The sequence below is a fragment of the Hordeum vulgare genome, chromosome 6H (genome assembly GCF_904849725.1).
Source record: "Hordeum vulgare subsp. vulgare chromosome 6H, MorexV3_pseudomolecules_assembly, whole genome shotgun sequence".
NCBI lineage: Eukaryota > Viridiplantae > Streptophyta > Magnoliopsida > Poales > Poaceae > Hordeum > Hordeum vulgare.
Window position 1 is genome coordinate 25,118,812 of NC_058523.1, and position 60,948 is coordinate 25,179,759.

A 60,948-nucleotide genomic window follows, 5' to 3' on the forward strand; every position below is an offset into this window, starting at 1 on the left:
AAAATCTACCACCTATCAAAGAGATCCACGGTCTCGATAACCCAATACAGGTAGTAGAAGTAAATTCTCTACGTAGGTTTGATGAGAGTGATATTCCTTTTGATAAACCTGCTAGCTTATGCCTGGATGAATTTGATAACTTCGTTGCCAAACAACAAAGTTTCAATGATTATGTTAGCAGACAATTGGAACAAAATGCTCGTATGCTTAGTCATTTAAGTGCTTGTGTGGACAGAAATGTCAATGATCTTAAGCTCCTGAGTAAACATGCCTCTATGGTTACTACTCAAGTAGAACAAGTATTTAAAGCTCAGAATGACTTGCTCAATGAGTTGAATGACAATTCCGTTAGAGTCGTTACTAGAGGCGGTAGAATGACCCAGGAACCTTTGTATCCTGAGGGTCATCCGAAGAGAATTGAACAAGATTCTCAAGGAGTTAGCACTGATGCACCTAGTCATCCTAGAAAGAAGAAGAAAGATGATAGGAACTTGCACGCTAGCAACCCTGTTGCTGCTACACCTGAGAGTCCAAACGATGTCTTCGTCTCTGATGCTGAAACACAATCTGGTGATGAACATGATCCTAATGATAATATCAATAGTGATGTTCATGAATATGCTCAACCTAGCAATGAAAAGGATGTGGAGATTGAACCTGTTGATCTTGATAACCCACAGCCTAAGACTAAGAGATACGATAAGAATGACTTCGCTGCTAGGAAGCATGGTAAAGAAAGGGAACCGTGGGTTCAGAAACCTATGCCCTTTCCTCCCAGACCATCAAAGAAAAAGGATGATCAGGATTTTGAGCGCTTCGTTGAAATGATCACACATGTCTTTCTGCAGACACGTTTGACGGATATGCTCAAGATGTCTCCGTATGCTAAGTACATGAAAGATATTGTGACTAATAAGAGGAGGATACCTGAGGTTGAGATTTCCACCATGCTCTCTAATTATACCTTCAAGGGTGGAACTCCTAAGAGAACTAGGTGATCTCGGTGTGCCCACTATACCTTGCTCCATTAAAGCAACTACGTTAGAGCTGCGTTATGCAATCTTGGAGCCGGTGTTAGTGTTATGCCTCTCTCTCTTTATCGTAGACTTGAACTGGATAAGTTGACACCCAGTAAAATCTCTCTGCAAATGGCCGACAAATCAACTGCTTTCCCTATCGGCATTTGCGAGGATGTGCCTGTTGTGGTTGCTAACACCACTATCTTAACAGACTTTGTTATCTTGGATATTCCTGAGGACGATGCCATGGCGGTCATCATAGGAAGACCCTTTTTAAACACTACTGGGGCTGTTATAGATTGCACCAAAGGCAATGTCACTTTCCATGTCAAGGGTAATGATCATACGGTGCACTTTCCGAAGAAACAATATCGAGTACATTGCATCAATGCTATCGAAAAAACTTCATCGATTCTTATTGGGAGCTTTGAATGCCCTATTCCTCGTGTCAAGATGAAGTATTATTTGCTTGTTGGGGAGATACATATCCCCATTGAGGTGACCTAGTGACTATTCGAAAATTCTCCATTCTCTTTTGCGATTCAAAAAGGTTTGTCAAAGAGGCTTGATCAACCTCACTGACGGATTTCTTTCGATGACCATGAGATGGATGAATCGAGGAGTCACAAACCTCTGTTCCAAGCTTTCACCTTCGATTGCTTAGAAGAAAAATGATAGGTTTAGTTTAGTTTTCCCTGTTTTCTGTTTTAGCGTCCGGTAGAAAAGTACCCCGAAAATAAAAGTTCTCCGAACATCCTGAAAATCAAGTATGATTTTTTCTGGAATTTTTGAAAAATTCTGAGACAAAGAGTCTGTCTGGGGGCCACACCAGTGGGCCACAAGCCCTAGGGGCGCGGGCACCCCCCTTGGCCGCGCCACCCAGGCTTGTGGGCCCACAGGCACCCCCTCCACTCATTCTTGCTCTCATCCGCTTCTCCTACCTCCAGAAAAAATCGTTTCGCAGCTCAAACCCATGTTCTTGCTCCTCTTGCTGGGATTTTTGATCTCTTTTCTCAAAGCACCATTCTCCGAACTATTTTGGGGAAATTAACGGGTGATAAAAGTTTCAACATGGGAGCTATAATAGCAAGGAGGCTGAATAAGAATGCTAATGAAGGGGATTTCTTTGGTGGGATCTATGCTACTCGCATAGCAAATTTTCTTGGAGTACGATCCGCGAAGGAGATCCCCTGCTCCATACAGCTTTCCTTGACCACGTCGCTTTGACACGCTACCAGTTCCTTGAGAGGGATGATGAATCCCTCCTATACCGATTGATATTTAACCGGCAGTGTGTTTTCCATATTACCCTTCCTGCTCCTGCCTTCTTTGACTTTCAGGTAAAACAGAGATATTACATAACCATAGGAGAGGCAGTGGAGTATGAGAGGGAGGCAAAGGCTGCTCATCTCCGTGAGGCAGCTATTCAGGCAGTGGCTGCAGCGCTCCCGTATAACCCCGATTATGATTTTGGGTTTCGCCAGGACCATCCTTGGGAGTAGACCAACTTAGGCCAAAAGCCTAAGCTTGGGGGAGTACGTGTTCTCACCGACTTTACATTCTTGCTTATGCTTTCACCTTGTTAGCCGGTGTTCACACTTTGCCACTTATCATCCATGCTAGTTTATTTTCTTTTTTGTGTGTCTGTCTAGTTTGAGAAAAACCAAAAATATTTTCTTTTTCTTCTTTTGCTTGTTGGGAGCTTTCCCGTGTAGATAGTTTTCTTTTTTCTTTGGGTCAAGGTAGAAGATATTGGTTACAATGTTTAGTGGATCTTGCATGCATACCTGTTTAGCTTTCAAAGAGCCATATTACTTTGTCTTCTCCTTTGTGTTTGCCTGCAGATTCCAGCTTTAGTCCAATGCACGAGCACGCTTATTATTGTTCACATCGTTCGGTCGTGCAAGTGAAAGGCAATAATGACGATATATGATGAAGTGACTGAGCCTGGAAAAGCTGGTATGAACTCGATCTATTTTGTTTTTGTAAATATGACTAGCTCATCATGCCTGATTCAGCTTTGTTGTGAGAGAAACATGTTTGCAATGACAACTTAGAGATCATAGTTGCTTATGCCATGCTTACTTAGCTAGGAGTTTATAATGGTTTGTCTTGGATGCCCACATGAATTTTGAGATGACTATGATGTAGTATGATAGGATGGTATCCTCCTTTGAATGTTTCAAGTGGCTTGACTTGGCGCATGTTCATGCATGTAGTTGAAACAAAATCAACATAGCCTCTATGCTATTCATGTTCATGGTGATTTATGTCCTACTCATGCTTGCACTCAATGTTAGTTAATCTCAATGCATTTTGATGACTGTTGTCGCTCTCTAGTTGGTCGCCTCCCAGTCTTTTGCTAGCCTTCAGTTGTACTAAGCGGGAATACTACTTGTGCATCCCCTTCCATAAATCCAAAGTTGTGCCATATGAGTCCACCATACCTACCTATATGTGTTATCTACCTGTCGTTCCAAGTAAATTTGCATGTGCCACTCTCTAAACCTTCAAGAAATAATCTGTTTTGCATGCCCGAACCGCTCATGTGGCGACAGGGGGCTATTGGTATCTTTCATGCTAGGCGTGTTATCCTCGATATGTGTTTATTCACTATCATTCACGAGAAAGGGGCCGGTAATTGGAATTCCCAGTTCCATGCTCAAATCGAAAAGATAATTGCAAACAAAACTCCCCCAAGATTGATGTTGGTATGGACGGTACCCGAGGATTCGGCTAGCCGTGGAGTGTGATTGATTGGTGGTGAGGGAGTCAAAACTTTACTTTTCTGTTTGGGAACCGCCTATAACATGTGTAGCGTGGAAGATATTGAGAACTCTTGGTCATTGCGTTGACAATGAAAGCATGCCACCCAAAATTATTATCTCTGTTTTCAAAGCTTGAGCTCTGGCACCTATGCAAATCAATGCTTCCCTCTGCGAAGGGCCTGTCTATTTATTTTCCTGTTGAGTCATCCTCCTCTTACAAAAGAACCAATTAGAGAGCACCTCTGTCATTTTTATGCTTTGCTTTTAACTGGGGTGAGTGTGACTATGACTGGATCTTCTTTGCCTTGAATTACAATGTTTATCCAGCCCTTGGTCTTTTAAGGTGCTCTGCATTTATGTTTTGCGGTCTCAGAAAGAGCTAGCGGGATACCATCTATTCGTACTACTTCATGTTGTTTTGATTGAAGTGTTGACGTTCGAGACTTATTATTATTTGCTTGCTAGTTGATTATGCCATTGATATGAGTTTACCGTGAGACCTAGAATCCTAGATGTCATTTGCTTATGTCGTTTGCTTGTGATCTTGCTGAAATTCTGGTTTGAGTTAGACATAGTTGCAACCACAAGATCAAACAGAGTTCGTCAAAGTTTTTCTTTTGTCTCTCTCAGTTTGTCAACTGAGTTTCTTGAGGACAAGCAAGGCTTTAAGCTTGGGGGAGTTGATACGTCTCCGTCGTATCTACTTTTCCGAACACTTTTGCCCTTGTTTTGGACTCTAACTTGCATGATTTGAATGGAACTAACCCGGACTAACGCTGTTTTCAGCAGAATTGCCATGGTGTTGTTTTTGTGCAGAAATAAAAGTTCTCGGAATGTCCTGAAAATTTACGAAGATTTTTCCTGGACTAAAAGAAAAATACATGCGCAAAGATCCACCGGAGGAGGTGGACCAGTGGGCCACTGATACGTCTCAAACGTATCTATAATTTTTGATGGTTTCACACTGTTATCTTGTCTTCTTTGGTTGTTTTATGTACCTTTTATATCTTTTCTGGGACTAACTTATTAATTCAGTGCCAAGTGTCAGTTCCTGTTTTTTCCGTGTTTTTGACTCTTTCCAGATCTGATTTTGGAATGGAGTCCAAACGGAAGAAAAACCCCGAAATGATATTTTCCCGAACGGAAGAAGAACAGGGGCTTTTGGGCCAAGCCAGGTGGGCTCCAGGGAGCCCACAAGCCCCCAGTCCGCCACCAGGGGAGGCGGCGGTGGGCAAGCTTGTGGCCTCCCTGGCCGCCCCTGACCTAGGCCTTTGTCCTATAAATTCCCAAATATTCCGCAAAAAATCAGGGGAGCCTCGAAAATACTTTTCCGCCGCCGCAAGCTTCCGTTTCCGCGAGATCTCATCTGGAGATCCTTCCCGGCGCCCTGCCGGAGGGGACTTTGGAGTTGGAGGGCCTCTTCATGATCATCATCGCCCCTCCAATGACTCGTGAGTAGTTCACTTCAGACCTACGGGTCCGTAGTTAGTAGCTAGATGGCTTCTTCTCTCTCTTGGATTTTCAATACAAAATTCTCCATGATCTTCATGGAGATCTATACGATGTAATCTTCTTTGGCGGTGTGTTTGTCGAGATCCGATGAATTGTGGATTTGTGATCGGATTATCTATGATATATATTTGAGTCTTTCCTGATTTGTTATATGTATGATTTGATATCCTTGTAAGTCTCTCCGAGTCTTGGGTTTTGTTTGGCCAACTAGATCTATGATTCTTGCAATGGGAGAAGTGCTTGGTTTTGGGTTCTACCATGTGGTGACCTTTCCCAGTGACAGTAGGGGCAGCAAGGCACACATCAAGTAGTTGCCATCAAGGGTAAAAAGATGGGGTTTTTTATCATTGGTTTGAGATTATCCCTCTACATCATGTCATCTTGCTTAAGGCGTTACTCTGTTCTTATGGACTTAATACACTAGATGCATGCTGGATAGCGGTCGACGTGTGGAGTAATATTAGTAGATGCAGAAAGTATCGGTCTACTTGTTTCGGACGTGATGTCTATAGAAATAATCATTGCATAGATATCATCACGACTTTGCGCGGTTCTATCAATTGCTCGACAGTAATTTTTTCACCCACCGTCTACTTGCTTTCATGAGAGAAGCCACTAGTAAACACTACGGCCCCCGGGTCTATTCACATCCATCGTTTACACCTCCGCTTTTACTTTGCTTTGTTACTTTGTTGCTTTCATTTCTCACTTGGAAAACAATCTATAAGGGATTGAGAACCCCTTCATAGCGTTGGGTGCAAGCTTTTGTGTTTGTGCAGGATCTTGAGATACTCTTCCACCGGATCGATACCTTGGTTCTCAAACTGAGGGAAATACTTATCGCCGTTGTGCTACATCACCCTTCTGCTTCGAGGGAACACCAACGCAAGGCTCCAAGGCCACGGGGGAAATCCTTTGCATACTTGCCTAGGAAGTCCCTTAAGGCATAGCCGTAGCTGAAGGATTCCTCGTGCCGTCGACACAACTATTTCCTGGCGCCGTTGCAAGGGATACACAACGAACATCAGAAGTATTTCTGGCGCCGTTGCCGGGGAGGAGAAATCAAGATCTATCCTAGTAGGTCTCACAAACTCTTCTCTTGCATTTACTTTTGTTGCCAGTTGCCTCTCGGTTTCCTCTCACCCACTTCACATTTTCCGTTTTCATTCGCCTTTCGCCTTTGCCGTTTTCTTTTGCCTTTGCCGGTTTTCTTGCTTGCTTGTGTGCCATGTGCCTTCAAGATGCTTGCATCTTCGCTTGCTGAAAATCTATTGATATGGATCCTCATCCACTAGCTAGTCTGTTTAAGAGACCCACTCGTGTGGAACAAATTGCTAGTGAGTTGAGGGCAATTGACTATTTCTTTGGAGTTTTGTGTAAGATGCGTGAATCTGAAAATTGTGAGGAAGAAATTCATGAAGTGATTCACGAGGACTCCTTGGATGAAAAGCACGATTGCAATGATTTCACTATAAATCCTATTAGTGACAATCATGCTAAAAATATGCAAAACCCTAAGCTTGGGGATGCTAGTTTTGCTATGACCACTACTTATTGCAATAATCATGATTGGGGTGATGATCTTTCTTATGATCTTGAAAATTTGTTCAAACCTCATGATGAATATGGTATTTGCAACAATACTGAAAGTGGGATTGGAGAAGTCATGACTTTATTTGATGATAATCCCACTATTTTTGAAGAGCGTCGACTTTGCATGCATGTGGATCATGAAAAGAATATCCTATGGGATAGCTATATTGTTGAATTTGAATATGATCCCATATGTAATTGCTATGAGAGAGGAAAATATGTTGGTAGAAACTTTCATGTTACTAAATCACCTCTCGTGATGTTGAGATTGCTCTTGTCTCTTTCTTTTTCCTTGCATATGGCAGCTATTGGTTTTCTTGACAATTTGATTTCCTATAAAATGCATATGCATAGGAAGTATGTTAGACTTAGATGTGATTTTCACATGCTTTAGGATGCTCTCGTTGTGCTTCAATTCTTGTCTTTTGTGAGAGCATCATCGAATGCCTAGCTAAGGGCGTTAAACAAAAGCGCTTGTTTGGAGGCAACCCAACGAATCTATTGTTTTTCTTTCTGTTTTGTGTTTTTCACACTTTCATAATTCTGTTATGATTGTGTTTTTTGTGTTTATTTTTGCGTTTGTGCCAAGCAAAACCGTTATGATTAGTCTTGGGGATGATCGTTTGGTCATGCTGGAAAAGACAGAAACTTTTTGCTCACGAAAAGAATTTTAACATTTTTTCTGTAATAGCTTTTGAGTTATTATTTTTTCTGCTGATTGCTACGCAAATTCTTCAGACTGTCGTAATTTTTCAGAATTTTTGAAGTACCAGAGGTATACGAAACATACAGATTGCTACAGACTGGTCTGCTGTTAACAGATTCTGTTTTAGTTGTGTTGGTTGCTTATTTTGATGAAACTATGGATAGTATCGGGGGGGTATTAGCCATGGAAGATTGAAAGTACAGTACCCCAACATCAGCACAAGTAAAATTTAAGTTTTCTACAGTACCTAAGGAAGTGGTGGTTTGCTTTCTTGTACTAATGTTATCACGAGTTTGTGTTCAAGTTTCGTGTTGTGAAATTTTCAAGTTTTGGGTGAAGTTCTTATGGACAAAGAGATAAAAGAGTGGCAAGAGCTCAAGCTTGGGGATGCCCAAGGCACCCCAAGAGATTCAAGGATGTCGTAAAAACCTAAGCTTGGGGGTGCCCTGGGAAGGCATCCCCTCTCTCGTCTTCAATCCATCGGTAACGTTACTTGGGGCTATATTTTTATTCACCACATGTTATGTATTTTTGCTTGGAGCGTCTTGTATCGTAGGAGTCTTTTATTTTTGTTGTGTCACAATCATCCTTGCTGCACACCTAGAGAGAGAGACATGCACACACCGTGATTTTGTCGAGCTTCACTTATATCTTTTGGTAGACAATTCAGCTCACATGTGCTTCACTTATATCTTTTGAGCTAGATACTTTTGCTCTATGTGCTTCACTTATATCTTTTAGAGCGCAGCGGTGCGTGGCTTGGTAGTTGATCTATGCTTTGAAAGTAGTCTCAAAAGGGGTAGTTATCCAAAGGGATACGGAAACTTCCACCTTCATGTGCATTGAATAATTAGAGAAGTTTCATTCATCTCAATTAGTTTTGAGTTGTGGTTATGGTAATATTGAAAGTCATGCTAGTAAGGTGTTGTGGATCTAGAAATACTTGTGTTGAAGTTAGTGATTCCCGTAGCATGCACGTATGGTGAACCGCTATGTGATGAAACCTGAGCATGATTAGTATATTGATTGTCATCCTTTGCGTGGCGGTCGGGATCACGCGATGGTTTATACCTACCAACCCTTCCCCTAGGAGTATGCGTTGAATTCTTTGTTTTGATTACTAATAAATTCTTGGCAACAAGTATATGAGTTCTTCATGACTAATGTTGAGTCCATGGTTTAGATGCACTTTCACCTTCCACCATCACTATCTTCTTAGTGTCGTGCAACTTTCGCCGGTGCACAAAACCCACCGTTAGCCTCCCTCAAAATAGCCACCATACCTACCTACTATGGCTTTTTCAAAGTCATTGAGATATATATTGCCATGCAACTACCACCATGACATGTGCCACCACGTCTACTTGCCTTTGCACGATCGTAAGATAGCTAGCATGATGTTTCCATTGATGTCTATGCCATGCTAGATCATTGCCACGGTACACTACCGAAGGCATTCCATATAGAGTCATCGTTACTCTAAGTTTTGAGTTGAAAGTGTGATGATCATCATTAATGGAGCATTGTCCCATGTGAGGAAATAAAAGAGGCCAAAGAAGCCCACTAAAAAAAGAGGCCAAAGAGCCCACCAAAAAAAATAAGAGAAAAAGAGAGAAGGGACAATGCTACCACTTTTTCCACACTTCTGCAGATTAAGCACCATGATCTTCATGGTTGAGAGTCTCTCGTTTTGTCACCACCATATAGCTAGTGGGAAATTTTCATTATATAACTTGGCTTGTATATTCCAATGATAGGCTTCCTCAAAATTGCCTTAGGTCTTCGTGAGCAAGCAAGTTGGATGCACACCCACTAGTTTTCTTTAAGAGCTTTCACATACTCGTAGCTCTAGTGCATCATTTGTATGGCAATCCCTACTCATTCACATTGATATCTATTGATGAGCATCTCCACAGCTCATTGATATGCCTAGTTAATGTGACTATCTTCTCCTTTTTTGTCTTGCAACCTCCACTACATTCCACACCATCTATAGTGCTATAACCATGGCTCATGCTCATGTATTGCGTGAGAGTTGAAAATGTTTGAGAAAGTAAAGGTGTGAAACAATTACTTGGCCAATACCGGGGTTGTGCATGATTTAAATTCGTCGTGCAATGATGATAGAGCATAGCCAGACTATATGCTTTTGTAGGGATAACTTTCTTTTGGCCTTATTATTTTGAAAGTTCATAATTACTTTGCTAGTTTGCTTGAATTATTATTGTTTCCACGTCAATAGAAAACTATTGTTTTGAATCTAATGAATCTGAACATTCATGTCACATAAGAGGAATTACAAAGGACACCTATATTAGGTAGCATGAAAGCATCAAAAATTCATTCTTATCACTTCCCTACTCGAGGACGAGCAGGAGTTAAGCTTGGGGATGCTTGATACGTCTCAAACGTATCTATAATTTTTTATGGTTTCACGCTGTTATCTTGTCTTCTTTGGTTGTTTTATGTACCTTTTATATCTTTTTTGGGACTAACTTATTAATTCAGTGCCAAGTGCCAGTTCCTGTTTTTTCCGTGTTTTTGACTCTTTTCAGATCTGATTTTGGAACGGAGTCCAAACGGAAGAAAAACCCCGAAATGATTTTTTCCCGAAGGGAAGAAGACCAGGGGCTTTTGGGCAAAGCCAGGTGGGCTCCAGGGAGCCCACAAGCCCCCACTCCGCCACCATGGGGAGGCGGCGATGGGCAGGCTTGTGGCCTCCCTGGCCGCCCCTGACCTAGGTCTTTGACCTATAAATTCCCAAATATTCCGCAAAAAATCAGGGGAGCGTCGAAAATACTTTTCCGCCGCCGCAAGCTTCCGTTTCTGCGAGATCTCATCTGGAGACCCTTCCCGGCGCCCTGCTGGAGGGGACTTTGGAGTTGGAGGGCCTCTTCATCATCATCATCGCCCCTCCAATGACTCGTGAGTAGTTCACTTCAGACCTACGGGTTCGTAGTTAGTAGCTAGATGGCTTCTTCTCTCTCTTGGATCTTCAATACAAAGTTCTCCATGATCTTCATGGAGATCTATACAATGTAATCTTCTTTGGCGGTGTGTTTGTCGAGATCCGATTAATTGTGGATTTGTGATCAGATTATCTATGATATATATTTGAGTCTTTGCTAATTTGTTATATGCATGATTTGATATCCTTGTAAGTCTCTCCGAGTCTTAGGTTTTGTTTGGCCAACTAGATCTATGATTCTTGCAATGGGAGAAGTGCTTGGTTTTGGGTTCTACCATGTGGTGACCTTTCTGAGTGACAGAGGGGCAGCAAGGCACACATCAAGTAGTTGCCATCAAGGGTAAAAAGATGGGGGTTTTATCATTGGTTTGAGATTATCCCTCTACATCATGTCATCTTGCTTAAGGCGATACTCTGTTCTTATGGACTTAATACACTAGAAGCATGTTGGATAGCGGTCGACGTGTGGAGTAATAGTAGTAGATGCAGAAAGTATCAGTCTACTTGTTTCGGACGTGATGCCTATAGAAATAATCATTGCATAGATATCATCACGATTTGCGCGGTTCTATCAATTGCTCGATAGTAATTTGTTCACCCACCGTCTACTTGCTTTCATGAGAGAAGCCACTAGTAAACACTACGGCCCCCGGGTCTATTCACATCCATCATTTACCCCTCCGCTTTTACTTTCCTTTGTTACTTTGTTGCTTTCAGTTCTCACTTGGCAAACAATCTATAAGGGATTGACAACCCCTTCATAGCGTTGGGTGCAAGCTTTTGTGTTTGTGCAAGATCTTGAGATACTCTTCCACCGGATTGATACCTTGGTTCTCAAACTAAGGGAAATACTTACCATCGTTGTGCTACATCACCCTTTCCGCTTCGAGGGAACACCAACGCAAGCCTCCAAGGCCACGGGGGAAATCCTTTGCATACTTCCCTAGGAAGTCCCTTAAGGCGTAGGCGTAGCTGAAGGATTCCTGGTGCCGTCGACAAAACTATTTCCTGGCGCCGTTGCAAGGGATACATAACAAACATCAGAAGTATTTCTGGCGCCGTTGCCGGGGAGGAGAAATCAAGATCTATCCAAGTAGGTCTCACAAACTCTTCTCTTGCATTTACTTTTGTTGCTAGTTGCCTCTCGTTTTCCTCTCCCCTACTTCACATTTGCCGTTTTCATTCGCCTTTCGCCTTCGCCGTTTTCTTTTGCCTTTGCCAGTTTTCTTGCTTGCTTGTGTGCCATGTGCCTTCAATATGCTTGCATCTTCGCTTGCTGAAAATCTATTGATATGGATCCTCATTCACTAGCTAGTATCTTTAAGAGACCTACTCGTGTGGAACAAATTGCTAGTGAGATGAGGGCAATTGACTATTTCTTTGGAGTTTTGCGTAAGATGCGTGAATCTGAAAATTGTGAGGAAGAAATTCATGAGGTGATTCACGAGGGCTCCTTGGATGAAAAGCACGACTCCAATGATTTCACTATAAATCCTATTAGTGACAATCATGCTAAAAATATGCAAAACCCTAAGCTTGGGGATGCTAGTTTTGCTATGACCACTACTTATTGCAATAATCATGATTGGGGTGATGATCTTTCTTATGATCTTGAAAATTTGTTCAAACCTCATGATGAATATGGTATTTGCAACAATACTGAAAGTGGGATTGGAGAAGTCATGACTTTATTTGATGATAATCCCACTATTTTTGAAGAGCGTCAACTTTGCATGCATGTGGATCATGAAAAGAATATCCTATGGGATAGCTATATTATTGAATTTGAATATGATCCCATATGTAATTGCTATGAGAGAGTAAAATATGTTGGTAGAAACTTTCATGTTACCAAATCACCTCTCGTGATGTTGAGATTGCTCTTGTCTCTTTCTTCTTCCTTGCATATGGCAGCTATTGGTTGTCTTGACAATTTGTTTTCCTATAAAATGCCTATGCATGGGAAGTATGTTAGACTTAGATGTGATTTTCACATGCTTTACGATGCTCTCGTTGTGCTTCAATTCTTGTCTTTTGTGAGAGCATCATCGAATACCTAGCTAAGGGCGTTAAACAAAAGCGTTTGTTGGGAGGCAACCCAACGAATCTGTTCTTTTTTCTTTCTGTTTTGTGTTTTTTACACTTTCATAATTCTGCTATGATTGTGTTTTTTGTGTTTATTTTTGCGTTTGTGCCAAGCAAAACCGTTATGATTAGTCTTGGGGATGATCGTTTGATCATGCTGGAAAAGACACAAACTTTTTGCTCACGAAAATAATTTTAATATTTTTTATGTAATAGCTTTTGAGTTTATTCTTATTTTTTCTGATTCCTACGCAAATTCTTCACACTGTCATAATTTTTCAGAATTTTTGAAGTACCAGAGGTATACAAAACATACATATTGCTACAGACTGGTCTGCTGTTAACAGATTCTGTTTTTTGTTGTGTTGGTTGCTTATTTTGATGAAACTATGGATAGTATCGGGGGGTATTAGCCATGGAAGATTGAAAGTACAGTACCCCAACATCAGCACAAGTAGAATTTAAGTTTGCTACAGTACATAAGGAAGTGGTGGTTTGCTTTCTTGTACTAATGTTATCACGAGTTTCTGTTTAAGTTTCGTGTTGTGAAGTTTTCATGTTTTGGGTGAAGTTCTTATGGACAAAGAGATAAAAGAGTGGCAAGAGCTCAAGCTTGGGGATGCCCAAGGCACCCCAAGAGATTCAAGGATGCCGTAAAAGCCTAAGCTTGGGGATGCCCCGGGAAGGTATCCCCTCTCTCGTCTTCAATCCATCGGTAACGTTACTTGGGGCTATATTTTTATTCACCACATGTTATGTGTTTTTGCTTGGAGCATCTTGTATCGTAGGAGTCTTTTATTTTTGTTGTGTCACGATCATCCTTGCTGCACACCTAGAGAGAGAGACATGCACACACCGTGATTTTGTCGAGCTTCACTTATATCTTTTGGTAGACAATTCAGCTCACATGTGCTTCACTTATATCTTTTGAGCTAGATACTTTTTCTCTATGTGCTTCACTTATATCTTATAGAACGCAGCGGTGCGTGGCTTGGTAGTTGATCTATGCTTTGAAAGTAGTCTCAAAAGGGGTAGTTATCCAAAGGGATACGGAAACTTCCACCTTCATGTGCATTGAATAATTAGAGAAGTTTCATTCATCTCAATTAGTTTTGAGTTGTGGTTATGGTAATATTGAAAGTCATGCTAGTAAGGTGTTGTGGATCTAGAAATACTTGTGTTGAAGTTAGTGATTCCCGTAGCATGCACGTATGGTGAACCGCTATGTGATGAAATCTGAGCATGATTAGTATATTGATTGTCATCCTTTGCGTGGCGGTCGGGATCACGCGATGGTTTATACCTACCAACCCTTCCCCTAGGAGTATGCGTTGAATGCTTTGTTTCGATTACTAATAATTTTTTTGCAACAAGTATATGAGTTCTTCATGACTAATGTTGAGTCCATGGTTTAGATGCACTTTCACCTTCCACCATCACTATCTTCTTAGTGCCGTGCAACTTTCGCCGGTGCACAAAACCCACCATTAGCCTCCCTCAAAACAGCCACCATACCTACCTACTATGGCTTTTTCAAAGTCATTCCGAGATGTATTGCCATGCAACTACCACCATGACATGTGCCACCACGTCTACTTGCCTTTGCACGATCGTAAGATAGCTAGCATGATGTTTCCATTGATGTCTATGCCATGCTAGATCATTGCCATGGTACACTACCGAAGGCATTCCATATAGAGTCATCGTTACTCTAAGTTTTGAGTTGAAAGTGTGATGATCATCATTAATGGAGCATTGTCCCATGTGAGGAAATAAAAGAGGCCAAAGAAGCCCACTAAAAAAAGAGGCCAAAGAGCCCAGCAAAAAAATGAGAGAAAAAGAGAGAAGGGACAATGCTACAACTTTTTCCACACTTGAGCTTATTAAGCACCATGATCTTCATGATTGAGAGTCTCTCGTTTTGTCACCACCATATATCTAGTGGGAAATTTTCATTATATAACTTGGCTTGTATATTCCAATGATAGGCTTCCTCAAAATTGCCTTAGGTCTTCGTGAGCAAGCAAGTTGGATGCACACCCACTAGTTTTCTTTAAGAGCTTTCACATACTCGTAGCTCTAGTGCATCATTTGTATGGCAATCCCTACTCATTCACATTGATATCTATTGATGAGCATCTCCACAGCTCATTGATATGCCTAGTTAATGTGACTATCTTCTCCTTTTTTCTCTTGCAACCTCCACTACATTCCACACCATCTATAGTGCTATAACCATGGCTCACGCTCATGTATTGCGTGAGAGTTGAAAATGTTTGAGAAAGTAAAGGTGTGAAACAATTACTTGGCCAATACCGGGGTTGTGCATGATTTAAATTCGTTGTGCAATGATGATAGAGCATAGCCAGACTATATGCTTTTGTAGGGATAACTTTCTTTTGGCCTTATTATTTTGAAAGTTCATGATTACTTTGCTAGTTTGCTTGAATTATTATTGTTTCCACGTTAATAGCAAACTATTGTTTTGAATCTAATGGATCTGAACATTCACGTCACATAAGAGGAATTACAAAGGACACCTATGTTAGGTAGCATGAAAGCATCAAAATTTCATTCTTATCACTTCCCTACTCGAGGACGAGCAGGAGTTAAGCTTGGGGATGCTTGATACGTCTCAAACGTATCTCTAACTTTTGATGGTTTCACGCTGTTATCTTGTCTTCTTTGGTTGTTTTATGTACCTTCTATATCTTTTTTGGGACTAACTTATTAATTCAGTGCCAAGTGCCAGTTCCTGTTTTTTCCGTGTTTCTGACTCTTTTCAGATCTGATTTTGGAACGTATTCCAAACGGAAGAAAAACCCCGAAATGATTTTTTCCCGAACGGAAGAAGACCAGGGGGCTTTTGGGCCAAGCCAGGTGGGCTCCAGGGAGCCCACAAGCCCCCACTCCGCCACCAGGGGGAGGCGGCGGTGGGCAGGCTTGTGGCCTCCCTGGCCGCCCCCTGATATAGGTCTTTGGCCTATAAATTCCCAAATATTCCGCAAAAAATCAGGGGAGCCTCGAAAATACTTTTCCGGCGCCGCAAGCTTCCGTTTCCGCGAGATCTCATCTGGAGACCCTTCCCAGCGCCCTGCCGGAGGGGACTTTGGAGTTGGAGGGCCTCTTCATCATCATCAAGTAGTTGCCATCAAGGGTAAAAAGATGGGGTTTTTTATCATTGGTTTGAGATTATCCCTCTACATCATGTCATCTTGCTTAAGGCGTTACTCTGTTCTTATGGACTTAATACACTAGATGCATGCTAGATAGCGGTCGTGTGGAGTAATAGTAGTAGATGCAGAAAGTATCGGTCTACTTGTTTCGGACGTGATGCCTATAGAAATAATCATTGCATAGATATCATCACGACTTTGCACGGTTCTATCAATTGCTCGACAGTGATTTGTTCACCCACCGTCCACTTGCTTTCATGAGAGAAGCCACTAGTAAACACTGCGGCCCCCGGGTCTATTCACATCCATCATTTACACCTCCGCTTTTACTTTGCTTTGTTACTTTGTTGCTTTCAGTTCTCACTTGGCAAACAATCTATAAGGGATTGACAACACCTTCATAGCGTTGGGTGCAAGCTTTTGTGTTTGTGCAGGATCTTGAGATATTCTTCCGCCGGATTGATACCTTGGTTCTCAAACTGAGGGAAATACTTACTGTCGCTATGCTACATCACCCTTTCCGCTTCGAGGGAACACCAACGCAAGGCTCCAAGGCCATGGGGGAAATCCTTTGCATACTTTCCTAGGAAGTCCATTAAGGCATAGCCGTAGCTGAAGGATTCCTGGTGCCGTCGACACAACTATTTCCTCGCGCCGTTGCAAGGGATACACAGCAAACATCAACCACAAGCCCACAGGCCGCTGCCACCCCCTGGCCGCGCCATGAGGGCTTGTGGGGCCCACGTGGCTCCACCGCCTCCAAACTCAGCTCTATATCTTCCGTATCGCCCGAAAAAAAATCAAAGAGAAGGTTTCATCGCGTTTTGCGATACGGAGGCGCTGCCACATCCTGTTCTTCATCTGGAGGGCAGATCTGGAGTCCGTTTCGGGCTCCGGAGAGGGGAAATCATCGCCATCGTCATCATCAACCTTTCTCTATCGACAATTCCATGATGCTCTTCATCGTTCGTGAGTAATCTCATCGTAGGCTTGCTAGACGGTGATGAGTTGGATGAGATCTATCATGTAATCGAGTTAGTTTTGACGGGGATTGATCCCTAGTATCCACTATGTTCTAGATTGATGTTGCTACTACTTGGCTATGCTTAATGCTTTTCACTAGGGCCCGAGTGCCATGATTTCAGATCTGAACCTATTATGTTGTCGCCAATGTATGTGTGTTTTAGATCCTATCTTGCAAGTTGTAGTCACTATAGGGAACGTCGCATGGGAAACAAAAAATTTCCTACGCGCACGAAGACCTATCATGGTGATGTCCATCTACGAGAGGGGATTTCTGATCTATGTTCCCTTGTAGATCGCACAGCAGAAGCGTTAGTGAATGCGGTTGATGTAGTGGAACGTCCTCACGTCCCTCGATCCGCCCCGCGAACCATCCCACGAACCGTCCCGCGATCCGTCCCACGATCTAATGCCGAACGGACGGCACCTCCGCGTTCAGCACACGTACAGCTCGACGATGATCTCGGCCTTCTTGATCCAGCAAGAGAGACGGAGAGGTAGATGAGTTCTCCGGCAATGTGACGGCGCTCCGGAGGTTGGTGGTGATCTAATCTCAGCAGGGCTCCGCCCGAGCTCCGCAGAAACGCGATCTAGAGGTAAAACCGTGGAGGTATGTGGTCGGGCTGCCGTGGCAAAAGTTGTCTCAAATCAGCCCTAATAGCTCCATATATATAGGAGGAGGGGAGGGGAGGCTTGCCTTGAGGCTGAAGGAGCCCCAAGGGCTGCGCCACCAAGGGAGGAGGAGTCCTCCTCCAATCCTAGTCCAACTAGGATTGGAAGGTGGAGTCCTTCTCTCCTTTCCCACCTCCCTTTTTTTTCTTTTCTCTTTGATTTTCTATCTATGGCGCATAGGGCCTTCTTGGGATGTCCCACCAGCCCACCAAGGGCTGGTGCGCCACCCCCAAGGCCTATGGGCTTCCCCGGGGTGGGCTGCCCCCCCCCCCCCCCGGTGAACACCCGGAACCCATTCGTCATTCCCGGTACATTCCAGGTAACTCCGAAAACCTTCCGGTAATCGAATGAGGTCATCCTATATATCAATCTTCGTTTCCGGACCATTCCGGAAACCCTCGTGACGTCTGTGATCTCATCCGGGACTCCGAACAACATTCGGTAACCAATCATATAACTCAAATACGCATAAAACAACGTCGAACCTTAAGTGTGCACACCCTGCGGGTTCGAGAACTATGTAGACATGACCCGAGAGACTCCTCGGTCAATATCCAATAGCGGGACTTGGATGCCCATATTGGATCCCACATATTCTACGAAGAGCTTATCGTTTGAACCTCAGTCCCAAAGATTCATAAAATCCCGTATGTCATTCCCTTTGTCCTTCGGTATGTTACTTGCCCGAGATTTGATCGTCAGTATCCGCATACCTATTTCAATCTCGTTTACCGGCAAGTCTCTTTACTCGTTCTGTAATACAAGATCCCGCAACTTACACTAAGTCACATTGCTTGCAAGGCTTGTGTGTGATGTTGTATTACCGAGTGGGCCCCGAGATACCTCTCCGTCACACGGAATGACAAATCCCAGTCTTGATCCATACTAACTCAACGAACACCTTCAGAGATACCTGTAGAGAATCTTTATAGTCACCCAGTTACGTTGCGACGTTTGATACACACAAAGTATTCCTCCGGTGTTAGTGAGTTATATGATCTCATGGTCATAGGAACAAATACTTGACACGCAGAAAACAGTAGCAATAAAATGACACGATCAACATGCTATGTCTATTAGTTTGGGTCTAGTCCATCACGTGATTCTCCTAATGACGTGATCCAGTTATCAAGCAACAACACTTTGTTCATAATCAGAAGACACTGACTATCGTTGATCAACTGGCTAGCCAACTAGAGGCTTGCTAGGGACAGTGTTTTGTCTATGTATACACACATGTATATAAGTCTTCATTCAATACAATTATAGCATGGATAATAAACAATTATCTTGATACAAGAATTATAATAATAACTATATTTATTATTGCCTCTAGGGCATAATTCCAACATTATGCTCTCCAAAAACTCTACGTTGTTTCCAATCAGTAATATGTCATCCACATATAATATTAGAAACGCCACAGAGCTCCCACTCCCTTTCTTGTAAATACAAGATTCTCCAACCACTTGTATAAACCCAAATGCTTTGATCACCTCATCAAAGCGTTTATTCCAACTCCGAGATGCTTGCACCAGTCCATAAATGGATCGCTGGAGCTTGCACACCTTGTTAGCATTTTTAGGATCGACAAAACCTTCGGGTTGCATCATATACAACTCTTCCTTAAGGAAACCGTTAAGGAACGCCGTTTTGACATCCATCTGCGAGATTTCATAATCGAAAAATGCAGCTATTGCTAACATGATTCTGACGGACTTAAGCATCGCTACGGATGAGAATGTCTCATCGTAGTCAACTCCTTGAACTTGTGAAAAACCCTTTGCCACAAGTCGAGCTTTATAAACGGTCACATAGCCGTCAGCGTCCGTCTTCTTCTTAAAGATCCATTTGTTCTGAATAGCCTTGCGGCCCTCAGGTAGTACTTCCAAAGTCCACACTTTGTTTTCATACATGGATCCTATCTCGAACTTCATGGCCTCCAGCCATTTGTTGGAATCTGGGCCCACCATTGCTTCTTCATAATTTGCAGGTTCATTGTTGTCTAACAACATGATTGAAAAAACGGGATTACTGTACCACTCTGGAGCAGCAGGTGGTCTCGTCGACCTGCGCGGTTCGATAGGAACTTGAACCGCAGTTTCATGATCATCATCATTAACTTCCTCCTCAACCGGTGTCGCAACGACAGGGGTTTCACCTTGCCCTGCGCCACCATCTAGAGGGATGAGAGGTTCGACAACCTCCTCAAGTTCTATCTTCCTCCCACTCAATTCTCTCGAGAGAAACTCCTTCTCGAGAAAATCTCTATTTTTAGCAACAAACACTTTGCCCTCGGATTTGAGATAGAAGGTGTACCCAACTGTCTCTTTTGGGTAACCTATGAAGACGCACTTTTCCGCTTTGGGTTCCAGCTTTTCAGGCTGAAGCTTTTTGACATAAGCATCACATCCCCAAACTTTAAGAAACGACAACTTTGGCATTTTGCCATACCATAGTTCGTATGGTGTCGTCTCAACGGATTTTGATGGTGCCCTATTTAAAGTGAATGCAGCTGTTTCTAATGCATAACCCCAAAACGATAACGGCAAATCGGTAAGATACATCATAGATCGCACCATCTCTAATAAAGTACGATTACGACGTTCGGACACACCATTACGTTGTGGTGTTCCAGGCGGTGTCAACTGTGAAACAATTCCACATTGTCTTAAGTGAGCACCAAACTCGAAACTCAGATATTCACCCCCACGATCAGACCGTAGGAACTTGATCTTCTTGTTACGATGGTTTTCAACTTCACTCTGAAATTGCTTGAACTTTTCAAATGTTTCAGACTTGTGCTTCATTAAGTAGACATAACCATATCTACTCAAATCGTCAGTGAAGGTGAGAAAATAACGATATCCGTCACGTGCCTCCACGCTCATCGGACCGCACACATCGGTATGTATGATTTCCAACAAGTCACTTGCACGCTCCATTGTTCCGGAGAACAGAGTTTTAGTCATCTTGCCCATGAGGCATGGTTCGCACGTGTCAAGTGAATCAAAGTCAAGTGACTCCAAAAGTCCATCGGTATGGAGTTTCTTCATGCGCTTTACACCAATATGACCCAAGCGGCAGTGCCACAAAAACATGGCGCTATCATTGTTAACTCTCACTCTTTTGGTCTCAATGTTATGTATATGTGTATTATCACTATCAAGATTCAATATGAACAATCCTCTCGCATTGGGTGCATGACCATAAAAGATGTTACTCATAGAAATAGAACAACCATTATTCTCTGACTTAAAAGAGTAACCGTCTCGCAATAAACAAGATCCAGATATAATGTTCATGCTCAACGCAGGCACTAAATAACAATTATTCAAGTTCATAACTAATCCTGATGGTAACTGAAGTGAAACTGTGCCGATGGCGATTGCATCAACCTTGGAACCATTTCCTACGCGCATCGTCACTTCATCTTTCGCCAGCCTTCGCCTATTCCGCAGTTCCTGTTTCGAGCTGCAAATCTGAGCAACAGAACCGGTATCGAATACCCAGGCACTACTACGAGAGCTGGTTAAGTACACATCAATAACATGTATATCAAATATACCTGATTTTTCTTTGGCCGCCTTCTTATCAGCCAGATACTTGGGGTAGTTTCGCTTCCAGTGACCCATACCCTTGCAATAGTAGCACTCTATTTCAGGCTTAGGTCCAACTTTGGGTTTCTTTGTCGGATTGGCAACAGGCTTGCCGCTCTTCTTTGAATTACCCTTCTTCCCTTTGCCGTTTCTCTTGAAACTAGTGGTCTTATTCACCATCAACACTTGATGCTCTTTACGGAGTTCAGACTCTACGACTTTCAGCATCGCAAACAACTCGCCGGGTGACTTGTTCATCCCTTGCATGTTGTAGTTCAACACAAAGCCCTTATAGCTTGGCGGAAGTGATTGAAGAATTCTGTCAGTGATAGCCTCTTGCGGGAGTTCAATCCCCAGCTCAGCTAGACGGTTTGAGTACCCAGACATTTTGAGCACATGTTCACTGACAGACGAATTCTCCTCCATCTTGCAAGCATAGAATTTATCGGAGGTCTCATACCTCTCGATCCGGGCGGTCTTCTGAAAGATAAACTTCAACTCCTGGAACATCTCATATGCTCCATGATGCTCAAAGCGACGTTGAAGTCCCGGCTCTAAGCCATACAAGACTGCACATTGAACTACTGAGTAGTCCTCCTTACGTGTTAACCAAGCGTTCTTAACATCTTGGTCAGCCGTAGCGGGTGGTTCATCTCCTAGCGCAGCATTAAGGACATAATCCTTCTTCCCAGCTTGTCGGATCAACTTAAGATTACGAGCCCAATCTACAAAGTTGCTTCCATCATCTTTCAACTTAGCTTTCTCTAGGAACGTATTAAAATTCAGGGTGACTGTTGCGTGAGCCATGATCTACAACACAAATATATTCAAAGTGGACTTAGACTATGTTCAAGATAATTAGAGTTTAACTTAATCAAATTACTTGCTAAACTCCCACTCAAAAAGTACATCTCTCTAGTCATTTGAGTGGTTCATGACCCACTTACACTAGCTCAAGTACGATCATCACGTGAGTTGAGTATAGTTTCAGCGGTAAGCATCCCTATGCTAATCATATCAACTATATGATTCATGATCGACCTTTAAGTCTCATGTGTTCCGAGGCCATGTCTGCACATGCTAGGCTCGTCAAGCTTAACCCGAGTGTTCCGCGTGTGCAACTGTTTTGCAGCCGTTGTATGTGAACGTTGAGTCTATCACACCCGATCATCACGTGGTGTCTCGAAACGACGAACTGTAGCAACGGTGCACAGTCGGGGAGAACACAATTTCGTCTTGAAATTTTAGTGAGAGATCACCTCATAATGCTACCGTCGTTCTAAGCAAAATAAGGTGCATAAAAGGATTAACATCACATGCAATTCATAAGTGACGTGATATGGCCATCATCACGTGCTCCTTGATCTCCATCACCAAAGCACCGACACGATCTTCTTGTCACCGGTGCCACACCATGATCTCCATCAACGTGTCGCCATCGGGGTTGTCGTGCTACTCATGCTATTACTACTAAAGCTACATCCTAGCAAAATAGTAAACGCATCTGCAAGCACACACGTTAGTATAAAGACAACCCTATGGCTCCTGCCGGTTGCCGTACCATCGACGTGCAAGTCGATATTTCTATTACAACATGATCATCTCATACATCCAATATATGACATCACATCATTGGCCATATCACATCACAAGCATACCCTGCAAAAACAAGTTAGACGTCCTCTAATTTTGTTGTTGCATGTTTTACGTGGTGTCCATGGGTATCTAGTAGGATCGCATCTTACTTACGCAAACACCACAACGGAGATATATGAGTTGCTATTTAACCTCATCCAAGGACCTCCTCGGTCAAATCCTATTCAACTAAAGTTGGAGAAACCGACACTTGCCAGTCATCTTTGAGCAACGGAGTTACTCGTAACAATGAAACCAGTCTCTCGTAAGCGTACGAGTAATGTCGGTCCAAGACGCTTCAATCCAACAATACCGCGTAATCAAGAAAAGACTAAGGAGGGCAGCAAGACGCACATCACCGCCCACAAAAACTTTTGTCTTCTACTCGAGATTACATCTACGCATGAACCTAGCAAATGATGCCACTGTAGGGAACGTCGCATGGGAAACAAAAAATTTCCTATGCGCACGAAGACCTATGATGGTGATGTCCATCTACGAGAGGGGATTTCCGATCTACGTACCCTTGTAGATCGCACAACAGAAGCGTTAGTGAACGCGGTTGATGTAGTGGAACGTCCTCATGTCCCTTGATCCGCCCCGCGAACCGTCCCATGAACCGTCCCGCAATCCGTCCCACGATCTAGTGCCAAACGGACGGCACCTCCGCGTTCAGCACACGTACAGCTCGTCGATGATCTCGGCCTTCTTAATCCAGCAAGAGAGACGGAGAGGTAGATGAGTTCTCCGGCAGCGTGACGGCGCTCCGGAGGTTGGTGGTGATCTAATCTCAGCAGGGCTCCGTCCGAGCTTCGCAGAAACGCGATCTAGAGGTAAAACCATGGAGGTATGTGGTCGGGCTGCCATGGTAAAAGTTGTCTCAAATCAGCCCTAATAGCTCCATATATATAGGAGGAGGGGAGGGGAGGCTTGCCTTGAGGCTCAAGGAGCCCCAAGGGCTGCGCCACCAAGGGAGGAGGAGTCCTCCTCCAATCCCAGTCCAACTAGGATTGGAAGGTGGAGTCCTTCTCTCCTTTCCCACCTCCCTTTTTTTTCTTTTCTCTTTGATTTCTATCTATGGCGCATAGGGCCTTCTTGGGCTGTCCCACCAGCCCACCAAGGGCTGGTGCACCACCCCCAAGGCCTATGGGCTTCCCCGGGGTGGGCTGCCCCCCCCCCCGGTGAACACCCGGAACCCATTCGTCATTCCCGGTACATTCCCGATAACTCCGAAAACCTTCCGGTAATCGAATGAGGTCATCCTATATATCAATCTTCGTTTCTGGACCATTCCGGAGACCCTCGTGACGTCCGTGATCTCATCCGGGACTCCGAACAACATTCGGTAACCAACCATATAACTCAAATACGCATAAAACAACGTCGAACCTTAAGTGTGCAGACCCTGCGGGTTCGAGAACTATGTAGACATGACCCGAGTGACTCCTTGGTCAATATCCAATAGCGGGACCTGGATGCCCATATTGGATCCCACATATTCTACGAAGATCTTATCGTTTGAACCTCAGTGCCAGGGATTCATATAATCCCGTATGTTATTCCCTTTGTCCTTCGGTATGTTACTTGCCCGAGATTCGATCGTCAGTATCCGCATACCTATTTCAATCTCATTTACCGACAAGTCTCTTTACTCGTTCCATAATACAAGATCCCGCAACTTACACTAAGTTACATTGCTTGCAAGGCTTGTGTGTGATGTTGTATTACCGAGTGGGCCCCAAGATACCTCTCCGTCATACGGAGTGACAAATCCCAGTCTCGATCCATACTAACTCAACGAACACCTTCGGAGATACCTGTAGAGCATCTTTATAGTCACCCAGTTACGTTGCGACGTTTGATACACACAAAGCATTCCTCCGGTGTCAGTGAGTTATATGATCTCATGGTCATAGGAACAAATACTTGACACGCAGAAAACAGTAGCAACAAAATGACACGATCTACATGCTACGTCTATTAGTTTGGGTCTAGTCCATCACGTGATTCTCCTAATGACGTGATCCAGTTATCAAGCAACAACACCTTGTACATAGTCAGAAGACCCTGACTATCTTTGATCAACTGGCTAGCCAACTAGAGGCTTGCTAGGGACAGTGTTTTGTCTATGTATCCACACATGTATATAAGTCTTCATTCAATACAATTATAGCATGGATAATAAACGATTATCTTGATACAGGAATTATAATAATAACTATATTTATTATTGCCTCTAGGGCATAATTCCAACAGTCACCTACTATGTGTTATGACCCGGCAACCCCGTAGTGACAATAGCCGGAACCACTCCCGGAGATGACCATAGTATGAGGAGTTCATGTATTCACCACGTGTTAATGTGTTGGTCCAGTTCTTTATTAAAAGGAGAACCTTAATATCCTGTAGTTTCCATTAGGACCCCGCTGCCACGGGAGGGATGGACAATAGATGTCATGCAAGTTCCTTTCCCTAAGCTCGTATGACCACATACGAAATACATGCCTACAATAGATTGATGAACGGGAGCTAGTTACATATCTCTTCGTGTTATAGCTGTTGCATGATGAATCACATCCGTCATACTCATTCATCACCGATCCACTCCCTATGAGTCTTTTACTACTGGTCCTTGCTACGTTACTTTGTCTAGGCTTGTCCCTTGCTACAAAAGGGATTGGGCCACTCTGTTGCTACTGTTGTTACTCTGCTGCTGCTACTTGTTGGAAGACGTTTCTGGCACCATTGCTATCATACTATTTTGCTACTGATACCTTGCTTGCAGACTCTAATCTTTCAGGTGTGGTTGAATCTGACAAACTCAGCTGCTAATACTTGAGAATATTCTTTCGCTTCCCCTTGTGCGAACCAACAAATTTGGGTTGAATACTCTACCCTCGAAAATTGTTGCGATCCCCTACACCTGTGGGTTATCAACGACGCACGGGACTGCTTGCTGGGAGACTTGTTGGGGAACGTTACATGGGAAACAAAAAATTTCCTACGAACACGAAGACCTATCATGGTGATGTTCATCTACGAGAGGGAGATCGGATCCACATACCCTTGTAGATCGTTAAGCGGATGCGTTAATAAACGCAGTTGATGTAGTGGTACATCTTCATGATCCATCCCTCGAACCGTCCCACGATCCGTCCCACGAACTGTCTCGCGATCCGTCCCACGATCCATCCCGATCTAGCGCCGAACGGACGGCACCTCCGCGTTCAGCACACGTACAACTCGATGAATATCTCGGCCTTCTTGATCCAGCAAGAGAGACGTAGAAATAGATGAGTTCTCCGGCAGCGTGACGGCGCGCCGGTGTTGGTAATGATCTATTCCTGCAGGGCTCCGCCCGAGCTCCGCGGAAATCTAATCTAGAGGAAGAACTACGAGGTGTAGGTTTGAGTTGCACCTGACAAAGTTGTGTCTCAAAACAGCCCTAAACCTCTAGTATATATAGGAGGATCCAAGGGGTGGGGCAAAGCCCTAGGGAGTTGGCCAAGGAGGCCTCCTTGGGTCGGCCGACTTGGGGAAGGGAGGAGTCCTTCTCCAATCCTACTTGGATTAGGACTCCTTCCTTATTTTCGCACCTCTTTTGGATTTTCCACTTTTTCCTCATGGGCTTTCCTTGAATGACTTTGTCAGCCCATTATACCTTATTGTACATCCAATATACCCACGTGGACCCCTTGGGGCGTGGTGGGCCCACCCAGTGGGCCCCCGGAACCCATTCATCACTCCCGGTACACTACCGACAATGCCCGAAAACCTTTTGGAATCCAAACACCAACTTTCTATATATCAATATTCGTTTCCGGACCATTCCGGAAACCCTCGTGATGTCCGTGATATCATCCGGGACTCCGAACAACCTTTGGTCACCAACACATATAACTCAGTTATACTAAAACATCATCGAACCTTAAGTGTGCACACCCTGCGGGTTCGAGAACTATGCAGACATGACCCGAGACACTTCTCGGTCAATATACAATAGCGGGACATGGATGCCCATATTGTATCCTACATATTCTACGAAGATCTTACCGGTTGAACCTCAGTGCCAAGGATTCATATAATCCCGTATGTCATTCCCTTTGTCCTTCGGTATGTTACTTGCCTGAGATTTGATCGTCGGTATCCGCATACCTATTTCAATCTCGTTACTCGCAAGTCTCTTTACTCGTTCCGTAATACAAGATCCCTTGACTTGTTGGAATTATGCCCTAGAGGCAATAATAAATGTATAGTTATTATTATAATTCCTGTATCAAGATAATAGTTTATTATCCATGCTATAATTGTATTGAATGAAGACTCATTTACATGTGTGGATACATAGACAACACACCGTCCCTAGCATGCCTCTAGTTGGCTAGCCAGTTGATCGATGATAGTCAGTGTCTTCTGATTATGAACAAGGTGTTGTTGCTTGATAACTGGATCACGTCATTAGGAGAATCACGTGATGGACTAGACCCAAACTAATAGACTTAGCATGTTGATCGTGTCATTTTGTTGCTACTGTTTTCTGCGTGTCAAGTATTTATTCCTATGACCATGAGATCATATAACTCACTGACACCGGAGGAATGCTTTGTGTGTATCAAACGTCGCAACGTAACTGGGTGACTATAAAGATGCTCTACAGGTATCTCCGAAGGTGTTAGTTGAGTTAGTATGGATCAAGACTGGGATTTGTCACTCCGTATGACGGAGAGGTATCTCGGGGCCCACTCGGTAATACAACATCACACACAAGCCTTGCAAGCAATGTAACTTAGTGTAAGTTGCGGGATCTTGTATTACGGAACGAGTAAACAGACTTGCCGGTAAACGAGATTGAAATAGGTATGCGGATACCGACGATCGAATCTCGGGCAAGTAACATACCGAAGGACAAAGGGAATGACATACGGGATTATACGAATCCTTGGCACTGAGGTTCAAACGATAAGATCTTCGTAGAATATGTAGGATCCAATATGGCCATCCAGGTCCCGCTATTGGATATTGACCGAGGAGTCTCTCGGGTCATGTCTACATAGTTCTCGAACCCGCAGGGTCTGCACACTTAAGGTTCGACGTTGTTTTATGCGTATTTGAGTTATATGGTTGGTTACCGAATGTTGTTCGGAGTCCCGGATGAGGTCACGGACGTCACGAGGGTTTCCGGAATGGTCCGGAAACGAAGATTGATATATAGGTTGACCTCATTTGATTACCGGAAGGTTTTCGGAGTTACCGGGAATGTACCGGGAATGACGAATGGGTTCCGGGAGTTCACCGGGGGGGGCAACCCACCCCGGGGAAGCCCATAGGCTTTGGGGAGACACACCAGCCCTTAGTGGGCTGGTGGGACAGCCCCAAGGGGGCCTATGCGCCAAGAATAAAGAATCAAAGGAAAAGAAAAAAAAAGAGGGAGGAAGTGGGAAGGGAGGGGGACTCCTCCCACCAAACCAAGTCCAACTCGGTTTGGGCGGGGAGTCCTCCCCCCCCCCCCCCTTGGCTCGGCCGACCCCTTGAGGGTCCCTTGGACCCCAAGGCAAGGTCCCCCTCCCTCCTCCTATATATATGGAGCAATTAGGGCTGATTTGAGACGACTTTCTCACGGCTGCCCGACCACCTACCTCCATAGTTTTTCCTCTAGATCGTGTTTCTGCGGAGCTCGGGCGGAGCCCTGCTGAGACGAGATCATCACCAACCTCCAGAGCGCCGTCACGCTGCCGGAGAACTCTTCTACCTCTCCGTCTCTCTTCCTGGATCAAGAAGGCCGAGATCATCGTCGAGCTGTACGTGTGCTGAACGCGGAGGTGCCGTCCGTTCGGTACTAGATCGTGGGACTGATCGCGGGATTGTTCGCGGGGCGGATCGAGGGACGTGAGGACGTTCCACTACATCAACCGTGTTCTCTAAACGCTTCTGCTGTACGATCTACAAGGGTACGTAGATCACTCATCCCCTCTCGTAGATGGACATCACCATGATAGGTCTTCGTGCGCGTAGGAAAATTTTTGTTTCCCATGAGACGTTCCCCAACATGACTTACACTTGGTCACATTGCTTGCAAGGCTTGTTTGTGATGTTGTATTACCGAGTGGGCCCCGAGATACCTCTCCGTCACACGGAGTGACAAATCCCAGTCTTGATCCATACTAACTCAACGGACACCTTCGGAGATACCTGTAGAGCATCTTTATAGTCACCCAGTTACGTTGCGACGTTTCATAAACACAAGGTATACCTCCGGAGCCAGTGAGTTATATGATCGCATGGTCATAGTAATAAATACTTGACACACAGAAAACAATAGCAACAAAATGACACGATCATATGCTACGTTCATAGTTTGGGTCTAGTCCATCACATGATTCTCCTAATGATGTGATCCCGTTATCAAATGACAACACTTGTCTATGGTCAGGAAACCTTTGTTGGAATTATGCCCTAGAGGCAATAATAAATGTAGTTATTATTATAATTCCTGTATCAGGATAATCTTTTATTATCCATGCTATAATTGTATTGAATGAAGACTCATTTACATGTGTGGATACATAGACAAAACACCGTCCCTAGCAAGCCTCTAGTTGGCTAGCCAGTTGATCAAAGATAGTCAGTGTCTTCTGATTATGAACAAGGTGTTGTTGCTTGATAACTGGATCACGTCATTAGGAGAATCATGTGATGGACTAGACCCAAACTAATAGACATAGCATGTTGATCGTGTCATTTTGTTGGTACTGTTTTCTGCGTGTCAAGTATTTATTCCTATGACCATGAGATCATATAACTCACTGACACCGGAGGAATACTTTGTGTGTATCAAACGTCGCAACGTAACTTGGTGACTATAAAGATGCTCTATAGGTATCTCCGAAGGTGTTAGTTGAGTTAGTATGGATCAAGACTGGGATTTGTCACTCCGTGTGACGGAGAGGTATCTCGGGGCCCACTCGGTAATACAACATCACACACAAGCCTTGCAAGCAATGCAACTTAGTGCAAGTTGCGGGATCTTGTATTACGGAACGAGTAAAGAGACTTGCCGGTAAACGAGATTGAAATAGGTATGCGGATACTGACGATCGAATCTCGGGCAAGTAACATACCGAAGGACAAAGGGAATGACATACGGGATTATATGAATCCTTGGCACTGAGGTTCAAACGATAAGATCTTCGTAGAATATGTAGGATCCAATATGGGCATCCAGGTCCCGCTATTGGATATTGACCGAGGAGTCTCTCAGGTCATGTCTACATAGTTCTCGAACCCGCAGGGTCTGCACACTTAAGGTTCGACGTTGTTTTATGCGTATTTGAGCTATATGGTTGGTTACCGAATGTTGTTCGGAGTCCCGGATGAGATCACGGACATCACGAGGGTTTCCGGAATGGTCCAGAAACGAAGATTGATATATAGGATGACCTCATTTGATTACTGGAAGGTTTTCGGAGTTACCGGGAATGTACCGGGAATGACGAATGGGTTCCGGGAGTTCACCGGGGGGGGGGCAGCCCACCCCGGGGAAGCCCATAGGCCTTGAGGGTGGCACACCAGCCCTTAGTGGGCTGGTGGGACAGCCCACAAGGGCTCAATGCGCCAAGGAAAACAAAATCAAGAGGAAAGAAAAAAAAGAGGAGGTGGGAAGGAAGGGGGACTCCCTCCCACCAAACCAAGTCCAACTCGGTTTGGGGGGGGGAGTCCTCCCCCCTTGGACTCGGCCGACCCCCTTGGGGCTCCTTGAGCCCCAAGGCAAGGTCCCCTCCCTCCCACCTATATATACGGAGGTTTTAGGGCTGATTTGAGACGACTTTTCCACGGCAGCCCGACCACATACCTCCACAGTTTTTCCTCTAGATCGCGTTTCTGCGGAGCTCGGGCTGAGCCCTGCTGAGACAAGGTCATCACCAACCTCCGGAGCGCCGTCACGCTGCCGGAGAACTCTTCTACCTCTCCGTCTCTCTTGCTGGGTCAAGAAGGCCGAGATCATCGTCGAGCTGTACGTGTGCTGAACGCGGAGGTGTCGTCCGTTCGGTACTAGATCGTGGGACTGATCGCGGGATTGTTCGCGGGGCGGATCGAGGGACGTGAGGACGTTCCACTACATCAACCACATTCTCTAACGCTTCTGTTATACGATCTACAAGGGTACGTAGATCACTCATCCCCTCTCGTAGATGGACATCACCATGATAGGTCTTCGTGCGCGTAGGAAAATTTTTGTTTCCCATGCGACGTTCCCCAACAGTGGCATCATGAGCCAGGTTCATGCGTAGATGTCTTCTCGAGTAGAACACAAAAGTTTTTGTGGGCGGTGATGTGCGTTTTGCTGCCCTCCTTAGTCTTTTCTTGATTACGCGGTATTGTTGGATTGAAGCGGCTTGGACCGACATTACTCGTACGCTTACGAGAGACTGGTTTCATTGTTACGAGTAACTCCGTTGCTCAAAGATGACTGGCAAGTGTCGGTTTCTCCAACTTTAGTTGAATCGGATTTGACCGAGGAGGTCCTTGGATGAGGTTAAATAGCAACTCATATATCTCCGTTGTGGTGTTTGCGTAAGTAAGATGCGATCCTACTAGATACCCATGGACACCACGTAAAACATGCAACAACAAAATTAGAGGACGTCTAACTTGTTTTTGCAGGGTATGCTTGTGATGTGATATGGCCAATAATGTGATGTCATATATTGGATGTATGAGATGATCATGTTGTAATAGAAATATCGACTTGCACGTCGATGGTACGGCAACCGGCAGGAGCCATAGGGTTGTCTTTATACTAACGTGTGTGCTTGCAGATGCGTTTACTATTTTGCTAGGATGTAGCTTTAGTAGTAATAGCATGAGTAGCACGACAACCCCGATGGCAACACGTTGATGGAGATCATGGTGTGGCGCCGGTGACAAGAAGATCGTGCCGGTGCTTTGGTGATCGAGATCAAGAAGCACGTGATGATGGCCATATCATGTCACTTATGAATTGCATGTGATGTTAATCCTTTTATGCAACTTATTTTGCTTAGAACGACGGTAGCATTATGAGGTGATCTCTCACTAAAATTTCAAGACCAAATTGTGTTCTCCCCGACTGTGCACCGTTCCTACAGTTCGTCGTTTCGAGACACCACGTGATGATAGGGTGTGATAGACTCAATGTTCACATACAACGGGTGCAAAACAGTTGCGCACGCGGAACACTCGGGTTAAGCTTGATGAGCCTAGCATGTGCAGACATGGCCTCGGAACACATGAGACTGAAATGTCGATCATGAATCATATAGTTGATATGATTAGCATGGGGATGCTTACCACTGAAACTATACTCAACTCACGTGATGATCGGACTTGAGCTAGTGTAAGTGGATCATGAACCACTCAAATGACTAGAGAGATGTACTTTTTGAGTGGGAATTTAGCGGATAATTTGACTAAGTTAAACTCTAATTATCTTGAACATAGTCTAAGTTCACTTTGAATATATTTGTGTTGTAGATCATGGCTCACGCGACAGTCATCCTGAATTTTAATACGTTCCTAGAGAAAGCTAAGTTGAAAGATGATGGAAGCAACTTTGTAGACTGGGCTCGTAATCTTAAGCTAATCTTACAAGATGGGAAGAAGGATTATGTCCTTAATGCTGCGTTAGGAGATGAACCACCCGCTACGGCTGATCAGGATGTTAAGAACGCTTGGTTGGCACGTAAGGAGGACTACTCAATAGTTCAATGTGCAGTCTTGTATGGCTTAGAACCGGGACTTCAACGTCGCTTTGAGCGTCATGGAGCATTTGAGATGTTCCAGGAGTTGGAGTTTATCTTTTCAAAAGAACGCCCGGATCGAGAGGTATGAGACCTCCGATAAATTCTATGCTTGCAAGATGGAGGAAAACTCATCTGTCAGTGAACATGTGCTCAAAATGTCTGGGTACTCAAACCATCTAGCTGAGCTGGGGATTGAACTCCCGCAAGAAGCTATCACTGACAGAATCCTTCAATCATTGCCGCCAAGCTATAAAGGCTTTGTGTTGAACTACAACATGCAAGGGATGCACAAGTCTCCCGGCAAGTTGTTTGCGATGCTGAAAGTCGTAGAGTCTGAACTCCGTAAAGAGCATCAAGTGTTGATGGTGAATAAGACCACTAGTTTCAAGAGAAACGGCAAAGGCAAGAAGGGCAATTCTAAGAAGAACGGCAAGCCTGTTGCCAATCAGACGAAGAAACCCAAAGTTGGACCTAAGCCAGAAACGGAGTGTTTCTATTGCAAGGGTATGGGTCATTGGAAGCGCAATTGCCCCAAGTATCTGGCAGATAAGAAGGCGGGCAAAGAAAAATCAGGTATATTTGATATACATGTTATTGATGTGTACTTAACCGGCTCTCGTAGTAGTGCCTGGGTATTCGATACCGGTTCTGTTGCTCATATTTGCAACTCGAAACAGGAACTGCGGAATAGGCGAAGGCTGGCGAAAGATGAAGTGACGATGCGCGTAGGAAATGGTTCCAAGGTTGATGCAATCGCCGTCAGCACAGTGTCACTTCAGTTACCGTCAGGATTAGTGATGAACTTAAATCATTGTTATTTAGTGCCTGCGTTGAGCATGAACATTATATCTGGATCTTGTTTATTGCGAGACGGTTACTCTTTTAAGTCAGAGAATAATGGTTGTTCTATTTCTATGAGTAACATCTTTTATGGTCATGCACCGAATGTGAGAGGATTGTTCATATTGAATCTTGATAACGATACGCATATACATAACACTGAGACCAAAAGAGTTAGAGTTAACAATGATAGCGCCATATATTTGTGGCACTGCCGCTTAGGTCATATTGGTGTAAAGCGCATGAAGAAACTCCATGCTGATGGACTTTTGGAGTCACTTGACTTTGATTCACTTGACACGTGCGAACCATGCCTCATGGGAAAGATGACTAAGACTCCGTTCTCAGGAACAATGGAGCGTGCAAGTGACTTATTGGAAATCATACATACCGATGTGTGTGGTCCGATGAGCGTGGAGGCACGCGGCGGATATCGTTATTTTCTCACCTTCACTGACGATTTAAGTAGATATGGTTATGTCTACCTGATGAAGCACAAGTCTGAAACATTTGAAAAGTTCAAGCAATTTCAGAGTGAAGTGGAAAATCATCGTAACAAGAAGATCAAGTTCCTACGGTCTGATCGTGGGGGTGAATATCTGAGTTTCGAGTTTGGTGCTCACTTAAGACAATGTGGAATTGTTTCACAGTTAACACCGCCTGGAACACCACAGCATAATGGTGTGTCCGAACGTCGTAATCGTACTCTATTAGAGATGGTGCGATCTATGATGTCTCTTACTGATTTGCCGTTATCATTTTGGGGCTATGCATTAGAAATAGCTGCATTCACTTTAAATAGGGCACCATCAAAATCCGTTGAGACGACACCATACGAACTGTGGTATGGCAAAAGGCCAAAGTTGTCGTTTCTTAAAGTTTGGGGATGTGATTCTTATGTCAAAAAGCTTCAGCCTGAAAAGCTGGAACCCAAAGCGGAAAAGTGCATCTTCATAGGTTACCCAAAAGAGACAGTTGGGTACACCTTCTATCTCAAATCCGAGGGCAAAGTGTTTGTTGCTAAAAACGGAGCTTTTCTCGAGAAGGAGTTTCTCTCGAGAGAATTGAGTGGGAGGAAGATAGAACTTGACGAGGTTGTCGAACCTCTCATCCCTCTGGATGGTGGCGCAGGGCAGGGGGAAACCTCTGTCATTGCGACGCCGGTTGAGGAGGAAGTTAATGATGATGATCATGAAACTCCAGTTCAAGTTTCTGTCGAACCACGCAGGTCGACGAGACCACGTGCTGCTCCGGAGTGGTACGGTAATCCCGTCTTATCAATCATGTTGTTAGACAACAATGAACCTGCGAATTATGAAGAAGCAATGGTGGGCCCAGATTCCAACAAATGGCTGGAGGCCATGAAATCCGAGATAGGATCCATGTATGAGAACAAAGTGTGGACTTTGGAGGTACTGCCTGAGGGCCGCAAGGCCATTCAGAACAAATGGATCTTTAAGAGGAAGACGGACGCTGACGGTAATGTGACCGTTTATAAAGCTCGACTTGTGGCAAAGGGTTTTTCACAAGTTCAAGGAGTTGACTACGATGAGACTTTCTCACCCGTAGCGATGCTTAAGTCCGTCAGAATCATGTTAGCAATAGCTGCATTTTTCGATTATGAAATCTGACAGATGGATGTCAAAACGGCGTTCCTTAACGGTTTCCTTAAGGAAGAGTTGTATATGATACAACCCGAAGGTTTTATCGATCCTAAGAATGCTAACAAGGTGTGCAAACTCCAGCGATCCATTTATGGACTGGTGCAAGCATCTCGGAGTTGGAACAAACGCTTTGATGAGGTGATCAAAGCATTTGGGTTTATACAAGTGGTTGGAGAATCTTGTATTTACAAGAAAGTGAGTGGGAGCTCTGTGGCGTTTATAATATTATATGTGGATGACATATTGCTGATTGGAAACAACGTGGAGTTTTTAGAGAGCGTAAAGGATTACTTGAATAAAAGTTTCTCTATGAAGGACCTAGGAGAAGCTGCTTACATTCTAGGCATTAAGATCTATAGGGATAGATCAAAACGCCTGATAGGACTTTCACAAAGCACATACCTTGATAAAGTTTTGAAGAGGTTCAAAATGGAACAGTCCAAGAAAGGTTCTTGCCAGTTCTACAAGGTACGAGATTGAGTAAGACTCAGTGCCCAGCAACTGATGAAGATAGAGAGCATATGCGCTCCGTCCCCTATGCTTCAGCCATAGGTTCTATCATGTATGCAATGTTGTGTACTAGACCGGATGTTAGCATGGCCATAAGTATGGCAGGTAGGTTCCAGAGTAATCCAGGAGTGGATCACTGGACAGCGGTCAAGAATATCCTGAAGTACCTGAAAAGGACTAAGGAGATGTTTCTCGTGTATGGAGGTGACGAAGAGCTCGCCGTAAAAGGTTACGTCGATGCAAGCTTTGACACAGATCCGGACGACTCTAAGTCGCAAATCGGATACGTATTTATTCTTAATGGGGGTGCAGTAAGCTGGTGCAGTTCCAAGCAAAGCGTCGTAGCAGATTATACATGTGAAGCGGAGTACATGGCTGCCTCGGAGGCGGCTAAAGTGGGTGTCTGGATGAAGCAGTTCATGACGGATCTTGGAGTGGTGCCAAGCGCACTGAATCCAATAACCTTGTTCTGTGACAACACTGGTGCCATTGCCTTAGCAAAGGAACCACGGTTTCACAAGAAGACCAGACACATCAAACGACGCTTCAACCTCATCCGCGACTACGTCGAGGGAGAGGACGTGAATATATGCGAAGTGCACACGGATCTGAATGTAGCAGACCCGCTGACTAAACCTCTTCCACGGCCAAAGCATGATCAACACCAGAACTGTATGGGTGTTAGGTTTATTACAATGTAATTCACATGGTGATGTGAGGGCTGGATTATTGACTCTAGTGCAAGTGGGAGACTATTGGAATTATGCCCTAGAGGCAATAATAAATGTAGTTATTATTATAATTCCTGTATCAAGATAATCGTTTATTATCCATGCTATAATTGTATTGAATGAAGACTCATTTACATGTGTGGATACATAGACAAAACACCGTCCCTAGCAAGCCTCTAGTTGGCTAGCCAGTTGATCAAAGATAGTCAGTGTCTTCTAATTATGAACAAGGTGTTGTTGCTTGATAACTGGATCACGTCATTAGGAGAATCACGTGATGGACTAGACCCAAACTAATAGACGTAGCATGTTGATCGTGTCATTTTGTTGCTACTGTTTTCTGCGTGTCAAGTATTTATTCCTATGACCATGAGATCATATAACTCACTGACACCGGAGGAATACTTTGTGTGTATCAAACGTCGCAACGTAACTGGGTGACTATAAAGATGCTCTACAGGTATCTCCGAAGGTGTTAGTTGAGTTAGTATGGATCAAGACTGGGATTTGTCACTCCGTGTGACGGAGAGGTATCTCGGGGCCCACTCGGTAATACAACATCACACACAAGCCTTGCAAGCAATGCAACTTAGTGCAAGTTGCGGGATCTTGTATTACGGAACGAGTAAAGAGACTTGCCGGTAAACGAGATTGAAATAGGTATGCGGATACTGACGATCGAATCTCGGGCAAGTAACATGCCGAAGGACAAAGGGAATGACATACGGGATTATATGAATCCTTGGCACTGAGGATCAAACGATAAGATCTTCGTAGAATATGTAGGATCCAATATGGGCATCCAGGTCCCGCTATTGGATATTGACCGAGGAGTCTCTCAGGTCATGTCTACATAGTTCTCGAACCCGCAGGGTCTGCACACTTAAGGTTCGACGTTGTTTTATGCGTATTTGAGTTATATGGTTGGTTACCGAATGTTGTTCAGAGTCCCGGATGAGATCACGGACATCACGAGGGTTTCCGGAATGGTCCAGAAACGAAGATTGATATATAGGATGACCTCATTTGATTACCGGAAGGTTTTCGGAGTTACCGGGAATGTACCGGGAATGACGAATGGGTTCCGGGAGTTCACCGGGGGGGGGGGGGCAGCCCACCCCGGGGAAGCCCATAGGCCTTGAGGGTGGCACACCAGCCCTTAGTGGGCTGGTGGGACAGCCCACAAGGGCTCAATGCGCCAAGGAAAAGAAAATCAAGAGGAAAGAAAAAAAAAGAGGAGGAGGTGGGAAGGAAGGGGGACTCCCTCCCACCAAACCAAGTCCAACTCGGTTTGGGGGGGGAGTCCTCCCCCCTTGGACTCGGCCGACCCCCTTGGGGCTCCTTGAGCCCCAAGGCAAGGTCCCCTCCCTCCCACCTATATATACGGAGGTTTTAGGGCTGATTTGAGACGACTTTTCCACGGCAGCCCGACCACATACCTCCACGGTTTTTCCTCTAGATCGCGTTTCTGCGGAGCTCGGGCGGAGCCCTGCTGAGACAAGGTCATCACCAACCTCCGGAGCGCCGTCATGCTGCCGGAGAACTCTTCTACCTCTCCGTCTCTCTTGCTGGATCAAGAAGGCCGAGATCATCGTCGAGTTGTACGTGTGCTGAACGCGGAGGTGCCGTCCGTTCGGTACTAGATCGTGGGACTGATCGCGGGATTGTTCGCGGGGCGGATCGAGGGACGTGAGGACGTTCCACTACATCAACCGCGTTCTCTAACGCTTCTGCTGTACGATCTACAAGGGTACGTAGATCACTCATCCCCTCTCGTAGATGGACATCACCATGATAGGTCTTCGTGCGCGTAGGAAAATTTTTGTTTCCCATGCGACGTTCCCCAACAACCTTGACCATCTTTGATCAATGAGCTAGTCAACTAGAGGCTTACTAGGGACAGTGTTTTGTCTATGTATCCACACATGTATTTGTGTTTCCAATTCAATACAATTATAGCATGGATAATAAACGATTATCATGAACAAATAAATATAATAATAACTAATTTATCATTGCCTCTAGGCCATATTTCCAACAGTCTCCACTTGCACTAGAGTCAATAATCTAGTTCACATCACCATGTGATTTTAAAGAATCGAACACCCGTACTGTTCTGGGGTTTGATCACGTCTTGCTCGTGAGAGAGGTTTCAATCAACGGTTCTGAATCTTTCAGATCCGTGTGTGCTTTCCAAATCTTTATGTCATCTTATAGATGTTGCTACTATGTGCTATTTGGAAGTACTCCAAATATCTACTCTACTATACGAATCCGTTTTACTACTCAGAGTTTATTCGGATCAGTGTCAAAGCTTGCATCGACGTAATCCTTTACGACGAACTCTTTAACCACCTCCATAATTGAGAAAAATTCCTTAGTCCATTAGTTACTAAGGATAACTTTGACCGTTGTTTTTAGTGATTTAATCCTGGATCACTCTTTGTACCCCTTGACAGACTAATGGCAAGGCACACATCAGGTGTGGTACACAGCATGGCATATTTTAGAGTCTACGGCTAAGGCATAGGGGACGACCTTCGTCCTTTCTCTTTCTTCTGCCGTGGTCGGGCTTTGAGTCTTACTCAAATTCACACCTTACAACACAACCAAGAACTCCTTCTTTGTTGATCTATTTTGAACTCCTTCAAAAACTTGTCAAGGCATGCATTTCATTGAAAGTTCTATTAAGCATTTTGATCTATCTCTATAGATCTTGATGCTCAATGTTCAAGTAGCTCTATCCAGGTTTGCCTTTGAAAAACTCCTTTCAAACAACCCTTATGCTTCACAGAAATTCTACATTACTTCTGATCTACAATATGTCAACCACATATACTTATCAGAAATTATATAGTGCTCCCACTCACTTCTTTGGAAATACAAGTTTCTCATAAACCTTGTACAAACCCAAAAGCTTTGATCATCTCATCAAAGCGTATATTCCAACTCCGAGATGCTTGCACCAGTCCATAGAAGAATTGTTGGAGCTTGCATACTTGTTGGCATCCTTAGGATTGACAAAACCTTCTCGTTGTATCACATACAACATTTCCTCAAGGAAACCGTCGAGGAAACAATGTTTTGACATTCTATGTGCAATATTTCACAAACAATGCAGCAATTGCTAACATAATTCCAACAGATTTTTAGCATCGCTACGAGTGAGAAAGTCTCATCATAGTCAACTCTTTGAACTTGTTGGAAACATCTTTGCGATAAGTCGAGCTTTTCTTAATGGTGACTTTTCACCATCATCATCTGTCTTCCTTTTAAAGATCCATCTTTACTTATCAGTCCTACGACCATCAAGTAGTTATTCCAAAGTCTACACTTTGTTTTCATACATGGATCCTCTCTCGGATTTCATGGCCTCCAGCCATTTGTCAGAATCCAGGCCCACCATCGCTTCTCCATAGCTCGTAGGTTCATTGTTGTTCAACAACATGACCTCCAAGACAGGGTTACCGTACCACTCTGTAGCAGTACGCGACCTTGTCGACCTACGAAGTTTGTAGTAACTTGATCCGAAGCTCAATGATCACCATCACTAGTTTCCACTTGATCTTGAGAATTACAATACCTATCAGCAAACTCCCCCACATTATGGTCAATATGTGCCACTAGTGCACGTGGTGAACTACGGTAACATGCATGGAGATTGCATGGTAAGATTTTCTACTATTACGACATCCGTGCATCTTTTGCATAAATTCTTGTAAAACTAAACTACATTGCTAGCTACAAAGTTAATACTATGTTTTTCAACAGAAAATCCCGCAAGATAGTGTGCCTCATCTGATGTTTCCAAGAGGTTGCGTTGATGTTATGAGCATACGACCAACACGGCCAGGTCAGCCTAGGTATCTGCATCACTCCTGTCCATACCGGATTTCTAAAACCGATGAAATGACAATCAAAGATTGGAAAAAATGTATGGCCAATCGTATAGAGCTACTTGGAAGCAACATTGTGTGTAGGCAAAGAATGGGAGACAAGATGATCTCCATTCTCCATAATGGAGAGTCAGGGCCTATCTTGTTTTATGATATTCTACCTAAGAGAGGGTAGAGTAGGTCCTATGAGAGAGGAGTAGGTCATAGGTACAATGTGTTATTATGTGCTACAATGTGTTATAGTTGATGATGACGAGGAGGAGTTGTGATTATGACTAGTGACCAACTTTTGTTATATATATGATGTCTCATTGACGAAAATGATGATTAAATAGTGTTGATGGTAATGACTATGATGATTATTAGCTATAGTGATGCAAGAGTTTTTAGATTAATATGGTGATGATGTTGATCATGATTATCATGATGATTTGTTATTATGATCATGATTGGTTATTATATCATTGGGGGAAGGAAAGCGGATTAGATTCATGTGTGGATGAATCTTCGACGTTGGGTTCATTAGCCCAGATGTTGTAAATGAATGGTCGGTACGCCACAATACCTAAGAGGCCGAGGATAACTTGCTACAATCATTACTCTACATCACGGAGAAAAAGAGGACACTTCTCTCTATTATCTAGCTAACACAATATGAAACCCTTAAATTAACCCTCCAAAACCCCCAACACCCCCCCCTATTCAAAAAAAACACCTCCTGGTCCCGGTTGGTATTACCAACCGGGACTATAGGCCCTCCTGCCTGGGCTCCCCGCAGAGGCCACGTGGAGGCCCTTCTGTCCCCGTTGGTAAAGGAACCGGGACTAAAGGTTTTGGGCTTTAGTCCCGACCCTTTAGTCCCGTTTAGGAACCGGGGCTAATGGGCCTCTCGAACCGGGACAAATGGGACATTTTCTACTAGTGAACGATGACAAGTGTTTTTTGCAATTAAGCATGCATGACTTTTGTTTCTTTGCTTCCACGTCTAATTTACGTTTTATACAATTCGACTAGTTCCTCCCTTGCCATACAAGAAGATATGTGTTGGAGGGGCTCGGTTTCGAAGAACCACGAGTGTATGGAGATGAGGAGAGCTAACCTGAGGACTATACATGGTCACACATTTTTGATCAAAGTAATGAATTCAATTTTTAACACAGAAATAGGGTGCCCAAATTGGGAAGATCTTTGCAAGGCATATGGATTTCAGAAGGGTATGGAAATAACCTTCGATCTTCGTCCTGAAGATAATATGCCAGGCAACATCGACATTTGGGTGGTTGTTGATATGCTTCCTGTTTTACCTCCATGTGAGTTCCTCAACCATATTTGTCAAGTAATTTGCATTCTATATTTAGAAATAGTTGGTGTTCATCCATATACTAAATTTGTTAAATTATAATTTACAACTTATTTCGTTTTTTCGACTAAATTACGAAAATTAATTGACACGACACACTACACGTATGGATCACATCTAACTTGGGAGTAGAAGGATGTTCTTCTCTACTTTCTTGTTGGTGTCCTGGTTGGTAAGGAGAACTTCCCGTATAATTTGGGAATTGGACCAAATTATACATTTTACATGCTGCTAGTACATAGGTTGAGGGCGAATGACATTCGCTGAAATATCTTGGTAAGAGTTTGCTAATTAAGTACGCTCTACTATTGCATAAATGGTGTTGATTACATTGCTAACTAGGTTATTATTACGTTCTTCAACAACAACTGCCAAATGATGTAGTGCCTCTGTTGATGCACCTAGAAGGTGAGATGAAAATGAAAATCCTGTTGAGGGCTGAGTTTGATGCTCCATACTCGACTAACCGCAAATAAAAAAGGCTCCAAATTGACGCATGGAGAGAAATAAAGAAGGATCGCAAGCCACAAGCTGGAGACCGTTGGATCTCTGTGCTTCATCACGGAGACATAGGTGATATTCTGTTTTATGACATTATACCTAGGAGCGCGGACTACGTCCTATGAGAGACAAGTTTTTCTGATTTATATTAACTTGACATGGTCGATTAGGATGCATGCATATGATGACCATTATGATGTTTTTCTGTTTTATGAGATTTTAACTTGGTATATGATTAAGATGATGATGAGTTGTTAGATGAGTACGTAAGATGATGATGAGTTATATGACAAAACTTTTGTGCCATGGCTTTTGTGCCACGACTTGTGTGTATGATATGATGAGAATAATGCATGTTTATTATGATACAATGAAACTATTGTTTAGAGCATGCACAAATACGTAGAGGGGCATAAATACGATGGGAATTAAATATTGAAAGCAGGAATATTAGCAGTAGCGCTTTATATATTCCAGCGCTACTGCTAACGGAGATACCAGTAGCGCTTTAAATCCAGCTCTACCGCTAACAGGTTAGCTATAGCGCGTTAGCAGTAGCGCTACCTCCAGCGCTACTGGTAAGGGAAAAACCAGCGCTACTGGTAGGCTTTCTCCTAGTAGTGATTCGTCACTCCCGGTACTTTACCGGCAATGTCCAAAATCTTTCTGGAAGCCAAATGCAACATTCCTATATATCAATCTTCGTCTCCGGACCATTCCGGAAACCCTTGTGACGTCCGGGATCTCATCGGGACTCCGAACAACATTCGGTTACCAACATCAATAATTCAACTATACTAAAACGTCATTGAACCATAAGTATGTCGACCCTGTGGGTTCGAGAACTATGTAGACATGACCTGAGACACTCTCCGATTAATACCCAATAGCGGGACCCAGATGCCCATATTGGATCCTACATATTCTACGAACATCTTTATCGGTTGAACCTCTATGTCAAGGATTCAGTTAATCCCGTATGGTGTTCCCTTTGTCCTTCGGTATGTTACTTGCCCGAGATTCGATCATCGGTATCTCTACACCTATTTCAATCACGTTACCGGCAAGTCTTTTTACTCGTTCCGTAATACAAGATCCCATGGCCAACTCTTTAGCCACATTTCTTGCAAGGCTTGTTTGTGATGTTGTATTACCGAGTGGGCCCCGAGATACCTCTTCGTCATACGGAGTGACAAATCCCAGTCTTGATCCATGCTAACTCAACAGACACCTCCGAAGATACGTGTGGAGCACCTTTATAGTCACCCAGTTACGTTGCGACGTTTGATACACACAACGTGTTCCTCCGGTGTCAGTGATTTACATCATCTCATGGTGATAGGAAGATATACTTGACCTGCAAAAAACAATAGCAACAAAATGACATGATCACATGCTACGTTTATAGTTTGGGTCTTGTCCATCACATCATTCTTCTAATGATGTGATCCCGTTATCAAGTGACAACACTTGTCTATGACCAGGAAACCTTGACCATCTTTGATCAACGAGTTAGTCAACTAGAGGCTCACTAGGGACTGTGTGTTGTCTATGTATCCACACATGTATTTGAGTTTCCAATCAATATAATTCTAGCATGGATAATAAACGATTATCATGAATAAGGAAATATCATAATAACCAATTTATTATTGCCTTTAGGGCATATTTCCGACAGGATGCGCATACCCAGTTACCCACCATAGTTCAAACACGTCTCTTGGAGGGGATCTGACATGCTGCACCTCTAGCACACGACGCCATGTGTGGAAGAGGGGCTTGCTAGGGTTTCGGGCCACGTTTGATTAATTTAGGAAAGTTAGATCCGTGATCCTTTTGTAAGGAAAGAGTGGAGAGGAAATAAATCAGTGGATTTTATAAAGAAAATGACACTAATTAAGGGATCAGGTGATTTATTAATTTAGGAAAGTTAGATCCATGATTTTTTGTATGTTAGAAAAGTATTGATTTATAAGGAAAGAGTGGTGAGGCGGTTTAAAAATCTTCCTACTATTAATTATTTGCATCCCAAATTAAGTCTCTGACTAATTAATAAATTGCATTAATGGCTCAATTTCATAATTGATTTGGCACAAAAAATCCATAGTTATATGGACTTAATTATTTGTTTGTGTAATTAATTTTCTGTCTAATTAATTGTATTAATGGCTTGATTTCCAACTTGATTTGGTTCTTTGTTTCCAAATTATGTTTGCATTAATAACTGAGTACCGACGATAAGTACCGAGGAAACCACATTTTAATGAGCAAATTTGAGAATCTTTCCATAGATAAATCAGTATACAACACATTTTAATTGAGAAGCATTTCATGACAACACATTTATTATAGGAAATGTTCAGAAAATGCTGCTCTAGGCATGGACTCATATGAACCTACCTTTTCAAACTCTGCAAAACCAATTTCCAAGGTTTGCAAATTACAACAAATCCATGCATATATGTATTGCACTATTATGTGTGACCTCCGTCTATATATTCCAATTTTGTAGGATTTTATAAAACAATACGACAGTTTACATCCCATATGAAAATCACAAAATGAATTTTATAAAAATGTGCAAGCTACATGCGTGATTTTTATATATGTTTCAAGAAGTGAAATTACAATCTTTTACCACGTTACAAAAAACGGTTCAGTCATACCAGACCCTGAAAATTGCATCATATGAGGCTAAGTATCGACCCTCCAGCTAAGAATGGAACATTATGGAAAATACAAGATTTTAAACTTCTTGTAGTTCTTGTGGGGCATTGGAAACTTCATACAGACAAGGAGTACCCATTTTTGCCGCCATGCCATAGGTTAATAGTAGAGTACTACACATTTCAATACAAAAGCTGCCGTAAATAGGCTAGAGATGTTTCCTCTACATAGGCGGAACATTTTAGTGGAGAAAAGTGCCTTAATGAGTGAATTTGAGAAACACATTTCAACAGAGAAAATTTTGATGAGAACATAGGCATATAGAAACAACTGTTGTGGTGAAGAACTGGATGAATCATGGCTTTTAAGAGCGCAGCATGAAGCATCACAACACTACATCAAACAGATAACCCAAATCCCTTTCCATTGTTGGTGACAAATTGTTCAGAACTGCAGCTCATTTGCAGTTTCTCTGTGTAGCCGAAACATGAAACGAACAGAACAATGACACCCAATGACCAGATGCCAAATGCAACCTAACACCTCATGTTTAATTTTTTCACAGGTCCAAATCTTGGAAAAGGATACATAACAAATGGGTCTCAAATCACAAGAACTAGTACGCCGAAGCCAAAAGGAAATGCTAGGAGAGCAGTAACCAGTCAAACAGCTGACTAAATTCAGCATCATCAACCAAAGTGCAACAGGAATTACAGGATACAACAAAACCAAGTCCGGCTACATTGTCTAGAGTTCATAATTTATATGCCGCAGATTCTACACCGTTCCTCTAGGTAGAATTGGCATAAGACGCAGAAACAACGAATTGGCAGAAACATTGTAGCAGCATATATGCTTCAGCCTTGACTTTATGAATAGTCAAGAGATGGCAGATCCACTGGCAACCCAGATCTTCTGACCCTTACACGAAACTGAACCCTGAACAGAAATGAAAACGTAATATAAGAGTCTGGTGTATCTGCAGAAGTAACAAATGAACAGCCACGTAACAGTACTGCAACAGAGCTCAGTCAGTACGAAGGAGATTCACTTTACCAGGTGTCACTATCTTAACAAGAACTTGGACACAAACTTTCATTATATTTGGTACAACCATCTCTAGCTGATAATCTAACATGAAAACATCTAGATAAACTGCTCCCAAATGAAAATTCCATGGCAAAATAAATGTGAAATGGGCAACCATGACATACGCTACTAGACATGTTATGCATAGACTTAGTTTTGAAGAAAATCTTATGTGAAATGTAAAGATTTCCCAGGCAAGTCAATGGAAATGGCTAACATTTTGTGCCAGAATTACAAAAATAAGTGCCGAATTTAGGCCATAAGGGGAAGGATCTGCCAAGGTCTAGCAAAACTATGCATTTTGGTATTGGTTAGCACCAATGTTTCAACAACACAATGAGTCAAAATATTGTAGAGAGTACACATTTGATTACTGTTCCGTGCTAATCAGCATTTCAAGATAATGGACAACTGCTCTGAACTAGTAGATTCAGACATATGTGCTAGTTCCCACAAAACCACAACAAATCCAGTTGTTGTGTTACAGTTACTGTTTCTGAAAAGAGTTAAATTAAACATCAGTTGCTAACAAAATGGATCATACTTGTCTTCCTTTCTGATTATCATTCAGATTTTTCATGCCTCAAATTTTTTGGAATCCCTACAGATTGTTGTTCATTCATAATCTAGGAGTATCTTATTCACTGCCTGCTTTCTAACTTTCTTTTGCATTTATCACAGGTAAGTTAGAATATAGAGAGCAAGTAAAGTGGCATTAATTAGCTTACATATGTTAAATGCATACAGAAATTTCAAAACATTGAGGATTCTCTCGTCAATCTCATCACACTTGACTTCGACTATGTTAAGGTGCTTTGATATTGCAGAAGATTTCTCCACTGAACTGTAGCTTCCTTTAATTTCCACTTTATGATTTGGTCCCTATGGTAAGAAGAAAATTTTAGTAAAGATGAGTAATCAATAATAACTATTAACAGTGTGGCAATTGTCCATTAAGAATATTTATACCTTGGAAAAAAGTTGAAGAGTGAGCTTCTCTAGAACTGGTGAATTTTTCAGAATGCAAGATAGTCGATCCAAATCACGAGTCTCGCACCAGTATTCATTGAGCAATAAAGTCCTTAACTTGCTAAATGTAGGGCAGTGGTTCAAATCTCTTCTGAAAATGAACTGGAAAGGAAATACAAAAGGCAAATTAATCAAGTAATCCATACGGAATATGCAAGATGAAGATCTAACATCACCCAATTTCTGGCGATGCATATGTAATCTGTTTACTGCCTATGTCCAACAACGATGTAGATAGTGCAGCACAAAAGGGGATAACATAAAGGAGTTTAAGATGTGTCATACCATTCCAAATTCAGATATCAACTCCAGATGTTTAGCATTCGAGATACCACTCAGAATCACACATTCCCTGCTGCAATCATTGTTGATAGGAACACAATTCTCACATGTATTATTATTAGCTCCATAGGAAACACCATAGTCATAATTCAAACAGAAATCCATGCATTCACTGCCAAGATTCACATATGCAGCCTGTAGCAGCGGCATGTCTTCAAGAAAAGGGGTTATACCAATAAAGTCTTGTAGTTTTAGAGAGACAAGGCCTGGAGCAGAAATACGGACCCGGCGAATTGAGTCAGAATAGCAATAACTGATGCTTAAATGCTTAAGTGAATGAGACGATATCCTATCAGCAGTGATCTTGCACTCATTCATCTTCAGATCCTCCAGTGCTGAACAGCTAGTAAAATCAAGAGATCTCTTTTGTAGAGCTACACCAAGAAGGTCCAATGTTACCAGATGCCGAGAGACAAGACGCAGGTCATCCAGGTCGAGGTAGAAACCCTGAAGGATATGAAGGGTGAGCACCCGAACTTTGCACATCACAGCAAAACGGATCCATAGGTTCACATCGGGCAGGTCATCATCGTCGTATTCATTGAAAGCGATCTGAACAGTATCTAGGTGGGTACGCTCACGCAGGATCAGCAGATGGTCCACGAACTTCCGGAGGTCTTTGACTTTGACAGAATTCTCATTGTCAAGGCCATGGATGCGCAGGCCTGTGGTAGATCTCCAGAGGTGGCGCCAGCGCCGGGCGAGCACGCAAGTCTGCACGGCCAGCTGAGCTGGGAGGAAGGAGAGCATGTGGTGGAGTATATGATCAGGGAGGGCGCTGATATGGTCCATGGCGCTCACCGGCGGCACACTCTTGCGCTTCTTGCTTGTCGGCATTTTGTCGAATAGGCGGCGGGTGTCAATGGCGCTGAGAAGCAAATCAATGAACAAACAATGGGTGGGGATGTGATGGACGAAGGGATGGATGCCTCTTGGCGACGTTACCTCATCTCATCGCACCGTCGGCAAGTCCGCTTGTCATGAGTCGCCGCCGCCGCCGCCGCCACGAGAATCGTAGATCGGCTACCTCCTTCCTTTTTGAAGTCAACGCTGCTAGGAGTGGAGTGGATTCAAGTTTTGAAACTTGTGATGCGGTGACCGTCAAAGTTAGTATTAAATATAAAGCGTGAGTCATGGCTCCCATTGCTTTCCTTTTTGGAATTTGTTGGTGGTTTCCTTCAGAGGCGCGAACCCAATTCACCAAGGTGATTGGCCCATGAGCCCACGGAAGGACTATGGCTCGCTCCTCCGTTTGTCTTTTCAAATTTTAATTATCCAAAAAAGATATAGTATGTCAAACATTTGTATTGTCCTTACCTCCTGATTGGCTTTTTTTGCTAGGTATCTCCATCTACCTGCATTCTGACAACAAAAGGGAATTTGACTGATGGCAAGGTGCAATCATTGTCGGGGAGGAGGATTTGATGCCTAGCTGCAGTCCCTTCCTTGTCGTTAGGGTGTTTACAAATATATTACATTAGATGACTCTTAATTCTGTCATGTCGGATAGTTGAAGTAGAACAGAAAAAAATAAAACGGACTCGTATCTAAGAGTCAGACTCTTGGTTAAGAGACGAACTAATAGTTGAAATGTTGCATTTAGTGTGGTCTTTTCGTGTAGAGTAAATTTAAGGCACATGAAACTGGTTTATTATCAACCCAGGATAACGTGGAGAGACTGAAGAGATAGGAAGATCGTAGTACTGGTATTGTACACACAATGCTCGTAGAGTCACCGTATGATAATTGTTAGGAATATACAACTTGTATTTCCATAAGTCCATAGGCCGGTATATATACATGTACAGGTGGTGGACTATATGCAGGAAAACCCTTATATATTGGGATAAATACAAAAAGGTACATGACTTATATTATAACTCTAACACCCCCCTCAAACTCATGATGGATGAATAACACTGAGTTTGAAGAGATAAAAGCCATGTTGTGCTATAGTCTGGGCCTTCGTCAGGAAATCCGTCAACTGTAACTCGGAAGGCACATACTGAAGAGCAATGACCTTGATCCTGCACACCAGCGCGCACATAAAAAGCATCAACACCAATATGCTTGGTGAGCTCATGCTTCACAGGATCGCGCGCAATGCTAATAGCACCTGTACTGTCAGATAAGAGCAGAGTCGGTGTAGTGACAGAACACCAAAATCCTGAAGTAACCACCGTAACCAAGTCACCTCTACCGTCAAAAGAGCCATCGCTCGCAACTCAACCTCTGCACTCGAACGGGAAACTGCAATTTGTGTCTTCGTCTTCGACGCAGTGAGAGAACCATCTAGAAAAACATAGTAAACAAAAAGTGAACGGCGATCTGAAGGATCACTAGCCCACGTAGCATCCGAATAGGCTTGGAGCTGTAAAAAACTAGAGCGAAGAAAGAATAGACGGTGAGAGATCGTGCCCCGAAGATATCTGAGAACACGAAGGAGATGACTATAGTGAAACGATGTGGGAGCAGAGACGAACTGACTCAGAATATGAACCAGATAAGAGATATTCGGACGAATGACAGCTAGATAAACAAGACTGCCAACAAGATGATGATAACGCGTCGGGTCAGGCAGGGGATCACCATCAGTAGCATAGAGGTGAACATTGAGCTCCATAGGAGTCTCAACAATGCGCTCATCAGTAACAGCAGCACGAGCAAGAAGTTCCTGGATATACTTTTCCTGGGATATAAAAAAGCCATCAGAGGTAGAAGAGACTTCATTCCCAAGAAAGTAGCGAAGAAGTCCAAGATCAGACATAAGGAACTGCTCACTAAGACGGGCCTTGACAAAGGCAATATACTCGGGGTCATCCCCAATGATGACCATGTCATCAACATAGAGAAGAAGAAGAGTCCGACCACGAGGAGAAAGGTGAATAAACAATGCTGGATCATGAGCACTGGCTGAAAAACCAGCGGCAGTCACCACAGAGGCAAAACGTTCAAACCAGGCGCGGAGGGCTTGCTTAAGGCCATAGAGAGAGCGACGAAGACGACATACCATGCCATCAAGAACAGAATACCCAGGTGGTGGCTGCATGTACACCTCCTCACGCAGCTCACCATTAAGAAAAGCATTCTTAACATCCTTTTTAGCCTACGCTTGCTGCTTGCAGCATGGATTCGATAGATCTATCGAATCCATGCTTCCCCCGCCCCGAAGCGAGACTCTATCCAGATCTCAAAGAATAACGAGCTAGGCGGCCGGCGGGCAAAGAAAGGGGGCGGGGCGTTTACTTTAAAATGACAACCGCCTGTTCCAGCAGAGCAAGAGAAAGAAAACGATCTTCTTATCTTATCAATCCTAAGCAGGAAAGTCCTGTCAGTGAGTGGTAAAACAATAGATCCGACTAAACTAGTCCTCGTAGATTCAAGTAGTGAAGCTGAGAGATAGACTAGTGGCTTGTAGAGGCCACGGCAAGAAGTGTAGGAACAGTGGTCATATGAGCCACAGGAGCAAAAGTCTCGTCATAATCACGACCATGCTCCTGCTGAAAACCACGAGCCACAAGACGAGCTTTGTGACGCTCAAGAGAACCATCAGAGCGAGTCTTAACTTGTAGACCCATTTACAAGTGATGGGACGGACTCCGGGAGGAAGGGAAACAAGATCACACGTACCAGTGCGTTCAAGAGCAACAATCTCCTCTGCCATCGCAAACTGCCATTCAGGATGAACAACAGCCTGATGATAAGTAGTCGGCTCAAGAACAGCACCACCAGCGATGGAAAATCCAAAGCGATCAACGGGCGGACGAGGACGAGAACGCAAGCCATAAGTAGGCTGAGACGAGGATGGCGACACATCCACAGAGGCATCCACAGAACGTGAACGACGAGTGTAACACTGAGGAAAAGATGGAACAATGGAAGGAGGAATCGCCAAGGTAGAATCGGGGAGTGGCGACGAATAAGTCACCAGAGATGAAGGTGTAGAATCCGGTGACATGCTAGGCGAGGAGACCGTGGAAGATGGTGGCGACAAATCAACTGGAGGTGGAGAAGTAGAGGGAGCGGAACGAATAGGTAAAGGCTCCACAGGTGTGATAGGTGTGTCAGGAAAAGTGAGGAAAGAGATATCCTCCACTAAAAAGGTTGAGGAAGATGGGCATGGGTAGAAGGGACGAGACTCATCGAAAGTCACATCCCGAGAGGTATGCATCGGACGATCGATAGGATCCCAACAACGATAGCCCTTATGCTCATCACTATAGCCTAAGAAGACACACTCAACAGACTGAGCGGTCAGTTTGGTGCGTTCGTGGGGGGCAAGAAGAACATAGCAAACACAACCAAACAAGCGAAGCATCGAATAATCGGGAGAACGATCAAAAAGACGCTCGAAAGGAACACCACCCTGTAGAGCAGGGGAAGGCTGGAGATTGATGAGATAGGTGGAGGTGGAGACGGACTCAGTGTTGGGTAACGTAGCATAAATTCAAAATTTTCCTACGCATGTTCAGATCTTCCTATGGAGAGACCAGCAACGAGAGAGGGGTAAGAGCATCTTCATACCTTTGAAGATCGCTAAGCGGAAGCGTTGCTAGAACGCGGTTGATGGAGTCGTACTCGCAGCGATTCCGATCTAGTGCCGAACAACGGCACCTCCGCGTTCAACACACGTGCAGCCCGGTGACGTCTCCCGCACCTTGATCCAGCAAGGAGGAGGGAGAGGTTGGGGAAGAAGACCAGCAACACGACGGCGTGGTGTTGGTGGAGAGACGAGGTCTCCCGGCAAGGCTTCGCCAAGCACCGGCAGAGAGGAGGAGGGAGAGGGCAGGGCTGCGAGAGAGAGAGATTAAACCGTGTCTCAAACAGCCCCGAACCTCATCTATATATAGGGGGAGGGGGAGGGGGCGCAGCCCTTAGGGTTCCCACCCCTAAGGGGTGCGGCAGCCCTTAGATGGGAGAGGGGTGGCGGCCAGGGCAAGGGGGAGGGGTGGCGCACCCCTCTGGTGGGCCTAAGGCCCACCTAAGTTAGGGTTCCCCCCCTCTTTTCATTTCCCCTGCGCCATGGGCTGATTGGGGAGGCGCACCAGCCCAACTAGGGGCTGGTTCCCACCCCCAATTAGCCCATCTTACCTCTTGGGGTCGCAGCCCCCCTTCGGTGGTCCCCCGGGACCACCTCCGGTGGTCCCGGTGGTCCCGGTACGTTACCGGTGATGCCCGAAACACTTCCGGTGTCCGAAACCATCCGTCCTATATATCAATCTTTACCTCCGGACCATTCCGGAGCTCCTCGTGACGTCCTGGATCTCATCCGGGACTCCGAACAACTTTCGGTAATCTCGTATAACAATTCCCTATAACCCTAGCGTCATCGAACCTTAAGTGTGTAGACCCTACGGGTTCGGGAGACAGGCAGACATGACCGAGACACCTCTCTGGCCAATAACCATCAGCGGGGTCTGGATACCCATGGTGGCTCCCACTAGCTCCACGATGATCTCATCGGATGAACCACGATGTCAAGGATTCAATCAATCCCGTATACGATTCCCTTTGTCTGTCGGTATAGAACTTGCCCGAGATTCGATCGTCGGTATACCTATACCTTGTTCAATCTCGTTACCGGTAAGTCTCTTTACTCGTTCCGTAGCACGTCATCGTGTGACTAACTCCTTAGTCACATTGAGCTCATGATGATGTTCTACCGAGTGGGCCCAGAGATACCTCTCCGTCACACGGAGTGACAAATCCCGATCTCGATTCGTGCCAACCCAACAGACACTTTCGGAGGTACCCGTAGTGCACCTTTATAGTCACCCAGTTACGTTGTGACGTTTGATACACCCAAAGCACTCCTACGGTATCCGGGAGTTGCACAATCTCACGGTCGAAGGAAAAGCTACTTGACATTAGAAAAGCATTAGCATACGAACAATACGATCTAGTGCTAGGCTTAGGATTGGGTCTTGTCCACCACATCATTCTCCCAATGATGTGATCCCGTTATCAATGACATCCAATGTCCATGATCAGGAAACCATGATCATCTATTGACTAACGAGCTAGCTAACTAGAGGCTTGCTAGGGACACATTGTGATCTATTCATTCACACATGTATTAGTGTTTCCTGTTAATACAATTATAGCATGAACGATAGACGATTATCATGAACAAGGAAATATGATAATAACCATTTTATTATTGCCTCTAGGGCATATTTCCAACACTCAGCCCAAAAATGAGGTGGGAGAGAGGCAGCAATCATCAATGCATGAGCCGTCTCAAGAAGATGACGATGCTTGCGCTCAGCCACGCCATTCTAAGCGTGAGCACCAGGACAAGAGAATTGAGAGAGAGTCCCTTGCTCATCAAGAACACCACACAACATCTTAGAGATATACTCGCAAGCGGAGTCAGCACGAAACACCCGAATGGGAGAAGAGAACTGAGTATGAACCATGGGAGCAAAACGCTTATAAATAGACAACGCCTCACTACGAGAAGTCATGAAATAAAGCCATGTGTAACGAGAGAAGTCATCTATGAAAATAATATAGTATTTGTGACCCCTTTCGAAGCGAAGGGAGCCGGACCCCATACATCGGAATGAACTAAATCAAAAGGACGCTTAGACACTAACTCACTATGTGGATATGGTAACTGAATCTGCTTGCCAAGACGACAACCCTAACACTCTAAAGAGACATCTCCTGAGACAGACCCCAGAAAACCTCGACGAACTAACGACGACAAACGAGAACCACACAGATGACCAAGTCGATGATGCCATTGATGGAAGGAACTAGTAGCCGAGGCGACCAAAGCGGAAGAACTGGCGATAGAGTGGGCAGCGGAAGGAACATGAAGCCAGTCCAACTCCCAAAGACCCAGAGAATCACGGCGACGAGGACCAACCCCAACAAGAGTGTGCGTGCGATGGTCCTGGACAGAACAAGAGTCATGGTCAAGGATGACGCGACAACCAGAATTAGCAAGTTGACCAGCGGAAAACAGATTCATGGTAAGTCGAGGAACATGAGTAACATCAGGAACAGAATAAGGAGTGGTAAGATTGCCCCGACTAACGATAGAAACAAGAGTACCATCAGCAGTGAGAACATGAACATGAGAATCAAGCGATCGAAGAGAGGACAGAGTGGAAGAATTAGAAGACATATGAAAGGAAGCTCTAGAGTCCAGAACCCATGGGGATGTACCTGACTGTGTAGAAGGTGGTTGCTCAGTGCGGGAAGCCTCAGTCACAGAACCAGCAGTACCCGTCGAGGAAGAACCTGAAGCAGCGAGCAGACGCTTAAGTCTGAGAATATCCTGCTCAGTCAAAGCGATGGCTGAAGCTGTCGAGGTAGATGACGATGACGAAGTCCCTGAAGAGGATGACCGCGCCTTGCGCTGATGTTTCTTCTTCGTGTAGCACTGGGACTCAATATGACCATCATTGTTGCAGTAGCCGCAATGTGGACGGGGACGACCTGAGCCTCCAGAAGGAGTGGGCAAGAGCGGCGGAGCACTCGAGCGAGAAGGAGTCGGTGCATCAGGTGGCGTAGGAGCCAGAGCAGCGAGTACAGAGGGAACCTCCAGCAAACCAGCACCACGTAAGCGAGTCTCCTCAGCACGAATCTCAGAAAGCGCCTCCATGAGAGAAATACGGCCACGAGTAAACAACTGAGCACGCCGGGGCTCAAACTCCTTACAGAGGCGAGACAGGAACTCGTAGACGCGATGAAACTCCAAGTTGGCCTGGACAGCCTGGCAACAGGGGCAAGTACGACAACCAGCACTGCGGAGAGAATCAAGCTGGCGCCAGATAGCAGAACTCTGTGCATAGAAGTCATCAACAGTAGAGTCACCCTGCTGAAGAGCATGCTCCTGACGAACCACAGAGAGGTATAAGGCATCAACAGAGGGCTCATAGCGCTGACGAAGGCGGGTCCACATCTCAAATACAGGAGGAAGGCCCAAGAAACTCAGAAGCAAACTGAGGCAGAACACTAGCAGTGAGAACATCGGCAGCACGAGCATCATCATCAAGCCACTGGGTGTAAACGGACAGAGCACCATGATACACCTGAAGAGCCTCCTCATAAGCCAAAACCTTCTCATCATAAGCACGGATAGCAGCCAAATCAGCAACCTTAGCTGCATCCTTCGCAGTCTGAGGAGCATCCGCAGGAAGAGCCGGAGGGATCGACGGAGTAGGAGTCACAGGAGAAACCGGATGTGGCGGACAGCAGACCTCGCTGGTGAGAACACCCCAGAGACGGATGCCACACATGTGGATGCGCATGAAGCCAACGAACTCGGTGTAGTTACTACCATCGAAGATCACCGAACAACGAGGGACAGCAACATAGCCCGATGCAGTAGACTTTTTTTTACAGAGGATCAGTCAAGATCGGAACGAGAGGATCCAATCCAGTGGAGATTGGGACGGGATGCTAGAGGATCCAATCCGGTCAAGATCAGGACGGGATGCAGATCCAATCCGCCTCGCCCTACCGATCGGGACGCAGGGCTCCCTGTTCTGTCCCGGGGCCTCCTGGCTTCGTCACGACAAGGCGCAGGCGAGCCACGCGACGGAGTGCGGCGGCCGAATTGAGGGCGGCTGGCGGCGGCGGAGGCGGCGGGACTGGTGCAGCAGATCGAGGATGAGTGCGGCGGCCAGATCGAGGGCGGCTAGCGGCGGCGGCTAGCGGCGGCGGGACTGGAGATGTCGAGCGGGTCGGGAGACCGAAGCAGCGGCACTGGAGCAGCTCGAGGATGACGGGAGACCGAGCGGCTTCGAGCGCGGCAGCAGCTTTAATCGGGGCGGGAGGAGGAGATCGAGGATGAGTTCGATCACGAACAGGAGATCGAGGACGAGCTCGATCGGGAGAGGAGAGACAGATCAATTGCACGAGTTGCAGCGTGCAGAAAATTGACCTAGCTCTAATACCATGTTAGGAATATGCAACTTGTATTTCCATGAGGCCATAGGCCGGTATATATACATGTACAGGTGGTGGACTATATGCAGGAAACCCCTTATATATTGGGATAAATACAAAAGGGTACATGACTTATATTATAACTCTAACAATAATATCTAGAGTTTTTCCTCAAATGTTTAACTGAGGTGTGGACAAAGATACCCCACATAAATTTCCATCGAAAGTGGCCGATGTTTCTATATATATGGTGGACGGTGTCTTGTAAGAACACGTATACAATAAGATTTATACCCTGGAACAAAGTTGAAGAGTGAGCTTCTCTACAACTGGTGAATTTTTCAGAATGCAAGGTAGTGGATCCAAATCCGGAGCCTCACGCCAGTACTTGTTGAGTAATAAATTTTTTAACTTGCGAAATGTAGGATAGTGCTTAAAATCTCTTGAGAAGATGAACTGGAACGTATACAAAAGTAAACAATCAAGTAATGCTACTTACTAAGAATGCGTTGTGATGGTCTAGGATCCCACGATCCGTGGTGATACAAACGTAATCTGTTTATTGGCTCCAGCAACGATGTAGATAGTGCAACACAAAAAAGGGATACCATAAATGAGTTAAAGATGGTGACATACCTTTCCAAATTCAGATATCAGGTTGAGGTGTGTTTAGCCCTTGAGATACCAGCCATAAGCACACTATCCCTGCTGCAATCCTCACTAATAGGAACACAATACTTACACGCATTATCATTAGCTCCACCGCCTCAAGAGAAAACACCAGTTTGCATTTATCGCCAAGATTTACACATGCGGCTTCTAGTAATGCCATGCCTTCAAGGAAAGGGGTCATACCCATAAAGCCTTCTAGTTCTAGAGAGACAAAGGCCCGGAACAGAGACACGGATCCGGCAAACTGAGTGGCAACAAGTGACGCTAAATTTTTTAAGGGTACGGAACGACATCCTATCAGCATTGATGCCACAATCATTCATCGTCAGATCCTTCAGTGTTCCCAAATGCTGAGAAGAAGAGGCAGATCGTGTAGGTAAAGCTCGTCATACTCAAGGATATGAAGGATGAGCGCTCGAAGTTTGCACATCACGGTAAAACGGGTCCATAGGTTCACACAGGACACATCATCATCATCATCGAATTTATCGATTTTGATCTCAACGGTGTCTAGGTGGTTGTGCTCACGCAGGATCAGTAGATGGTCCACGAACTTACGGAGGTCTTGTACCTGACAAGATCCTCACTCTCAAGGCCTGCCACCTGCGGTGGACCTCAAAAGATGGCGCCAGCGCCTGGCGAGCATGCACGTCCGCGCTGGGAGGAAGGAGAGCATGTGGTGGAGGATATTATCGGGGAGCGCGGAGATGCGGTCGGTGGTGCTCACCGGCGGTGGCACTCATGCGCTCCTACATAGGAGACATTCCGTCGAACAGGTGGCAGGCATCTTCTGCGCTGCGAAGCAAAGAAACGATCGCATGAGTGGGGATGGGATGCTTTGCGGTGGCGTCGCCTCATGTACCTCATCAGGCCACCAGCATTAGCAAGTCCAGACTTCTTGTCGCCGCTGCTGCCGCCGCCGCCACTCATGCGCTCCTAGTCGGAGGTTGGACTCCTCCGCCTTCGTTTCCGAGTTTTGTCCGTCAAAAGAGAGACGACAAATTATGTTTGTGAAACTTGTAGGCGCTGACTGTCCAATGGGTCCATGGGACCTTCAACCATGGGCCCCTCCCCGAATCCCCGGTATCTTGATTAAAAAAAATGTTTTTCAACTAATATTCATCAAAATAAAAGGAGTAGAATCAGTCAAAGTATGCTTAATGAAATAATTTTGTTTTCCTTGCTCTGGGTTGACAGTTTTGTTTTGCTATTCTTTCTTTATGTCATCCAACTAAAGTCATACTTCTTTCGTTCATAAATATAAAACTTTTTAAAGATTTTATTATAAACTATATACGGATGTATATAGACATATTTTAGAGCGTAGATTCATTAATTTTACTCCGCATTTAGTCCATAATAAAAAAATTAAAAGGTTTTATATTTAGAAACTTAAGAGTGTGTTATTATAACTGTCCTAAGAAATTACACAGGAGGGGAATCTGCTATCTTTAAGAGTTAATAACGCACTCTCACTGATCTATGGAACACTTCAAGTCCGAAAAGGCTGTCAATATTTTTTAAGCAATTAGACTTGAGTAGTTTTAGGCCCTGTTTGGAACCACTTAGATTAGATAATTCAGTTTTTTATAATCTATTTTGTCTTCAAAAAGGACAGATTATGGTGTAGATTATAAAAACTAAATTAACAGATTATTAAAAACTCACAATCTACTTTACCCCAGCTAAAATCAGATTATGGATTGCTAATGACCAATTACCTTTATAAAGTTGGAGGTAATTACATTCCTGCCACCATCACCCCCTCTTTTAAAAAAACAAAGGACAGACAGGTCATTATACAATGTAAAACCTGGATTACAGTTTATATAATTTTGCCTCCAAACATGCCCACCTAGATTATTTTAATAAAAACTATATTATATAATCTATCTTTATAATTCAGATTATCATAATTTATTGTGGTTTCAAACAAGGCCTTAGCATGATTCCTCTTAGCCCTTTTATTACATATAAGAGATAAGACTATATAATAAATCTGAACCATTAATCTCATTAATTAATGGTATGATTAAGTCTTACCTTCTTATCTTACATGTAAAAAGAAGGGATAAGAGAGAGCATGTTAAAATTTGCCATTAGATTTTCGCTCTTTTCCTTCCCTAATTCTAGGTGGCTAAGGTAAACTCTCCCCTAGACTTCATCTGCAAGCCCATGGATCCGTCTCCCCATGATCTATCCCTCCTGCGGCCGGCGGCGCGGAGGGGTGTCCCGGTGCCTTCGCTTCGGTTAGTAGTTTAGGTTATGGTTATTTTAGTCCGCTTTGAAGCGGTGCTCGGGCAGATTGTGGCGCTTGTTCTTCGAGTTTTTCTTCCGGGCTCCGAGCCTCTCAGAGTTTGTGTGTATGGATGTAATCGATGGAGCATTGGCGTAGATTCCTGTCATGTACTTGGATGATGAGGTGAGGATTTCTCATTATGTGATGAGATTTGGTGTCAGAACTTTCAGAACTATGTACGGCTCCAGGGTGTTGGTCTTTACGGGTAAGCTTATATATAATTAGAAGAACATAAGTTTTTTAAGAGTCAATCACTTCAGAGAAATTAAGAACAAAGATTAAGCATTTAACAATTCCATGAAAAACACCAGGCCATTCCATTTTTTGAAATAATTATTTACAACTTGATATTTTTACACACTTTTGTTCTTTAGGTCAATAGTATCATAAACTGCATTCGGTGGTAGTCATGCCAAAATTCTTAGATTAAGGTTGCACAGAGAGCCTTTTCACACAAACATTTTCTTTCAATATACAGTGAACAACAAAACTTTTTTGGGTGACAAATCGAATATTCTTAAGGAATTATGTTTTTGCAAGAATAGCATTTTCCTTTAGTAAGCACGACAAAATACGTCTTGTTTACTTTTCTGCCAGGATTTGCAGTGCTTGCCAAATGAATTTGACATTCTCAATACAACATAAATTGCCATAAAAAATTAATTTGCCACCCCTAAATATCTGACGTCGGATGTTTAACATTACGATAAAAATATCTTGAATGACCATCGTGACGCGTTGAGCACCCAACTGGTTCCATCCCCTACAGAATCAACAACTACATCAAACATACGTAACATGTGAAATGCAGACTAACAAACCTATGTGGACGATGCTACAACCTCTCCCTCGTCGCGCATCGTCAGTTGGCGGAGGGTCAAATCTACGATGAGTTTGTGAGCGAGGAGGCCGTGATGGCCATGGTCGCGGAGGACCCGTACTTTGTTGAGTAGCATCGGGAGCTATATGAGGACGCACGCTGGCTGCCACAATATCGCGGACACGGAGGTGGCACGAGCGCATGCGATCGCGGACGGGCTCTTCGTCATTCCTGCCAACCATGTAATTCACGTCGGGCCACGTCAACCACAAGGCCAACCCGTCTACGCCGACCATGTACCTCATCCAGACCTGCGATGTCCAGATGGCGCACTCTGGCAGGAAGAGTAGGATGTGGGCATGGGCACGTCTCGTGTCTCATGTGGGCCATGTCCATGTCCCATGTCCTACTCTACCCCTCGCCAACAACCCGCAATTTCGCTTTACGAAGGTGACACTCGGATTGGGAAACTACAAAAAAACTTGGAACACACAAGCTAGCATGATTGGATGCTCGCCTCTTAGTTCAATGAAAAATGTAAAAATTGACATGAATTTGGTTAGGTTTAGATGAATCGTCCGGTTTGTTTAAATTTTATTTGAAATGTTTCCAAACGTTTAGGTACACAATTGGATGCTCGCCTCTTATATCAATGTCTACCAGCGAATTACCCAATCAACGATGTTTTCAAATTTTATTTGAAATGTCAAATGTTTCCAAATGTTTCCATTTTCAGGTCCATATGAAGATGCCCCAAGGACGAAAAACGAGAGAGCTCGTAATCAGCACCAATAGTGCAAGTTCGCTTCCCGCATAGGGCATACCGGGCAGGCCCATTTGCATAACACTGTAGCGGGCCGGTACATTATAGTAGTGCGTATACTGTAGCGAGTCAAGGTGTGTAGCGGATATGATGCTATAGGGCTTCAACCACTGTAATAGCTCGACATACTGTACTGGTTTGAAAAAAGCTAGTGGATTTACAAAAATATCATGAACTTTAATATGTTTAAGAATTTGAAAATACTTTGCAAATTAAAAAAATTACCAATAAGGAAAAAAACTTTACACGTTTTAAACTACTTCATG

General features: G+C 44.1%; 1 protein-coding gene and 1 pseudogene across 1 annotated transcript; both read right to left on the reverse strand.

Annotated features, from left to right (window-relative positions):
• Positions 1-45,503: 45,503 nt before the first annotated feature.
• On the reverse strand, positions 45,504-48,114 carry LOC123404964 (F-box protein At5g03100-like). The gene is made up of 5 exons (XM_045098858.1): positions 48,110-48,114; positions 47,108-48,032; positions 46,763-46,924; positions 46,522-46,675; positions 45,504-45,643 (listed from the first exon to the last, which is right to left on the reverse strand). Exons 1-5 carry the CDS (start codon positions 48,112-48,114, stop codon positions 45,627-45,629), a joined length of 1,263 nt encoding a protein of 420 aa, XP_044954793.1. The 3' UTR covers positions 45,504-45,626.
• An 8,242-nt stretch (positions 48,115-56,356) lies between these two features.
• LOC123404965 lies at positions 56,357-57,787 on the reverse strand (annotated as a pseudogene).
• Between the last annotated feature and the right edge of the window lie 3,161 nt (positions 57,788-60,948).

What these genes read in the sequence shown, in the direction of transcription:
- LOC123404964 (XM_045098858.1), bottom strand. An exon ending in TGATATCTGAATTTGGAATG is followed by an intron (nt 46,925 to 47,107) that starts GTATGACACATC and finishes TTTCCTTTCCAG; the next exon opens with TTCATTTTCAGAAGAGATTT. An exon ending in CTCTTCAACTTTTTTCCAAG is followed by an intron (nt 46,676 to 46,762) that starts GTATAAATATTC and finishes TTCTTACCATAG; the next exon opens with GGACCAAATCATAAAGTGGA.